Source organism: Equus przewalskii, chromosome 9 (assembly GCF_037783145.1).
Source record: "Equus przewalskii isolate Varuska chromosome 9, EquPr2, whole genome shotgun sequence".
Lineage (NCBI taxonomy): Eukaryota > Metazoa > Chordata > Mammalia > Perissodactyla > Equidae > Equus > Equus przewalskii.
The window spans coordinates 53849038-53921126 of NC_091839.1; positions in this window are offsets into that span (position 1 = coordinate 53849038).

A 72089-nucleotide genomic window follows, 5' to 3' on the forward strand; every position below is an offset into this window, starting at 1 on the left:
GTTCTCTGAAAAGCCCTGGAAATACATACAACCCAATGGCAATGAACACAGTTAATCCAAGATATTCTCCATTTAAAGGAACAAGAGATCCTTGGAAAATGGAAGATTCCAGGGTTGAGGCAAAGAAAATACAACATGACCCTAAAATATCTTGATCTGATACAGAAGAAAAAATTGCAGCAAGAATGAAAGGAACATAACTAAAGGACACAGGAACCAGCTTGAAGGGGCTCCCATTGGTCACATCTGGGAAAATTTGAGCATCAAAATAAATAAGAGAGTGATAGAATATTCATGGGATCAAACAAGAATCTTTCATTGCTTATTTAAATATAGTGTATGCTAGCTTTCTCTAATGCAAAATTACTATGCCCCTTTGAATTAATAAGTAATTTGAAGGGAAGATATTATTCATTTATTTTTGTCCCTAAAATTAATTTAATTGCTAGAGGGTTAAAAGTAAGTGTACAGTATTTTGTCCCATGAATATTCTTTTACTCTCTTAATTATTTTGTGCAAAATTTCTCGGCTTTGGCCAGTGGGAGCCCATTCAAGTTGGATTATTTTGACATAGAATTTATGCAGTGAATTGGCTTATGCAATGGCAGAGGCTGATGTAGTGGTCTCTTTGAGGCCATGTTTCTGTACTGAATGCTGGAACTCAAAATTGACAGGACGTAAGAGAGACAGTCAGGAAGAGAAGGTCATGAGCAGGATGAAACTCTAAGAATATAAGCTAGAACTCCATGAAGATGGACTAAACCCATGTCCATTCGAATTGTTTCTGTCCTTAGTGACAAGGGTGTTTTGCAGAATATGCCAACCTCTGATCGTGGAACTAAACACACTTACCTGTCCCTGAAGTTAGAAATGCTGAGAGAGGACCTTGGGAAAGGTAGAGCAATTGTAAGCCCAGATGTTGCTCCAAGCCAACAAGGTAAGTCAGTAGATCAACAACGACCTGTGTTAGCTACAAAAGGTCATCCTTCTTCCTATCACCATCCAAATCTCACAATAATTTCCCTTGTGGCCCACCTTAAACAGAAATGTACAAGGAAAGGGATTCTGGGAAATGTAGTTCAGCCTAGCATAGTAGACACATTACAAGCCACCCCTTGAAAACTTGACAGCCCCACACATCTCCTTAAACCATATGTAACCTCTAAATAAAGACAATAATAAAGTCATACTTCTACATAATCTGATAAAACTATCCTACATATAACCCAAAACATACTAACTCTCCCCAGAAGAGGCTACAAAGTCTCTTTTCGTCCTTAGATGATATTCATTCTTCTCTAGCTGATTTACACTGTCTTTGATATCCTACAAATTAAGTACTAAGAAATAAAGTTAACTATTCTTAATACATTTTAGGTTGGGTGATAAGGAGATGAGAGGGAAAAAATAAAGATATTTGGTTACTATACATGTAAATATATTTATGTGAGTATAAAAAATAAATATTCGCAACTATCACTGCTTTCTGTAACTGGTCATGTGCTCATAGCTGGTTCTTATAACCACCTTCTTTCACTATCCATTCCATATTACCTTTGCCCTCAGTTAGCCCCTCAGTTGCTCAGATGTCCATGGTTCTTTGCCTGGAGGTATGAATAATGTTATAATGGGTATGTGTGTAAATATAAATATAACCAGCAAAGAGAGATCATGATGTAGGAAAACATGAAAAAAATGTTCAGCAATACGGAGTATATAACAAAGCATTTCACATATATCTGATCAGAATACCAGAAGAAGAAAATGGAAAAAAAGCACAGGCAATATTTAATGAACTGAATTTCAAGAACTGTGGAAAAACATGAATCCACAGATCCAGGGATAAAGCATATATAATGTAGGAAAAATAAAAAAGAAATCAACACATAAACTCATTGTAGTGTTAACTACTAATGCCAGATACAAGGAAAATATCTTAAGAACAGTTTGATGGAAAGGACAGATCACATGCAAACAGCAGGTAAAATATAATGAATCTATATTAATATATATAAAATATAAATCTATATTAATATAAATAAAGGGCCACATGAATAAATAAATGGGGGAGAAGGGATAGAAAGATTTCATTAATAAATATAGAAAGAAAGAGAGAAATAGAAAATTTCCATTCGACAAGCCCTACAATAACAATTGTTGTAAGCTGCATCCAAGGATGGGTGCTGCTATAGTTTGAATGTTTGTGTCTCCCAAGAATTCGTAAGAGGGAATCCTAATGCCCAATGAGATGGCATTAGGAGGTGGAGTCTGTGGGAGGTGCTTAGGTCATGAGGGCAGAGCCCTCATCGATGAGATTAGTGATTTATAAAAGAGACCCCATGAAGCACCCTAGCCCCTTCCACCACATGAGGACATAGCCAGAGGAGAGGTAGGCAGTCGCCAGAACCCCACCATGCTTGCACCCACCCTGATCTTGGACTTCCAGCCTCCAGAACTCTGAGAAATAAATTTCTGTTGCTTATAAGCCACCTCCTCTGTGGTATTTTGTTGTGGCTGCCTGAACAGTTGAGACAGGTGCTAATATCAATGAGCAGGTGTTTGAGGAGAGTCAAGAGACCCGCATTGCTTCACAGTATCTCCCCCAAAGTATTCATTAATTTCAAAGGGAAAAACAGTAACTTCACTGTGGAGAAACCTGGCAGAGGCTGCCTTAATCAAGTGATCAAGGTTAGCATCATTGATAATAAAATTATCAATGTCATGTGCCTTCAGATAGAATACACAGAGAAGGGTACCTCATTTCAGTGGTATTCTCAGCAAAATTTACATCCTCAATGTAATCATAAGTAAGAGTATGTAAACAGACAATTCCTGAGAAAAGAAATGCACATGGAATGTTGACCTATGACAAAATGCTTAACTTCATTTGTAATATCGCAAATGCAGGTAAAACTACATTTAGAGCAGCAACGGTAAACTAGGAAATTAGGACTGACTGGCAAGTAGCAATTAAATAGAAATAATTACCAATGCAGTGCAGATCTATAGGGTGAATATTACGGAAAGGAAGAAAATCCAGGCAGTTAAGCCTGGCTTGTGTGGCCATATTTCTCTCAAAAGTCTTCTGCCAACTTCAAGAGTTGGCTGAGAGGCTGAGCAGTTGAATGCAACTTTCTACAAACACATGGGACCAGGGAGAAAAAAAATGTTGAGGATTTGACAAGGAGGGGGAGGCTCATAAATAAACATGCTTTGAGAAGGAACCGAAAAGGTTATATTCTCAGAAAAATGTGAATTGGAAATGGGCCTAAACTCACAGGGTGGGAAGCCTAGCTTTGCACGATCTAAATTCCCAGTAAGATTAAACTGTTCTGGATCTATGAATTCCTCTATCTCCTAGAGACCAAATTAATACACTTTCAATAAGAGATCATTACCCTTCTAAAGTTATAAATATACATTATTTGAAAACCATCAAAAAAGGATGAGTTGAGACAAGGAGACACGATAGAAAAATCAAGAGGAACAGACCCAAGAGTTATCACCCATGAATTTAACATTAAACTGTGCTAATGTGTTCAAGGAAATAGTTAAAAGATTGATAACTTTCTAGAGCACAAGAACAAATGGGAATTCTAGAGCTGATAATTATAATAAATTAATAACTCAAATTGTGCTAGCAATAGCTTATGTTTAGGTATGCCATAATTATTCTCAGTGTTAGCTGAGGGTCAGGGGGCAAGGCAGATGTGCATCTCCTGTGTCAATGGGTCCCAGGGCTGTGGTCTTCCTAAGTATTCCTCTCCCTCCTTGCCTGTAGTTTGGGGCCTGGCCTGTATTACTACCCCTTTCTCAGGGGTAGATTTTACTTTTAAATATCTCATTACCCCATCGGCAATGGGTTTTCATCAATCACAGTTGGAGACATTAACATCTCTCTCAATTGCTGATAGAATACCCAGGAAGAGGAAATTAGTAAAGATGAAGATCTGAACAACACAGTAAGGAAATGTAACCTATTTGAAATGGAACACTTCCAACAATGACATATACATTTTTTCCAGGTATGCATGGAACGCTTACCAATACAAAACCCTATGCTGGATCATAAGAAAGCCTCAACTAATTTCAACAGCTTGGAATCATGCAAAGAACTGATAATTGTAAATAAAAGTACTTAGAAAGTGTCTTCAGTTGAGTAAGACTCATGATCCAGAAGACATTACTTACAAGACTTTTATAGGAAGAAACTAAAATCTAACAATTCACTAATTTTTTTTCCACAGATGTCTTACACTATATGTGAAAGGTCATCCTCTACATATATGAAAACGGGGTTCACTTGCCACAGTGTAAAACATTTATTTTCGGTGTTTGCCCTTTAAAACATAGTCACACATTCTTCACTCTGAATCTATAAACACTTTAGTAGAACAAAAGGAATAACCATAGTGGGACATACTGTGGAACTGGCCAACCTTCTTTTCTATTTAGCAGTCTTGACTATCTCATTCTTGGTCCACTATCTCACACCATAATAGAATTATATTATAAAGTTAGTCAAAAGGATATAATTCATGGTCAAATGGGCATATTCATTCAAACATACTATGGAGAGTATCATTTCATAATGCAAGAGAAAAAAATATTCTGGATCAACCAAGGCGACAATTGATTTTACTCTAATTTGGAATTCCCTAATTTAAAGAAGGACAGATTATGAATTCTAGCCCTTTGTTAATGAAAAGTTTGGGTAGGCATGTAGATAATTTTTCAAATCCATATAAAAATTAGTTTTGAGTTTTCCATAAAGCTTGTAGGGAATTTCTATTACATTAGGATATCTTTAAGTAGCCAGAAAGAGCTCCCCCTCTGAGTGTCTGTCAAAAAAAAAAAAAATTTATTTCTTGTTCACATGAAGCAATACAAAGAATTTTTGATACTCATAATTGCATTTCCAAGATCATAATATTTGGCAAAGATTGCCAAAGATACATTTGTAAATAAAAGTCTCCATTCATTTGAAAATATAACATCTAAATTTAACTCCTTAGAACATTAGTTCTTTCTTATAAAGTCAGAAATCAGAAGAACCTATAAAAAACTCTGTGGTATACATTTCTAATGCTTTTTTGATTGAACTGGCTGTCACAACAAGGTTTTTTAATAGAAGTTTTAGAATACTTTTTCCTCTTTGGTGAAGAATATATTAGCAGTAATGTGACAGAAACAGTAGCAGTGGCTTTCCAAGGACCAGGCAAACAGATTAGGGAATCTAATCAATTTTAGATCCCACCCAGCCCCCACTCACCTCCCTTTCAAGTCAATATATGATAGTGATGGAAGTGCTGCTTTCTGATTTTCAGAGGATTTACACAACTTATTGACATTCGTTTTGGAAAATACACCAATTATTTAAAAAATTCATTAGGCTGGCTATGAAATGTAAATGAAAGAACAAGGGCTAAGACTTTTTAACACTTCCAAGGTGGGAGCATAAATTACATTAATTCTCTCATTCTCAGCTTCCTATTCAGTAAAATTGTTATTGTTATAGAGTTATTAGAGTCAAACGAAGTATAATGAGGTAAGTCCCTTCACACATTGCCTGCTAAACATTAGGTAATAAATAAATGTTTGTTTCCTCACCCTCATTTTCTTCTGGAACATAATGTGCAATATTAGAGTAGAAGGAGCATTAGCATATTCTATTTTTCAAATAATATGGGACTATATAGTTTAATTCAGAATGGCTAACATTTATCCAGTCATTAAAAACACATATCTGTATATTTTTTGAGCTCCTGTATGCCAGGAACTGTCCTAGGGTATTGGGATATTCGTGGACAATATTAAAAAAAAGAAAAATATCAGTGCCCTCATGAAACTTACTGTCTAGCAGGGCAGAGAGACAATCAACAACAGATATAATAAATAAGTTATTTGTATGGTATACTAGAACATCCCTGGCCTAGGAGAAACAGAAAATAGGAAAAGATATGGGTAATTCAGAATGATAGGTAACATATTTGAAAGTGTGATTAAGGTAGGCCCTTTGAGAAAATGACATTAGAGCTAGAAGGTGAAGGAGCTGAGGAATTAGCCATGTAGGTACCTGACGGAAGAGCTTTCCAGGCAGAAGCAAGCTGTAGCGCACAGGCCCTGAAGCAGAAACCTAACTGGAATATTCTAGAAGCCAGTGTGGCTGAAACAGCTTGAGCAAGTGTGTGTGCAATATGAAACAGGGATTCCAAAGGGAAAGAAAAGTGGGATTCTAGAACATAAAGGTCTTTGTAGGTTATTGTAAGAAAGTGAGCGCTTTCTCACAGTGAAATGTGGAGCCAACGGAGGGTTTTGTGAGGAGGAGGGTCATGATCCATTGCTCGACATTTTAAGAGTCACTTGGGCAGTTTGAGAAGAACAGACGGAAAGAGGGCAGATGTCAGGGAGACCATTAGGAGACTAGTTCAGTAACCCAGGTAGGAGAAGACGGGAACTCAGACTCAGCAGCTGTCATGTTGGTTGAAGGAGTCCTGATGTCAACCACCATGGGAAACTTAACAATTAAAGGAAGTATAGTCACTGCCTCAAGAAGCTTTGAATCTGGTTTCTTAACTTCACTTCCAAACTAAACTATATTCATTTGAAAAATACACAATTGTCAATTCTGTAGATAAAATAGTCCAATTTCTACAGTTTCTTATTGTTCAACCTCGTAAGTTCCGTTAGGGCAGGGCTTTTAGTCTACTTAGCCTATTTTTGTCTATTTTAGGTCCTATATCCCCAGGGCCTGAAAACAAGGCCTGCCTGTTGGTAGAAGCTTGATAAATATTTGTTTAATAAATGAACGTGTTTAATTTTTAAAATGGGCTTAATGTAGCACTAAATTTTGTTATGGCAATTAATTCATTTACTCATTCATTCTACATTTATTAAATATCTATGTGTTAGATATTGAACTGGGCATTGGACAAATGAGGAAATATAACATAGTCCCAACTTCCAAGGAGCTGACTTTCTGATGTGTGATAGACACCAATAAACAAAAGTTATTGCTACCAGGGTAGTTATCATATAGTGTTTTGGAAATACAGAAGGAATTGATTAACTGTGCCTAGGAAAGCAACATATATTTTGATAAAAAGAGACAATTGAGTTAGGTCTTGACATATAACAATCATTTCAATAGGCAAAGAATTAGAAAAATCAGTATATTTTAAAAGTAGCTGCTGCAGGAATTGCCAAGGTCTTACTCTGATTTCTGGAAACATTTTATGCTGTTCATTATTTGAAAAAAAAAAAAAGAAGAAAAAGTCACAGTATAAGCTTTGCCATAATCTAGATCTTCTAAATAAACACATAAATTCATTGTTTGGAGGACTATTCTGTACAGTGCAAAATTTATTGCTAACTGAAACATAATACAATTTTCTTCTTTAGGAATACGTTTATGCAAAAACAATGTCCAAAGGAAAAAAATGGTAGAAAGAGAGCTTTTGGAACTTGATACCAGAATTCCTGGAATTTATATTCAGGTAAATATTTGCAGTTTGAGCGCTTGAGTACAATTCTCGCAAAAGAATGCTGCAGGCTGATCCGTTTAGTGAACAATTTGAAATCAGAGAAAAATTGGCTAACCTTATTCTTTCCAGAAAGAATGCATAAGCTTCCAAAGTAGGAGGAGGACAGAAAGAACAGGAGAGGAAATGGAAAGGGAATAGTGGGAATGAAGGTTACTCAGAATGACTTTAGGCTTGTCCTCGTAAATCTAGAACATTTCAAGTTCAATCTTGTGTCTGTACTTCAGCTCCTTGTACTTTTGCTCTTTGTGTTAATTGAGTAGCCTTCTAGAAAGTCCTTGTGTTTGATTTTAAATCTATTGACCTGGCTGTCAAAGATTCCTGATAAAAAAGCTTTGAGTTGTAAGACAAGTGCAGCTGTGCAAACCATGTGCTTGCTTCCACTTTGTGCCATTCATCTAAAGAGTTGCTATAAAACCAAAAAAAGGTCCATGTGCAGGTGAGCAAAGGCTTTGGGCAGTGACAGAAGGAAAACTCCTCAAGGCAAGCAACGCAACCATTTCATGATCTTGACTCTGTACAGAACTACTCTTAGAAATATTTTATATTCAGAGATTTTGTATATGCTGACTAAAGAGGACAAAACACACATTATAGAGACATAACAATGCAATGAAATCGTCCATCAATCTAACTCATTCATGAGTGCAGGATGAAGGCCAAGGCAAGCAGGTGAGCAACAAGCAGTCCTGGAACAAAATGAAGAGGGGAAGAAAATAGTGTCAAGTAGATGATTACAAAGACAGGTTCCTTCTTCTGCTTGCTGTGATTTCTATTTCCGTGGGTTCGGATGAACTATACCTAGAGGAGCTTGTAGAGAAAAAGGTCAGATGTCCGATGGAAGCTGGCAAGGGTACTTCAGCATCTTTCCTAAGGTGATGGAAAGAGCAACAAGAGAAAACAGATTTAAGTTTTCTTTTCTCATTCCAACCCTAGACCTGAATCCTTGGAAACTTCATCCTCAGACTGTTTCTTCAGAGACGAGCACAAAAATGTTGATACTTTTGCTGTCTAGCTGGTAGTGAATTTCTGTTTTTAGGGATGATACTGATACAAGTTCTTTCACAAATTATAATCATTTTTAAAATGTTGATATTTATTTCTTGTCACTTAAGTAAATTTCTAGTCACACAGGGGGAATTTTACAAATAACTGTGACTCCTGGAGAGATGACCATAAGCAGAGAGGTCAAGATTTTATACCTTCTCAGTGATAAGAAATACCAAATATGTCCAAATTTGGTATTTCTTTTAAAGATCCAGACAGAAAATAATTCTTTTATTCTTTCAATAAATGCTTACATACGAAACACTTCTGTTGAAGTGGATATGCGTCATATTGTTTGTATTCAGATTAGTAGAAGATGGAGGTAATTAGACAGTGTTTATAACGCAGCATAATAAGTGCTTAGAGAGCGATGACAGAATACAGTGGGACATGCACAGAGCTCAACTGGTAAACAATGAGGAAGAAGGAAGTCATTTCTCTATGAAGCTAAAGGTTGAGCAAAACCTTTAAGAGTAAACAGCAGGTACTGAGGAAGAAAGGATCAGAATAGGGCATTCCAGGCAGAGGAAACAGCACAAATAGGGTCTTAGAGACATGAAAGCTTCATATTATTAAGAGCAATGAATATTTGAAAACTGTAAGATAAACCACAATTGGCATTGGCAAAGACCTCCATCCTAAGAAGTGGAAATTTTATGCTAACAGTGTTTGGAAAATATCACAAAAATTAATTATACAGATCGGTATTCTAAAAATTGTGTGTATGTGTGTGCGCTTACAAGTAAAAGCTCTCCTATGGCAACACAAGTGATGGGATAGGGAATGAATGTGTAGAGTAGGAAGGCCATGTAGGTGTCTGCTGCTTAGTGAAGATACAAATTAACAAGAGATAACTTCCAAAAACATGGCAACATGAGCATCTATGAAACCTTATTAAGAGAAAGCCATCGTAGATTACAGATCCCCCCTCCCCGGCCCCACTTCCAGTATAAGAGAGATGATGAGAGGGTGTGACTAGAGTATCACTGAGACAGGCTCAAGAACCACTGGGATAAGAATACTTCTTGCATTTGTTGATTAAAGGAGAAGATCCAGCAAATACAATGGTAAGTCCCTCATATATCCTACAGACAAATGGCCACCTCTGGAAAAGAGTAAGGGGCAAAATGAGGCTTTCCTTAGGGTTGCATCAATATCTACGGCACCAAGATCCTGCTTGTTTTTCTGGCCCATCTTAATCTTGCTTTTCATTTATCCTAGCCAGACATGAGGCCACCACCACTATTATTTACCTATTTTTGCCCCTGATCTGAACTTGGAGGACCATTCTTAAAAGCAGTAATTAAGTATCCAGAACAATCTTGGTCAGTGGGACTGACTTTAATTCCTATTTGACTGGATTTCCACTCACAATGGAGTTTACAAAGTAAAGACAAGAATTTATTAGAGAATCCAGGGGACCAGAAGGAGATGACAGATTTTCTGGAGACCCGAAGGAGCTTAATTTAGCATACACACACACCCTCCTATCATTAAAGAAAAATGAAACAACAAACAAACAAGCAAAAATGTGCTATCATCTATCCAGTGTCAACATTGCAATGAAGATAGAGCAATCAAAGATAAGGAAGAATCTTTGTGGGGAGTTGAAGAATGTGATTACTAAATTTTAAATGCAATAGAATTAACCGTTTGAAGATTGTGTCAAAGAACTCAAAGACAAACTCAGAAAATGCTCCTAAACTCAAAATAGTAACATCAGAAAAACAGATAATGGTGGACAGGAGATATTCAGATACCTGACTTACATATAATAGAAATCCGGGATGAAGGCAAGAGAGCAGATATTATAGAAATTACACACAAAGAAGGAATATCACTAACCAGACAGAGAGAGCACAATTTTGGATAGGTGGAATCTGCTAAATATAGTCATTGGTACATTGAATGCAGTACTGCTGTAATGTATGCTTATATGTAAATTTGTGTGTGAAACAGCAGTTTATTACCGAGAACTATTAAAATGCCAAAAAATAATTTCAATTTTTAAAAAAGTCATCTTAAAAGGTGATGAAATCCATGAACTCATACAACTCAATAGCAAAAAACCAAACAATCCAATTAAAAAATGGGCAGAGATGGGGCAGGCCCAGTGGCACAGCGGTTAAGTGCACATGTTCTGCTTCGGTGGCCTGGGGTTCACTGGTTCAGATCCTGGGTGCAGACATAGCACCGCTTGGCAAGCTATGCTGTGGTAGGTGTCCCACATATAAAGTAGAGGAAGATGGGCACGGATGTTAGCTCAGGGCCAGTCTTACTCAGCAAAAAAGAAAAAAAAAGTAAAAAGAAAAATGGGCAGACGATGCAAATAGACATTTTTCCAAACAAGACATCCAGATGCCCAACAGGTACATGAAAAGGTGCTCCACATCACTAATCATGAAGGAAATGCAAATCAAAACTACATGAGATATCATCTCACACCTGTAAAATTGCTATTAACAAAAAGACAAGAAATAAGTCTTGGTGAGGATGTAGAGAAAGAGAATGTTTGTGCACTGTTGGTGGGAATGTAAACTGGTACAGTCACTATGGAAAATAGCATGAAGGTTCCTCAAAAAGTTAAAAATAGAACTACCATATGATCCAACAACTCCACTTCTGGATATTTATCTGAAGAAAATAGATACTAACTCTTAAAAGATCTATGCCTTCTCATGTTCATTGCAGCATTGTTTACAACAGCCAAATATGGAGACAACCTAAGTGTCCGTGGATGGAAGGATGGATAAAGAAGGTATGGCATATACACAATGGAATGCTATTCAGCCACAAAAAAGAATGAAATCTTACCAGTTGTGACAACACGGATGAACGTTAAGGTACGATGCTGAGTAAAATAAGTCAGACAGAGAAAGACAAGTGGTGTATATCTCATTTATATGTGGAATCTAAAAAAACCAAAAAACTGAGCTCACAGATAACAGAGAACAGATTGATGACTGCAAGAGGCAGAGAGTTGGGGGTGGGCAAAATGGATGAAGGGGGTCAAAAGATACAAACTTCTAGTTAAAAAATAAATAAGTCATGAGGATGTAAGGTACAATATGATAACTATGGTTAGTAATACCGTATTGCATATCCAAAAGTTGCTAAGAGAGTAGATCTTAAAAGTTCTCATCACATGAAAAAAATATTTTGTAACTGTATGGTGACAGAGGTTTGGACTTGTGGTGATCATTTTACAATATATATAATATTGACTCATTGTGTTGTACACCTGAAATTAATATCATGTTACATGCCAAGTATACCTCAATAAAAATAAAAGATGATGAAATCTAATCTCTATTCCTGAAGGGGAAGAGGTCCTTTTTGGTAAATTATTAACTATTAGATACTAGCTTTATACGATGAGTAATATTTATGTGAAATCTCAATAAAAATTATCCTCAATGGTAAGATATTAAATATTGGAGGACTTTTATTTAAAGTCCCTCACTCAAATCATTATTATTCTCTCATTACTATGAGAATCTTCAAAAATAAAATTAGGAAGAATGACTAAGACTCAATAAATTAATTTAAATGCAAACAGAAAAAAGAGGGACAATTTACCTCTTTATGTTTTTACAGATACAAGCCTTTCCTAAAAAACTCAACTGATTCCAAAGATACGTAGGAAACTAATCAGTCGCAGCAATGCATTGGCTGACTACAAAATAAAGAAACAAAGAATCAATATATTTCATATACAAGAGCAGTAGATATTGAGAAAATATAATTTTTAAAGGATTTTATTCACCATTACACCAAAACATTTACAGACATAAAATTAACAAGCCTGAAAATAATTTTTCTAGACCCATCTGAAGAAATTTCATGATCTACACAAGCATATAATATAGCAACTCTTTAAATGAAGGAAAGTAACATCGTCATAGATAGAAAGTCTTAGTACTGAAAATGATCAATTTTATCTAAATTAAATTCTCTAATATGCAGATCTGGGAAAATTAAAACAAATTTTATTTAAGAATTTGAAAAAATATTAAATTTTATTTGGAATAATAAATCAATGAAGAGAGAAAAAACTGAAATAGTATAGAAATATGCCAAGAATTGCTCTCTAAGATATTTTTAAAGTCTTACCAAGTTACAGCAATTTAACAATGACCTATTACGGACTTGCATGGTATGCTTTCCACCACTCTCTTCAAACTTGTATCTAGCCCGTTACCCTCTTCCCCTGCCCACTAGCTTTCAGTTCCTCATATACCTCCAGCTTTTTTGAACATGCAAATATTCTGCCTTGGACAATATTAACTTCAAAAGTCTCATGGCTTGCTGCTGCTTCTCCACCAGGTTTTAACTTTAATGTACACTTCCAAGAGGCTCAGACATCTCTATCTTGTCTTCGCCTTCACGGTCCATGTTTATTCTCACCACGTTTTTTTTTCCCATCATGTTTTTATGTTGCTTCAACACAGCAAGACTCCCCTAGGCCACAGGAATAATATCATATTCACTGTACTTGAAATATCAAGGGAAAATATTTGGCTGCCTCGATAGTGTGCACAGAATCCAAGGGTTCAATAAGTCTTCCTCATGCCTCTCTACACTTCTATTTACTCTACTGCCCCGGACCATAGTGGTGTGGGAGAATGTCTATGGGGCTTGCTATCTCTTAGAAAAACCTGTTCAAAGGAAGGGCATAGGATGTTTCTATAGCTGACTCAGTGGTTTTACTTACTCCCCTTTGAAGTATGCAACTTGGGATATGATTTTAACAATTTAGGAAATAAGGCTGTTTGGAAAGCCCCAGCAGCTGAATTTATATTTCTTCCCATATATATGTTTTCTGCTTTTATTGGTAAGATCTAAATCTAGTTTGAGAAATCATTTGGATTCAGAAATTTTCCTCAAAGCTCCTGTCTTCAACTTGGAAAAAAAATTTTATCATGTCAAATACAAAAATTTGACACCTGCTTTATGGTCTCATCTTTACAACTTCTCTTAGGAAAGCCATAGTCTGGCCTAGTGGGAAGACAAGTACAACAAATTCAACAAGCAAGTACACAGGAGTTGGAGAAACACAACTGTTAATAGTTCACTGCATCTTCCTGACCACACCTCTTCCTGTGTTTGCCTGATGCACCACTTTATACCTTACGTTCCTTTAAGGCTGAGAATTTATCGATCCCTTCACCTTCATCTTTTTAGGGCCCAAGATAATTTGTAGCATACAGTAGGTGATGGTCTTGAAATAAATAACTCATCATCCGAAAAATAAATAAAAGTATACTTTGTATTATTTAAAAAGCAATCTTTCTCAATAGAAGATAGATAGGTAGATAGATAAATAGTTATATAGATAGTGTGTAGACACAATGAAACTTTTATCTACCTAAAAAACTCGGGGAAACTTTATGATATTTATGTAATACTAAGAAAAGGTCTACATAATATGAAAGCAAAAGTAGAATTAATAGGAATAATATATTTTGGTACAAACTATATTTTGGTACATCAAAAACACTCAAATTTAAAACAAGTATAATACATAAAATATAATAGATAAAGATCAGGGATAAAGGTTTAACACCCTTAATAAATTTTTAAAAACTCTTACAAATCAAGAGGAATTCATTTCCACTTTAAGCTTAAGCATTCAGCCTATGAATTCACTTATTCCCCTTCACAAAATTCCACTAAAAAGAAAGAAGGAAAAAATGAAAACAAATTCATGATCAAAGAGGAAATGATTCAATCAGCTGAATGTGCACATTGGTAATACTCTGGAAAATACAGTGAAAATGATATCTGGTTTTTTGTTTTTGTTTTTATCCAGTTTTATTGAGATATAATTTACAAATAAAAATTGTATGTACTTCAGGTGTACAACTTAACATTTTGATATATCTATACATTGTGAAATGACTATCACAATCAAGATAATTAACATATCCATCATCACACCTAGAGACCATTTTTTGTGTGTGCAGTAGATCTACGCTCTTAGCAACTTTCATGAATAAAACACAGTATTGTTAACTATGGTCACCACATCATACATTAGATCACCAGAACTTATTCATCCTGCATAACTGAAACTTCCTATCCTTTGACTAACATCTTTCCATTTATTCCCACACTTAGGCTCTGGCAACCACCCTTCTACTCTCCTTCTATGAGTTTGACTTTTTTTAGACACCACATGTAAGTGAGATTATGCAGTATTTGTCTTTCTATGTCTAGCTTATTTCACTCAGCATTATGTCCTCCGGGTTCATCCATGTTGTCAAAAATGACAGGATTGCCTTCTTCTTAGGCTAATTGATATTCCATTGTGTATATACACAGCACATTTTCTTTACCCATTCATCCTTTAAGAAACATTTACGTTGTTGCCACATCCTGTCTATTGTAAATAATGCTGCAATGAACGTGGGAGTGCAGATATTTCTTCCAGATACTGATTTCATTTCCTTTGGATATATACCCAGAAATGGGATTTCTGAATCATATGATAATTTTATTTTTAATTTTTTGAGGAACCTCCATACTGTTTTCCATATGGCTGTAACAATTTCAATAATTTCTGACTAAAGGAAAACTTAGGCAGAGCTCAGAAACCCTCATCTCTGTGGCAATGGAGCAGATTGCAAGATAACTGAATAGACAGTATTAACCAATAGAGGTGTGGAAGAAACTCCAAGCTCAGAGGAACCAATGTCCTAATAACAAATCCGCCATATGCATTGTTGAAAGTCTTCAGTTTTTCCAAAGCAAAAGGGCCCCCTAACTGTTAGACAGGGATATTGAAAGAAGAAACAAAATCCTATGCTTCCTGGTAAAACTTCTGAACTTGAAAGGATGAAGACTGCACAAGCATCCGGAGAGAAAAATCAAGTATCTTATAAAGCAAAGAGTCTAACCAGCAATAAAATTCTCAGGGCTGAATATTAGAGAATGATGATATAATTTCTAAGCATCCTGAAAGGAAGATAATTTTAAACACAGAAATTATACTCAAATTATCACTCAATTGACTATGCATGTATGCATTCAGGTATAGAGTTAATTAAAGCAATTTATCTTTCAGAACTATTACTTTGACTTTTTAAAAAGATTAATAAGACATATAAACTTCTAAAATCAAAAGAAAGAGCAGTAAAGTTACAGAAAAATATGGCGCAGATGAAGAGAATTTTTAAAAACATTATTATAGACAAATCATACCAATAAACTTTGAAAACTTTGACAAAATGTGTCAATATCTAAGAACATAAAAATGAGGAAATTAATCCAAGAAGAGAGGAAAAACTTTAATGGACTAACATCTATAAAAGAAATTGAAAATGTGATTAAAGATTTACCCAGACAAAAGCTAGATTTCATATCATGCTGTACCAAACCTCCAAAAAGTGATACCCTGTTTCCTTAATTCTAAGAAATGAGTGATTGTAGGAAGTAGTATTGGTTTGATTAAATTATTCTGAAAGACAGAAAAAATAAACCATGCATTAAATGAACATACATAAATGGCATATTGATTGAGGAAATATTAAAATGTGGGGAAAAAAATGGCAATTCCTCTTATTTTTTCACACTCACCCAAAGCCCAAAAGAAAGACGGAAATCTTCAATTTTTGTATGAGCTCTCATAAATTAGGTACTGAAGATAAACAAGAATAACAGATTAACATACACATACAAAAACTTACTAATTGTTTATGAATATAGTTGCCAAAAAGATAAATAAATCTTTACAGAATCAAAAGGCATATGTTAAAATAATGTTAGAGCTGTATTACTGACATAAACACATAACATATAATATGGTAAGGCCCTGCTATGATACAGTAAGAGGAGTCTATAAAATTTAATCATGCAAAACACTGAGTCACATTATTTCAAGTTAATGAAATGACCAGGAAGAGACTGTCTTAGCCCCAGCTCAAGAGTTCCAGCATCTTACTGCATGACCCAACTCCTTGGTGGTAGCAGCAACTTTTGGTAGTTGTCCTCTTCAGGCTAAAGACCAAACAGGGGTAATTCTAAGTTCTGTGGCTAACTGAGATCCTCTTAATGCTTTGGAACAAGTTTCAATGGCCCAATCCAGAGATATTAGACCGAAAGAATACTGGAAAGATTTCCAAGTCTGAGTTACTGCCTATCTTTCTGTTCAACTCATTCTTCCCTCCATATCTCTCTTGCCTATCCCTAAAAGATGAAAATATTAGCTTTTCCTCAGTTAGCTTTTTTGGTTCACTGTTGGTGTTGTACATTCTATGGTTTTGGACAAACGTGTAATGACATTTATCCATCAGTATTTCATACAGAGTATTTTCACTGCCCAAAAGTTCTCTGTTATCTGCTTATTCAGCCCTTCCCACTTCACCCCTGGCAACCACTGATCTTTTGATTCTTTCCATAGCTTTGCCTTTTCATTTCAAATATTTAAAAAGTTAAAAGGAAACAAATTTTTTAAATGCCCGGTGTATGTACGTAAGTGATGATTCGTAGAATAAGATGATGTTATAAAAGTGCTTACAACTCTAAGGAAAAATGAGCACATTTTGAGTGAACATAAATTTGAGTAAACAACAGATTGAGTTACTACCAATCTATGAAAGAGAAAAATATTCATACCTAAATGATATGTAATACTTATAAAATATAATTAATTATAGTTAAAATCATGATTTTCTACAAATAACAAAAATTGCATGTTCTACTAAGACCAAAGAAAGGTTTTAAGCAAAAGAACTAAAATAGAGGAACCAGATCTAACCCAGGAAAAAAATTACCCTGTGGAAGGTACATTTGAACTGTGTCTGAAGGAAGCCAAAGAGCTTTTACCAAAGGCACAGTCCCTACTTCACAGTGAATAATGAATATATGTTGTTACTTGGATAAATGAATTCATCAAAGAAACATATTACACACCTGCAACCTCATTCCTGTAATAGCACACAAAAGAATAATATTTGCATGGCATGTGGGTGAATGGACAAAGTTGGTTGCATGTGAAGCCACTAGCCAAATTTACTTATGAATCCAAATTTATTGTGTCTAATGAAGGTGAGATACAAAAGATGATACAGAAAAGTATGAAACATTGTTCTTGCTAGTTATCTGGTTGTGAAATAAGCCATAAATATACAAGTAACTTTCAAATGAAAATTAAATAACAATACTAGATAAAATATATTCAAATTAAGAATAAATGCTAAATAAATAGTTCATAAATAATAAATCTTCTGAGTTAAGAAGATGACAGATCTCCCTAAAGCCTAAAATGGTTTGAGAAAACTCACTACTTTATGACAGTGGAGGAAAGAGTGGATCTCAAAAGACTAAAAAAGAGCATGTTGCAAATAGAAAGGACAATAAAAAGGAAGGAAATTTTCTGGGTATCCGATTCTCCAAATGCATAATTTTAAAAATACGAATATTAGCACCATTCAAAACCAAGAAAATCAGAGAAGTAAACAAGCAAATCAATAGGGTCGCCTATTGGATATTCCATATAGCCATGAGTAATCCATTTCTGTACTAGAACAGAATCAACCGTGTGCCCTGAAAGCAACGAATCACATGACAAATTCTAGAACTTGAATTCAAGAGTTTTGAGACGCCTTATAAAACCACATAAACAAGAAGATCTTCTGTTTGGATTTTTGCCAAAGTACAAGCTACGTGTTTTAATTTACTTAAAACAATTTTTTTTTTTTTAAAGATGAAAGATAAAACAGGTATTATCCTACCCCCTCTTTCCACAGCCAATCAATTTTGGATGTTTTGCTGAGTATTCCCTTCATCGTTTATCTTAAAGCCACACACATTTCTCCCACGTCTGGTCTCCCCATGCCTACACAGACACAGCAAAGACTCTCATATAGAAATGTCTTTTTTAAGGATGATGATCTAGTATAAAACTTTGAACTTGAATTTGCTATGAAATGTTATTACACAGCTAATTCCATGGTCCATTATTTTCTTTCACATTTTCTTTACAGTCTCAGCAATATTTAAAACCAAGTGAATTTTCTAGATGTGAAATGAAAACTGTCCCAGGCACTGAGGTGTTCTCTGAGAGGAACACATAAAACAGTACATAGGCCTCTATCCCCTGTCCCCACTTTTTGCTAAATAAGAGTAAATGCTCAATCCTGCAAAATTTAATGTTAGTTCAATCATTGGAGGAAATACAGTATGCTGCTTGAATATTTTTTCTTAATTTGTTTGAATAAAACAAAAATATTTAAGACAAAATGTCTCACTTTTTTTTATGACATAACTTTTCAGAGCAAAATTTAATCTATTTAAATAATGTTTTAAAATAAATCTATTAAAATAATACTTGGTTCTAGTCATTCTAATTTCTTTCTGGCTTGTGTTTTACATGAAATTTCTTTGAATAACTATTATTATAGCAGGTATTCTAGCTAAAGTGAGATGTCTCTAACTCTCCATTGACCTAGGGAGAGTACAAGTATTCACAAGTTTTCAACACTATGCAGATTCCAAGACCAAACAGAATTTTTCACAATATCAAAAAAAACTTTTCTCTAGTGCCTGATAAACACTTCAAAGGAGTCTGCAGATGTTCCAATGGGATCTCATCTTCCTTGTTTGAATAATTTTAGAAATGAGAACCATGAAGACAGCCTGACATGATAGAGAGATAAATAATGCACATTTTTATTTCCAGAATTTTACTTCTAGTGTGTCTCCCTTACCTTATGTATTCTTTTCCAACTCAAAAATCAGCACAGGCTGTATCCAAAATATTGTATCAACACTCTTTCCTCAGAAGTCAAGAAAGCAGGAAGGCAATGAGGAGAGAAAGCATTGAGCCAGGAGTGGGAGACTCTGCTCCACTCTGACTGCCCCAGGTTAGGGAGATGTTTCTTCTTGGCTTTATCTTTAATTTCCTCATGTGGAAAATGAGAAATAAAGGCATGTGTCCTGTCTTTTGGGGGACTCTTGTGAGAGTCACATAAGAGAATATTTGGGGGAAAAATTTGTAAACTTCAAGGTGCTGAAGTAACAAAAAATCTAAAAATCATTAATAGAGTAGAAAAAAATAGTGAATTGCCACCTCTGGTAACGTGGTCGATAATAGCATGTCTCATCCTGCAGGCAAATCCTCAGTACTTCCTAATTGTATTCTACCCCCTCCCTTTTTAAAATAAATTCAGCAGCCTGTGCTATTATACAAACTAAATTCATGCCAGTGCGGAACTTTTAAAAAATTCCACACATAGAAAAACACAGGCCTTTCAAATCTCGCACAGAAATTAGGTTTGGACTGCAGGTCTGAGACCTATTGCTCAATATTTATTGAGATAGACATGTGATTTAAAACTAAGATGAGTATTGAAAATACAATCATTATCCATCTATTTGGCATGTCTGTGAAAAGCTACTATGACCTATTTCATTACATCTTTTCTTTATGCTATTTACTATGTTAATTGAAACTTTATAATGTTGGAGGTATAGAAAAGATTCTTTAAGCACATAGCATATACAAGAATAAATCCACTAAGACTGTGCATTTTAGAGCTCATATTTATGTTATAGTGCAGAATTACCTATGAGAACTCAGAGTAAAGACAAATGATTGCCATTTAAGGAGAATAGAGCTGATATCAGGTCTCCTTTATCGATTTGATTGTTCAGTTAACAAATTAGCAGTCAGGCCAGGACCACCCCTCAAAACAAAAGCCCTCACCTTTAGGAAAGATAACTAGTCCCCACTTGAGTCAGAGCCAACTACGGCAGTCCTTTGATCCCTTGGTACTGCCATACTCGCTCTCGATGTCAGAAAAAATTTCTTGAAGACAAAACCTTTTATGTTACAACTTAAATTGTGGCTCAAAATGCAAACAATTCTCTATCTTAAAAAATCATTTATTAATAAATTTGATTGAATTTATCAGAATAAATTCAAAACTTTAAAAATAAAACTAATAATATTCCTAATTTGTGCTGTTGGAACAAGATAACTTTTTTAGGAGAACATTTAGTGTGTACAAGTGATGCTGACAAAAGTATTTCTTCCTTAAAAGTTAGATTTCATGGTAATGGGTTTTTAAACAGGTGACTAATGTTTTTGACAAGCCTGAAATTTCTGGAAATGTTCTCTCATTCATTGGAACAAAACGATTTAGCGTGAATCTCTGGGTCATGATGTTCATAAGACTTTAGAAAAAGTTCTGGAGCAAGTTTTCCTACTGTTATTTTTAGATGAGGTAAGTATGCTTGGGATAAACTTAACTATGTTCTGTGTTCTACAGAATGAGTAAAATACCATTTGTGAATATAACGCTTGCCTTAAAGGATTTTAATGGTTTATATAATGTCATACTTGTTTCAAAAATCTATTTCAAAATACAGTCTGTGTATGTATCCTCATGCTTTTAGAAGAACAGCTATATAATAACCAAATATTAAAGAGCATAGATAGATATTTTGCCAGTTTTCAAACTGCCTAATCATTTCAGTCACCAGCAAGTGACTTGCCAATAGAATTTAATGAAGCTTTACATGTTAACTTCATAAGTCTTTAGTGGATAAGTAGCAGCTGTAACACTTTCTTTTAAAATATATAGTGGACTACAGATTTAAGATTTATTTCACATAAGAGGAAAATAATAAATTTATAATCTCTCAATTTTTAAGACATGATTTTGGATCTTTTTATCACATCAAATAAAACGGCTTCAGCTTTGCCTTCATACAGCCAAATATACAAAATTATATATACACACACAGAATGTTTCTGTTCAACAGCTGCCTCTAAGAACAAAAAACAAAGTTATGAATTTTGCTGCTAAGACAATACAAAAGCATTTCTATTTCTCCAAATTTTTCTTGAATAAATGTTAATCTTGTCAAATCTGATTTTCAAGCAAGTGAAAATTAGCATTGTCGACCTAACTCTAGGAGTAAATATTGAGATTTGTTAATTTTAGTGATTTATTTTCATTTAACCATGGATATTTCAGTGCTTTTCATGGGAATCACACCATATAGCCAACATAAAGGTAGTATTTTCTCCTAAGAAATCATTTGAAAGAACCCCATTGCATGGATTTTATTCCACATCATTAAATAAATGAGTAAATGGTGAGGCTCCTTTGATAGAAGGCAGGACACTGCTGGAGTGCCTGTGACATCACAGAGGCTGTTCGAGGTAAAGAAAAGGGCAGAGTATTGTTCCTCAAAAGATGAAACCCTATACTTTTTATTTGAAAACACTCAGAGTCATGTGTTTGACCATTGTGTGATCTGCTGCCATGACCAAATACGGCCATCATTACTGATGGTCACTCCAGGTCTCTCACCCATTACCACATAGAAGTTTTCTTATCTTTATCACTGCATATTTGCTTTAAATTAGCCAATATGACTGTTCCTTTCAATACCCGTGCTTCTTTTTCATGAGAATTACATTTTTCTACATCAAATACCATGCATTACTCCATTTCTCCACTTTTTGTTGTGGGCACATGAACAGCATCCTTTCTTAAATGTGCGAACTCTTAATGGACTACACAATCATCACAGCAACTCATCCCCTCTTCTTCCTCCTGTCCTTGCTAAGTGCGTTTTTTCTCCTTTTCCTCTACCTCAACTGTCCCCTCTCCGACTCCTCCCCACTTCTATTACCACTATGACATAACTGGGTACCTTTCAGTTGCTCTACACAGGGCTGCCTAAGCACCTTACAGATTTTCTTATCTTTTGGTAAATATTCTTCTTCTGTCCATCATAGAGATTAAGGAACTAAGATCTGGAAAGTTAATCAATTTGTTCTTAATTAATAAGCTCTTTGTTCTAAACAACATTTTCTTCTACAATTCATACTCAACTAGCTAACCCTACTTGACAGTGGCTGATTTTTAGGGTTCACCATCATTTTGTCACCAAGGCAAAATTAGTAGGAAACAAAAAGTACCCATCATTTTAATCAGGTTGCAATAACCAAAAACATAGAAAGTAGAATTCCATTTTTTTTTTTTTTGTATTACAATCTCATTTATGTGTCATGAGTTATGGAAACTCTCCTCTTAACCAACATAAACTTTTCTTTCTCAACTTTTTTCATTCCTGATTCCAAACTTTATGGCATCTTCTCAGTCTTCCATCCAAGGCATCCAGTCATTAAAAACATTTGAAAACCCTCACATCCAAAAAATACCGTACAAAGCTGAAAATATGCATGTAAATATCCATGATGGGATCTTTCATATTTGTTGCACACCTCTTTGGCATGGATGAGTAGGTCTGCAGGTTAGTACTCTATCTGCTTCGTTGTTCTATTTTGAAAAGCATAAACTTCTAGAGAGTTCTTGCTTACTTTGGTTGGAACACTATCTACTGAAAACTAGGATACTTAGGTGTGATTTAAAGTAAAGAGAAAGCAGAAATGAAAGGCTTAGTGAGTGCTTGCCTTTCCATCCTACAAGTAATAGCTTATTCCCTTATTGGAATATTGTAAGCAAAATTCAAATTTAAAATTTATGAAGTTCATTAAAATTCACTCACAAAGTATATTATGAATGTGACACTTAGCTGAAGTTAAAGATAAATGTAACAGTAGCAAAATTAATATAAAAATGCAAAGTTGAAGCCAATTTATCTAGTATTTCACTTTCAAAAGATTTTCATGTATTTGCATACTCTACAGATAAATATCAATAGTCTTTAAACCAAAATAGCACATTTTTCAAATACCTTAAGCTATTTTACAAAATATCACCTTTTCATCAAAGACCCCTGAGACACATTCTTATCATGTATATTTATATGCTTGAAGGTAAGTAGAGGCAGATGTAATCACCATCAAAATGTAATTTAAATTTAAAGAAATCATATCACTTTTCCAATGCCTCAAAGTGGTGGAGACTGCTACGCTACTTAATAAAAATTCACCCTAAACTGATAAATCAGTGATGGATAGTTTCACAAAATTATGGCAAAGTTTTGAGTGGCTCTCAATTTCCTTTACTATCCTCAAATGTGTCAATATAGTCTTTTCTTTATTTGGCTTGCCATTTAAATATGCAAATTTCCACAAGAAATCTTCCACAAATATAGTTCTATAAGCACAAAATTGAGATCAAGTGCTTATTCTGTATGTAAATGGCCATGACAGGCTTATGGATGTTCACCAAAAATCATAAAATACATCTGCTTGATATCTATATAAAATTGTTTTATCTAATTCATAAGTGTTTCTTCTCAGGGGCTAGATCAGTCATTTTGTCTTTATTTAAATAGGTCAAACTGGGACAAATATGAAAAACGAATAAAGAAAAATAACTTATTTTTCATGATTGAATGTAGCGTATTTTAATCGACAGATTTTACAATATTATTAGTTCAGATTTTTTCACTAAAATTAGCACCGTTATAAAAATGAGACACATCTTTGCACATAGGTAGTACATTTATTTTCTTAGAATAAATATTTACCGCGGGAATTGATATAGAAAATGTTGGAGGATATCCCAGATGTTCCTTTTCAAAACCTTAAGATGGTTACATAAATGTTTCAGGGATTCATTTTGTTGTCTTTTCACCAGGAATCTCAAGTTATATGACTACAGCAGCCAATCAGATCATGTAAATATGGAGAGTGGGCTAGTACGTAACAGGGATGTAGCAAAAATTAACAAAAGAGTGTATATACTATGCAGACCCATGAGGCGTATCTGAAGGCTGTGGGCCACCAGCTTATGCCTTCTACTGAGGACAATCTGAAAACCAAGATGTACACTCATTTATGTCTACTTAATTAGCTAAAAAGGCCCTTTAGTCAATCAGGGACATAACCTTACATTATTTTAGAAGACTCAAATTCTTTAATCAGATACACACACACACATATACACACTAAAAACATTTAGTCTTTCAAATTTCAGCTTTTTAAAATTAAGAATGGCTTGAACCGCACATGTTCATTCTCTCACATGACAAAATTCAGAAAGTGGTAAATCTGTGCTTAGGTAATTCAGATAATCCTGATGTCAGGGTTCTAGATCAGCTGCTCTGCCCTGCTTTTGGTTTCCCCATATGTGGGCAAGATAGATGTCACTACTCCGAGCATGACTCCAAGGGAAGAAAGAAAAGCAGGAGGGAGATTCCTTTAAATCTCTCATCAGTTCCCAGCAGAGTTCCTCGACTTTTCATTAAACTAAATTGTATCAGATGTCCAACTCTAAACTAGTGTCTAAAAAAAGAGGAGAAATCCAAAGATCTCCATGACTGAAATAAGGGCAAGAAATCCTAAAGTTTGTGGTGGGGCCCAGCTTTCCTTAGGACATCCATGTCAACTCCTTAACAAAACTGGGTTCTATTAACAAGAAAACAAAAAAAATTTCTGTTAGGGACACAACTAAGAGAGCTAATCAGTGCGTCCCCTCAAGCAGCTCATTTTATTGACAAGTTTTTTCCTCCAAATTTCTCCAGTATTGTCACCTATTTTTATATAGCCTTTGCGTATCCTGGTAAATAGTTCCTCTAAAAACTCAATTATCCTCATTTCTATTAACTGAGAATAGCTATATTCTTTATAAAGTAACCTAATTTGGACCACTCTCTGAACCCCAAATCACCAAGAAGTTCAGGAACAAATTTACTAATTATGTCAAACATAACATCCAGATAGATAGGTCAGAGCTAAACCAGAAGGCGGGATGAAAGGTCATACTCACAAATAGAAGGACTCTTCAAAGCTCACTATGGAACCTCATTGAAGTTACTAACCATGCCAGAACATCCAGAAATTTGAATCAAACAAACAAAAATCCTCCAAGATCATCTCCTACATGTCCAGAAGAAACTAACCTAAAATGCCAGTGGAATTCTAGGGTTGAGCAAATCCTTAAAGAAAAATGAAATCAACTTCAGACAGAAAGGTAACATACAGTTGCCATTTTTTTCCAAAATCACCAGAGCACTAGATATGCCAGTACTATATCTGTCCTTCTCAAATTAAGAGTCAGGCTGCACTTAGGGAACAATTTTATTTCTACATTAAAAATTTAAGGGCCAGCCTGGTGGGTAGGTGTTAAGTTCATGAGCTCCGCTTTGGCGGCCCAGGTTTGCCAGATCAGATCCCAGGTCTGGACCTGCGCGCTGCTTATCAAGCCATGGCGTGGCAGGTGTCCCACATATGAAATAGAGGAGGATGGGCATGGTTGTTATCTCAGGGCTAATCTTCCTCAAAAAAAAAAATTAAATATATCACCTAACTTGATATGATATCATTTTCTTAGTTTAGAAAAAGAGAAGGTGAAGCAAAAAGAAAGCCATAGAGTTGGCACAAAGTCACACAGCTCCCTCAAGACTGGGTTCAGATCCAAAACTCTTTTATATCAAGTATAGTAGAATACACAACATTTTATGTAACAGTGAGATAAATGATGTGGTGATAACTTCACATTTTTTCTCATTAGGATAGTTGGTGGTTTCACATGTAAACCTTATGAGTCACTTCAAAAAGAAAGCCAACTTTGCAATTTTTCTTCATTAAACTTTAGAAAGTATAACTATGTAAAAATCACATTGTCCTTGCATTGTCAGCACCTGGATGAAAGATTTAATAATAATGTAAGCGATAGTTTCTATAAGAAAAATCCACATTTTGAACTATCGATCATTGCCCAGGTCTATGGCATACTGTCTTCTTCACTTCAATGGAAAATATGTCAAGTTTCAAAATGCCAGCTTATAAGCATGCCAAGAATTTAACAAAAGCATAATTTGAATTAAAAAGAGACTCATGATGTGTTTCAAAGAGACCAATTTTTGGTAAAATATAATACTTTCCTACATGCTCTATTCTCAATTTTTTCCTTCAACCTGAAATCGTGATTAAGGAATTTGTAGACTGACCTGCATTATAGATCAAACGATGTGTACTGACAACATGGCAAGGAGGTACATGTATCAGAGCTCAGAATTATTGAGATTTATGGAAATAATATCCATAGTTAAGGTGAGGAAGAGCTAATTCATAGGGCTACATGTCACTAAGAATGTACTAACTGTTAAGATTGAGGGAAGACAGAAACGAGGAAGATCACCAATTAGGGAACATCAAAAGGGTGATTCTAATGAAAAGTGAACCGTTGGGTAGGAATTACTGCCACTTGTTTTATAAGGATGAGCCCATTAATGCAAAGAAATATCTAGTACTGGGTATCACTCTAACTCACGACATTTTTCAGGTGAGTTTAATGAAAGATTTTTTTTTCATTACAAAAATACTCCATTCTACAAGGAAATTTACAAATAAAAGAGAATTCAAATGAGGAAAATCTGGTTTGGGGGCAATGTTTTAATTAAGAAAGTAAGATACACATACATGTAGTTGATAGAAGTAGAGATAGACATACAGAATTTTTTGGAAAATTATCATTCTTCCTCCGTGAAAAAACTCTAAGTATCAGCTGCTACAATATTATATGACATTTTTACATTTCTGGCAAATTGACATAGGTGACATATATGCTTTAATAGAATAAGATATCTATGGTCCACTGGGAAAACAGACTCATAAAAAAATACAGGTGTTTGACAGTGTGGTGAACATGTGGACAAACTAGCAAGGAGACTTTCCGTATTCAAAACACACGGACTTTAATTTTTTTAAAAAAAGTATTCAGTGCTACTCAGTGTCATCTTAGGCACTAGGTAATTTAGAGAAGACAGTATTCATAAAGTTTTAGTTCATGTGCCTTAACCTCAATAAAAGATATACACATATGGAAAGTTGAAGGTAATATATAATTAAGTATAGAATAAATGTCTTAGATAAAAATTGTCTTAGGATAAGAGTGATTCTCAAGTGATCCACAGAATACTTACTAGCTCTGCATCATACCGAAAAAATTATTTTGAGATTAAACCTAACTGAAATTTGTCATCTTGTACTTCACTCTGAAAGCTCATAATTCACATTAATATGCTACATTTCTCAATCTCGAAATTCATATAATAACCAAGTCTGTTGAATTTAACAGAATATTTTCCAGATTGCTTTGATGATGAACACAACATCTGTAAACATTTTGTGTAAAAGCTTCTTCTTCCCTACACATTTTAGGAGGTGCCACTAAAAGAGTTGAGAAAAGGAAGAGGACTCTTTTAGATTGGTCTCAGACATACCGAAGAGATGGAGCTTCGGCTGAGTCTTAAGGAAGCAAGGATTTTTTTTGGTTTGTTTGCATAAAGTAGAAGCAAATGAGGAGAACAAATTAGGCAGATAGAAAAGAAATCTAACATTTCAATCCAGAGTTTCAAAGGAACCTCAGAACTCACCCCAATAATGAAATCACTCTTTAGAGTCCAGTTCCCTCCTTGGACACTTCTAGTAACTGGGAACCACTGCTTAGTTCTGGAGCAACTTTGAGCTCGTTAGCATAGTCTGCAATCAAGAACTAAAAGGAGCTAACTAATTATTTTCCCCTTTGACAGAACTTCCCTTGTGCTCCTTGGCTATAACACTCTCACAAGTCTTTGGTTTCATAAACTAAACCTGCTCAGATTTTTTAATAACTTTCCATATAGTATTTTTTTCTGCGCTTTCACCTGTCTTTGTTATCATGTCCTTCAGCAGTTTGACCACCTGGTAAGTACAATGGGGTGAACTTCTCTGAAGGAACCCAAAATCTAATCTTCAGAAATATATTACTCTACTGAGTAAGAGAATCCCATATAGGCCAGATCTTAACTCTCTCTGGCCTTTGTCCATTGGTTGTAGTACATGAAATATTGGGCTGTGTTTGTCAAGATGGAAAAAGTATATTATTATGTGCCCTAAAGTGGGATAGAAAGGAAGAAACAGGAACAGATATGAACCAGAGTTACCAACCTTAAAAAGAGAACCATAGAAGAGTCATCCAACATTTAAGATTGTCAGCCAGACCAAAGACAACTGATAGAAAGCCATACATACTTCTTTTCCATTTCTCAATGTAACTTGGAGATCACCTCACTAGGCAAGCACCGTAAGCATAGCAGTATAAGAGTTATGGATTGAGATAACACAATGGCTATGGTTATCGTGAAACGGCACATCCTAATTTAGTCATCAATCACCAGATCAATTCAGATATGATAAATTAACCTGAAATGCATGAAAGTAGTGTTTCCAAATCATCATATGAACCAGGGGCCTTGACACAAAGTGATCCAGTTAGTGTGACAAAAATACATTTTATGAATATTTTAAGAGACTTGGTCATGTTAGGATTATCTTGTTACTGATGAAGGGAGACTTTATTTTTCATATTGACTATGTCTAGGATATTACCTTCTTGTTCAGATGCTGACATAGATGATGACAATATCCAAAGCCACTGTGATCCATGACTGCTGAGGTGCCGTGACTGTGAAGAAAGGAGATAACTTTATAGGGCCCAAATCAAGTTTTTAATCCAAGATCATTCTTCAGATTTCTCTTTCTTTTCTTTTCCTTTTTTTTGGTGAGAAAGATTGGCCCTGAGCTAACACCTGCTGCCAATCTTCCTCTTTTTGCTTGAGGAAGATTGTCCCTGAGCTAACATTAGTGTCAATCTTCCTCTATTTTGTATGTGGGATGCTGCCACAGCATAGCTTGATGAAAGGTGTGTAGGTCCATGCCCGGGATCCAAACCTGTGAACCCTGGGCCACTGAAGTGGAGCATGAGAACTTCACCACTATGCCACTAGGCCAGCCCCTAAAATTTCTTTTTCATATTATGTGTCTTTACTGATTTGAAGTCACTCAAAGGGTCATGTCATAAATGGCTGTTTTTTAAACCTAGAACCAAATTCTCTAGAATGTAAGCTACTGTAGATGAATAAGAGAAATTGGGCATAGACATCCTTAATCAAGACATATGTGCTAGCTCTAAATTAAAATAAGAAGATAATTTAAGCTGAGTTAGGAAGTTTGCTTTATCTTCTCTCTGATTTGGGCTAGGGTCCCCAGCTGCCAGGGGCTGTGATTTGGAGATATATGGCTTGACCTTCCAGCTCAGCAGCCTGTCCTACCTACCAAAGTCGAAACTCCGGCAACTCTGTGTGCCCTGTGACACCAACTGACACCCCATTAACATGACAGACATTTTGAGGAGGGCTTTGTGGCCTCAGCAGATGTTTTGTGTTCCTGCCTCCCTGACACCTTGTCAGAGGCAGTGTCCATTCTCCCAGCCCTGCAGCCAAAATGCTTCCTTAGCCGGTGTCTCAACAGAACTCAAGCCTCCTCCCCAGGGATGGGGAAAGCTAACTGTCAGCAGTTCCAGTCCAACTCCTAGGTTTTTTGTCCTTTTGGGCTCATGCTCCCTTGCTTTTCTCCTGAAGCTATTCTCATCCTCTTTTCCTATATCATTTCAACTTTTTATATTTGACCGCTTCTACCAGCACATGACTGCGGGCATATGGTCGACTGAACAAATAGTTTTTTCAATGAGGTATACGTTTTATTACTAATGATGATATATAAATATTTGTTGATAATGAATCTGGGGCTTCTATCTGGAAGGTTCCATGGAATAATATACTTAAAGATGCAATATTGAAAGAGTCAGCTAAATATACCTCTTTTCCTTAAACATTCCTGATCGTCTTGATATCTTTTTTTCATAAATTGTGTCTTCAGAGAATAAAAGAGCAGGGGGAGTTTGGGGCAAGAGAAGCTAAGAACCTGAAGAAATTATTCATATAGATTGCCATTTCAAAATTAAAAACAAATATAAGACAAACCCCTTTCTACATCTTTTAAGTTCCCTGGAGGGTATTTGTGTACCCTTTAAGTTTCACCGAGGTTCCACTTCACTTGGTTTAAGGAATGACCTTCAGAGAAAGGAGACTGACAGAATGTTCTCTACACTGTTTCATATTCACCCCAGGAAATATGTAATCAACAGAATTGTCTAACATCAATCATAAGTAAATTGTTGATACACTTTTATTTTCTAAATAAAAAATTTGCATTGCAATTTGTGTTTATTCTAGTTCACATAAATTTATTGTCTCACCACAAAATTTATTGTGACACCAATTTCAGGAGTAAACATACAGCACATTAAACTGTTGATCCTGACCAAGTCTTCTTAGTATTTACTTTTCTATTTGGTTTGGAACATTCTAACAACTTAAGAAATGATATTACTTTGTAATAAATTCAGGCTATTTCCAAATAGCACACGCTATTCAGCTGCATTGTCCTCGTGATGGACAAAGATAATTAGAGGAACTGAGAAGGCTGACACAAATGTCATAGAGAAGATGCCCAATGTTGGCATCTTTAGACATAAATGTTTGTCAACTGACTTGCTTGTCAGATAGTAACTGTAGAACCTTAGGCAATTTATTTTTTTAACCCTCCATTTCCTTATCTGTAAACTGCATGCATTACTATTTATCTGGATATTTAATAAGCTTTTTAATATTTTCTATGCAGATACCCTGAATGGGGTCTGAAAATAGATGCTAGAAACCACTGGGCCCAAACCAATCCCGTTTCATCAGATTTTTATATAAACTGAGTCTGTTGATTATAAAATTAAATATTAAATAAGTCATTGAAAAAAGTTTCATGGAGAAAAACTGTAAATAAAAACAAACACTTAAGAAGAATAAACCATTTTAATCTTCTATTTGGGCATAGCTTAACGATAAAAATTAATCTCCTGGGTTTTCTATGTTTGTCTTCACATCTGTACTTTGCCTTCTTTATGATTGTTTTTTTGTAGCTTGAGGACAAACACTTAGTGCACAAAATAATATTTGTACAAAATTTCCTGTCATGCATCCTCATACACAATAACTTTAGAGGAATGCCTTGGATAGAGTTTTCATTCAGATTTGTCAACGTTATCAAAAAATGTCTTTCATAGTTTTTTTTTTTTTTTTTTAAGATTTTATTTTTCCTTTTTCTCCCCCAAGCCCCCCGGTACATAGTTGTGCATTTTTAGTTGTGGCATGTGGGATGCCGCCTCAGCATGACCTGATGAGTGGTGCCATGCCCGCGCCCAGGATCCGAACCGCTGAAACCTGGGGCTGCTGCAGCAGATCGCATGAATTTAACCACTCGGCCACGAGGCCAGCCCTGTCTTTCATAGTTTTGAAAAAGAATGTCTGATACTTCTGCTTTCTATAATATAGCAATATTTATGAACTAGATATCCTGAGAAACCAACGAATATAAACATCTAAACCAAGCTAGATAAAGTACACATTAAAATAAATTTGTCTTAAATTATTAGTGAAAATGGTAAGGAATTTAGAGAAATCCCTCAAGGAAGAGAAAGAGAGAGAGAAGAAGAATGAGGAGGAAGGGAGGAGGAGAGAGAAACTGACAATCCAGAAGTCTGTGTATGGAGTTTCAGTTTTAGAATCCACATGGTGGGGGACTGACTCGGGGATTCACACAGAAGGCTGTGACCTCTGAAAGATGACCCGGATTGAAAGAGAGAGCCAGGAGTACGTCCGCTTCCACAGTGGAAACAAGGTCACGTTTCTGTCTCTTCCTTGGTGGATAGGGGTAGAAGTGGCATTCCCCTCTGAGAGTTGTTATCACTAAGTAAGACTACAAATTACTGTGAGTCAAAAATACATGTGCAATTAAAAAAATAGTAAATTAAATTGCATATACTTTAAAAGTACTTAGAAGAAGGTGTCATAGGGAAATGTCAAAAGATGAAGGACAAAATAAGAAAAATATTTGAAACAAATATTAAAGATGGGGGGCAAATTTCCCTAATAAATGTTGAATCATTCAAAAAAAAGACTAAAATATCTGAAATAAAAATGGACAAAAATATGAATACATAATTCTCAAAATTATCAAGTAAAAATGATTCTTAAATATATGAAAATATATTCAAAAAAGTGCAAATTAAAATTACATTGAAATGTTATATATCACCTACCCGATTGGCAAGAATTTAAAAGTTGTCAACACTTCTGTTGACAAAGCTGTGGAGTAACAGGAACTCTTATATAACACTGGTAGAAATAAAAAATGGTGCAGACTTATGGAGAAGAAGTTGGCAATACATTACAAAACTGTATATTCATTTACCCTTTTACCCAGCAAATCCACTTTTATGAATTTATCCTTAAGTTATACCTCAATTAAAAATACATGTGCACAAGTTTATTGTGGCATTAGTGGTAATCACAAAATTTTAGAAACAATCTGAATACACATTCATAGGAGATTGATTGAATAAACTATGGTATTCAACATAAGGGAGTACTACAAAATTATTTTTAAAAAAAGAATGAGAAAGATGTTTTGAACAGATATGAAGTGATTTCCAGGATATACTGTCAGCTCAGTGAAAAAAGCAAAGCACAAAAAACCCACTTATGTGTAAGGAAAGTAAGGGAAATTACATATGTGTGTATGTATACCTCTCTACCTACACATATATTTATCATAAAAACATTAAAAATACAAAAATCAACAAAGATGGAAAAAATCTAAAATGTAATACAAATAGACACAAACCAATCTGACTTTATTTCAAATACGCTGCAAAACCACATAGAAAGTGAGGGTAAAATTCTTAAGTTCTACATCTTGACAGTTAAATATGCATTTTATTATTATTATTTCATATATCTATTATCAATGATATGTATATTAATTTGGATATGTGAAATGTTTCATAATATAAAAGAGAGAGTCTTTAAGTGACATTAAGACACTTGTAAATATTCAGGGAATATTTTAAGAAAGGCTCTGTAATCACATGGGATCCATTCGAATTCTGTTATCTTGTGCAAATTCCTTGTGCAAATACCTCAGTTTATAACAGTAGCTATCCAGTAACACTACTGGAGGATTAAATCGTTATTAGACATAAATTGCTTGGAATAGTATCAAGCACATGATAAGAGATCAATAAATGTTAGTCAGTAGTAATAACATAGAAGACATTTCTCTAGAACCCAGAGTCTAGGACCACCAATTTGTATCTACACATTAGTGACGGCTGACGGCAGTATTTCAGTAACTGTATTCTATAAAATGGCAAATAACAGTGATGCTCAACTGGGCATGCACATAAGCATCACTGTTGATCCCCTTAAAATTATTAATAAATAAGACACAGAGATTTGACGTCACCAAAAACCTACTGAAGTTTTAAACATGAAGCCCAGGTCTACGTAAGTTCAAAAATGTCTTAGGTGATATTGATAAGCACTCCTTGTTAAGAAACCCTGTGATAGGAATATTGAGGGAGTGTATAGCTGCAAGGAAATAATTTGAAGACTGTCACTTCAGACTGAGAAAAGAGCTTCAGTTTTTCTTCTATAAAATAAGATTAATAATTCCTTATAAGCGGAGTAGGTGTGATGATTAATGGAGATAATATACAAAGCATACCTAGTTCATTGTTAGTACTCAATGAATGAGGGCTACTATCATTTTCTGTTCTTCTGGAAGGTTGAAAAAATACACAAAAAGAGGAAATGGTGTATTTATAAGAGATCATAGATAATGTAATTTAGTATCATATTTTAATGAGATCTGTAATTTTGGTAGAATTTTTAACTCTACTTTTAAGACCATTAGACCAAATCTTACAAAATACAAAAATACCACCTATTCTCACAAAGGTAATTGAAGGTCTTAGTACAATTTCAAATAATGGATTTATGCTGCTGACTTGCACACATAAATGAGTGCCCTTGTGAATTGAAAGATATTCAAGCATGTTTATCATAGTCAGAGTCTGCAACTGCATACTGATCAACGCCCCTCACTCATTAACATACCGACTCCTTGCTTGAGCTTCCATTTGCATGTTCTTCTAAAAGCTCCTTTTCTCCTGACTGTTCAAACAGCCAATGACCTTTGTAATCAACAAGAAAATTAGAAGCAGGTGGGAGCTTATTTTTAATGATGTTGAGACCAAATTGTTTAACTTAACTCTGAACTTTTTTCTTCCAATCCTTTCTAATGCCTGACAAATATTAATCATATGAAGTTAGATAGAGACTCTTTCTGTCTCTGACCAAACTCTGTAACTAACCCTGTGCTTTTATATTTAACCAATGTGATGAAAACATCTCTCCTCTATCAGTCTTTAACTTTTTCCTGGAGCTTCCAGTATAAACATGATGACTTTGGGATTTAGCTAATGTTCTGGCAATCTTTAAAAATTTACCTAGATTATTATAAATGAAACTGATCAAGGACATTTCCTAGAGGATTGCAATTATTTATTTTAATGAGTTCATTTTAGTGGATCAGAAATAAAGTTCCTACATCATAAATGGCAAGTACTGACCTTGTTTTCTGTCTCTTTTGCTTTAGAATATTCTTAATCATATTTACTTGAAATAACCTCCTTTCCCTAAGGTTTCTCAGAAGCGCCAAGCAATTTTTTTCAGCTTTATATTTCAAGTGTATAATGAATTAAATAATAAAGACTGCCAAGTGCAGTCATATTTAGATTATCTGCAAACAAATTACATGCCTTGTGAACCTACAATAAATTTAATCTCAGGCCAATTTCTCTGCACTGTTTAAGGTAGGTCTGCTCAGCAATCTCCTACTACTCAAGAAAAATATGCTCAAAGAAACCAAAATCATCTCAAAATGTATCATCCAAATCTTTTGAAATAAGTAGAAACTGACTTTATAGTAGTCCAGAGTTTTGGATTTGCCACAACTCCTTCTTGTTACTTTTAAGCAATTTAGTTTTCACTAGATTTGGTATCTCAACCTATCTAGCTCCGTGTCCATTACAATTATCATTTGAGCAAAAAAATAGATTATTATTATCACTGTTATTATTCTATATAGCAAATAAAATAGTCATTTTACCTAAACTGTAAACTAGAATATTGTTTTTAAAAAAAAGCCCGGTCAAATATTTCACCTCTCATTTAAAATAATCTAGAATGACCTTCCCTTAATGGCTTGCCCTTATTTTCTAAGACCATCTAAACTATTAATATTTTGTCAAAAACGCTGATTCTTTTCAGTTGTTCCCACATTGGTAAGTATTGTTTTAAACATTTATAACTACATATATTTAAAATACATACAGAAACCCAGAAGCCTTTATTGGTGGTGTCTAGAAAACTTCTAATCAAGGAGAAGCCTGTTTAACAACAAATTCGCTTTTAAAAACAAAAATCAAACCCACAAATGTTGTTTATTTTTATTTCTTCTGTCATTTACATATTTGGATAATTACCAAATAATCTGAGGCAGCTTAAAGTAAAAGACATTAAACAATGTTTTTTAATTGCAATAGAAAATCAAGATCATAGGAAAAAGTTAAGAAAATCTGATTACCAAAAGGGCTTGTGTTTTTCAGAGTTCTAAATAGAACTATGAGCCTTATGACAACCAGACAAAAATGAAAGGAATAGAATAAATGACATAGCTCTCATACTGGAAAAACTAAACAAACAAGAAAACAGAAATTAGAATCTGTATTTGAGATAATGAACATCTAATCACTATCACATTAAACTCAAGATTCAGCTTAAGGTTTAATTACATTTTAAGGTCAAAGCTCTCTATGTCAGTAAAGCTTGTATGAATGCTGTACACTGCTAAGGCCATATAATATCATATACTCCTACTTTAGAAATGTCAGGGGCGACAGAATATAAACAAATAACAATAAACCTATAAAAAGTAGAAGGAAAGATTTAACTACTTTCTCTATGGCTTTTCTATGTATTTATGGCCTCAGGAAATCTTATTTGACATTTAATCAATTTCTTTGCACTATTAACTCAAATAGTGCATGGGTAGACATGATAGCAGATCCAAGATAACTGGGACTTCAACCAAAGACTGTATATAAGAACAAGCACCTGTCCTTTATTTATTTTCTTTTGGTGAGGAAGATCGGCCCTGAACTACCATCTGAACCCAATCTTTCCGCTTTTTTTGCTTGAGGAAGATTGTCCCTAAGCTAACACGCGTGCCAATCTCTCCCTATTTTCTGTAAGTGGGTGCTGCCACAGCGTGGCTTGACAAACAGTCTGTCGGTCCGTGCTTAGGATCCGAACCCACAAACCCCCAGGCAGTGGAGCAGAGCATGCGAACTTAACCACCACACCACTGGGCCGGCCCCCACCTGTGCCTTATTGATGAGAATGTTTATTGAGAAATGAGTTGCCGGTACTACTGAGATACAGCATCAGTGGAGAATGGGAACTAGTCTCCCACCCCTGAGGGCACATGCCACTAGCTACATATAAAAGGCTTTGCTGACCCGTGCCCACTCAGCCTCTTCTCCTGTGACTAAACGTGTTCTGAATGTAGATATAGGAAGCCATGCTTGAGAATCATGAGATATTTGCTAGGCTATTTTTGTGTGTGTTATATTGTTCTCTACCCTGATCCTTTCTTAAAGCTAAATAATCTTGATGCTGGTGAAGCCTGTTGTGTTATGAGTTTGATTATCAAGCCAAAGCCAAAGACCACTGACCCTATTCACGTCAAACGAGTACTAGAGTAACTAAAAAGTAGGTTAGGTGGCACATGGGATCTGGAGAAAAATAAAGCAAAAAAGGATTCTTGCTTTAAATTGGCAGTGTAGTGAGAGAAAATTGGTTTGAAATAAGGGTGATCAAGCGAGATTTCACCTAGGATATATTTCCACAAAGCTCTGAAGCATAAGGTGTAGCGAGTCATTTAAATTTTTGAAGGAAGCACATCCAGAAAGAGGAAGAGGAAGCGAAAAAGACATGAGGCAGGCATATGATTGGTGTGCTTCATGTTTACACAGCAAGGCAACTTCCAGTTTCCAGTTCTGCATGTAAGGAGCTTGAAAGTAGACACTCCAACCTAACAGCAAGTAAAAAAGCTGAAAAGACTGAAAACTCAACAACTCTTATTGGATCCAAAAGAGAGGGGAGGAGACAGAGCAAACCACTACCCCCAAGATTGGAGAGACAGACAGGCAAACACAGGGAGTCACAGCTTACTGGAACAGAGGCTCACCAGAGAGCAGAAACAACCTTGGGAATCAGTGCCAGGGGAAGAAAACCTGAACTGTAACTGAGGAATTGCTGGTGGCTTAGTGTGGACAAGTCAGAGAGTTAAAAAATCCAAAGTGACCCAGTCATAGGGAGACCCCACAATATTATGAGATTTGCTTTCTGGAACAAGACCAGGTTCCCATTGGAAACATCAGAGAAAAGTTCCTTTGTGCTTCTGGCAAAGGGAGAGGAAAAAACCATTTTGTAATATGCCAGATCACTCCGTTCTTAATAAGCCCTGCAATCAGGGGAAATTAGTTAATCAGAGCCTAGACTTCTGGGATATATGAGATTCCAACTGATCTGTGAGAAGGGAAGTATCCATATCCAGCCCACTCTAGCCATCCTGTCCCACCAAAGGGGGAAGAAGACAACAGAAATACTTGTGAAGGTCACAGTCCAGAGGCATAGGATCACGAAAAGACCGACACCTAGTCACAGGGCTACAGAACACTTCAGCTTTCCCCATATCTCATCATCATTATCAAAGGCCCATTTACAGCAGTTCCTTTTACCTGGTATATCATGACCAGCTATGAAGAAAAAGTTACAAGGCATACCAAAAGGGAAAAAACACAATGTGATGAGACAGAGTAGCATCAAAAGCAGACAGAGCAGGGACATTGGAATTAGCAGAAAGGGAAATTAAAACAACTGTGATTAATATAATGGATAAAGGAGACAGTATGCAAGAACAGATGGGCAATGCAAGCAGAGAGATGGAAATTCTAAGAAAGAATCAAAAAGAAATGCTAGAGATGAAAAACAACGTAACAGAATGCTTTTGACAGGCTTATTAGTAGAATGGACATGGTTGAGGAAAGACTCTCTGAGCTCAAAGATATATTAAAAGAATCCTGGAAAACTGAAAAGCAAAGAGAACAAAGACTGATAAAAACAGAACAGAATATCCAAGGACTGTGGGACAACTACAAAAGGTATAACGTAGACATAACGGAAATACCTGAAGGAGAAGAAAGAGAGAAACGAACGGAAGAAATATTTGAAACAAGAATTACTGAGAAGTTTTTCAAATTAATGTCAAACATCACATCACAGATCCTAGAAGCTCAGAGAACACCAGGAAGGATAAATGCCCCTCCAAATGATACGTGGGCACGCCGTTTCAAACTACAGAAATCTAAGATAAAGAAAATTTTCTGAAAGAAGCCAGAGGGAAAAAAACACCTTAAAATTAGTAAGCCTCTAGCCAGCTTAACTAAGAAAAAAGAGACATGACACAAATTACTACATCAAAAATGAAAAAGGGGATATCATTCCAGATCTTATTGACACTAAAATGATAATAAAGGTAAATATAATAATAAATAAAGACAATAAATGATAATAAATAATACCATGAACAACTCTATGCCCACAAATTTCATAACCTACATAAAATGGGCCAGTTCCTTGAAGGACACAATCTACCAAAACACACAGGAAGAATTAGAAAATCTAAATATGCCTACATCTATTAAAGAAATTGACTCACTAATTAATAACCTTCCAAAGTAGAAGGCAGCAGACCTGAACAGATCCACTGGTTAATTCTATCAAACATTTAAGGAGGAAATTATACAAATTCTCATAACCTCTTTCAGAGGATAGAAGCAGAGGGAATGCTTCCTAACACATTCAACGAGACCGGCATTCCCCTAATACCCAAATCAGATAAATGCGTTACAAAAAAGAAAACTACAGATCAATATGTCTTATGAACATAGATCCAAAAATTCACAATAAAATATTAGCAAATCAAATTCAACAATGTACAAAAAAAGTATACACCATGACCAAGCATGATTTATCCCGGATATGCAAGACTGCTTCAACATTTGAAAATGAAATAAAGTAATCCATCACACCAACAGGCTAAAAAAGAAAAATTATGTGATCGTATCAATAGATGTAGAAAAAGCATTTGAAAGAATCCAATGTCTATGGTAAAAAACCCCAGTAAACTAGGAATAGAGGCAAATTTTTGTAACTTGATAAAGAATATATACAAAAAACTTACAGCTAACATCATACATAATAGCGATAAACTCCAAGTTTCCCACTAAAATCAGGTACAAGGCAAGGATATCCTCTCTCATCACACCTTTTCAACACCACAGTGCAGGTTCTAGCCAATACAGTAAGATAAGAAAAGGAAATAAACAGTATATGGATTGGGAATGAAGAAACAAAACTGTCTTTTTTCACGGCTGACATGATCATTTATGTAGAAAATCTGAAGAATCAACAAAAACACTCCAGATCTAATAAGTTATTATAGTAAGTTTGCAGGATACAAGTTAATATGCAAAATTCAATCACTTTCCAATGTACTAGCAATGAAAAAGTGGGATCTGAAATTATAAATGAAATTATTGGGTATAAATCTAACAAGATATGTATAAGATCCACAAGAAGAAAACTACAAAGCTCTAATAAAAGAAATCAAATAATAACTAAATAAATGAAGAGATATTCTATGTTAAAGGATAGGAAGACTCAATATTGTCAAGATATAAGTTCTTCCCAATGTAATCTAAAGATTCAGTGCAATCCCAATAAAAATCCCAGCAAGTTACTTTGTGGACATCAACAAACTGATTTGAAAGGTTATATGTAGAGGCAAAAGGCCCAGAAGAGCCAACACAATATTGAAAGAGGACAGAGTTGGAGCCTAATATTCTCTGACTCCAAGATATACTGTGAGGCTACAGTAATCAAAGCAGTGTGGTATTGGTGAAAGAATACACACATAGATCAATGAACAGAATAGAGACCTCAGATAGATCAATGAACAGAATAGAGACCTCAGAAATAAACCCAAACAAATATAGTCAACTGATCTTTTTTGACAAAGGAACAAAAGCAATACTCTGGAAAAAAATTGTCTTTTCAACAAGTAGTACAGACTCTTGTTCTGGGAATCATAGTTGCAACACATTGTTTATAGCTTACTAGCTTCTACTTTGCTAGGAAAATATTTTTCTTGGTATTCTGAAAGGCTATAATACTACTGTATTTCACTTTAATAGTATGCATATGCTTTTCGTAATAGAAAAAAAAAAGTTAAATTAAAGGTAACATTGTACCAGCCTAAGTTTATCTTTTGGCACCTTATTCAATACCAAATTTTCTGTATTTGATATTCAATGATAAGGACAATTTTAACTAGGTTGTATTTAACACATTAAAGTTAATTTTAAAATAAGTTACCTTTGGTACTGTATTTTTTTCTTTCCTTAACCAAAAAAAGACAATAAAAATGCATGCATATTGAACACTATAAAAATTCCAAATAGAGTGCACACACAAAAAAGCTGCTGTAGTTTGTATTAGGAGGAAAATTAGCATACTGTAAGCATATACTTTTAGAAGAAATTAGGTAAGCAGTTACAGTCCCAGGAAATGCTTAATGGAAGTCTGAACCATTTTCTAACTTCTCCCTACCGCTTGTTTGGGGCTACTCTTACAAAGAGAACAATGTGGCAAACAGCTGGAACATTCAACCATATTCCTGTTAAACAACATGAAAAAAGAAAGGAGCTTTTCAAACTTTGTTTTCTAAGCCATAATTGCACACCTCATGCTGACAAATTAAGAAGCAAATAAGTCTATTCACATTCAAATAATAAGTGTTGAGCCTCTAAGGGTCAAGAAGCACTTCCCTATTGAAGCATGCCTCAGTTGACAATTGCCTATGTCAACTACATATGTGTAGGGTAAAATATAATAGGGAGGCATGACAGGAGACCAATGCACAAATGTTTATATTTGCATTGTAGGACCCTTCCACAGCTACGATAATTGTTCCAGATATACGGATAGAAGGTTTATTTTTTAAAAAGGTCTTTAATTATACAATTTGTATTATAGTAGGCCCCACAACTTACAATGAAACAAATAAATATGACAGGGCCTAATATGATTACAAGGAGAAAATATTTGCAAAGTACATATCTTATCAAAGACTTATATCTAGACTTTACAAAGAAATATTACAACTTAATAAGAAAAAGATAACCCAATAAAAATGGGCAAAAGATATGAACATTTACAAAAGAAGATGAACAAATGGCTGACAAGCACATGAAAGATGCTCAAAATTATTAGTCATCAGAGAAATGCAAATTAAAACCAAATGGGATAGCGTTTCATATCTTCTAGAATGGCTGCAATAAACAAGATAGACAATAGCAAATGATGGCAAGCACACAGTCTAATGGAACTACTCACAAGTTGTTGGTTGGAATGTAAAATGGTGCAGTCACATTGGAAAACAGTTTGGCACTTCCCAAAAAGTAAAACAAAACTACCATACAACCTTAGCAACTCCACTCCTAGGTATGTATCCAAGACAAATGAAAACATATGCCCATACAAAGATCTGCACACAAATCAGGTTACACGCAAGGTTCATAAGAGCACTATCCATAATAGCCTGAATCTGGAAACCACCTAAATGTCCATGAACTGGTTAGTGGATAGGCAAAACACAGTCTATCCGTACAATGGAATACCATTTAGCAATAATAAAACAACAGACTACTGACACTACATCCTGGATGAATCTCAAAAACATTATGCTAAGGAAAAGAAGCCAGTCAGAAGTCATATATTATATGATTCCATGTATGTGAAATTTCCAGAAAAGGTAAACTTAAAGAAACAGATAGTAGATTAGTGTCTCCCTGGGCCTGGGGCTTGGGTAGGAACTGTAAAGTTTGCATGAGGCAACTTATAGGGGAGGAATGAGAAAATGTTCTAAAACTGATTTATGGTGATGGTTGCACAACTTGGTAAAGTTACCAAGTCATTAAATTGTACACTTGAAATGGGTGAATCTTCTTATGTATATAAAATATACCTCAATAAAGTTGTTGACAATATCAATCTTTTTCCCATCTATTTAAGATTTTAAATTCAGATGTGAGATGAATATCATGGGGATACGCATGAAAAAGTTTTTTTGAATAAAAAGGTACGCAGAGATGTTTGTCCTAACAATGCAATAAATAAGTCTGATTTTGTTGACTGGTTTCACAATAGGGACTGGCATTTTAAATTAGATTACATGGAAGGTATTGTTGTAAACCAGATGGGAAAATTTTCAGTTTTCATGAAAACATAAGATGTGAATGCAAAATACAAACGTTTCCCAAACTCTTCCATGTAAAATAAGGTGCCAACAAATGAAAGAATAACAGGTAAAATTAATAATTTTTGTTAAGCCCTGATAAAGATTCTTGGATGTACATTTTAGAAATGAAGAAAGTGATAAAATCTAATGCATTTGTAACAAAACTCTTTTAGTATTTAAGTGTTTCTAAATCTATGACTTCACCAAAATAAATGGGAAACTATTCAAATTATCAGATAGAAATTTTTTTTAAATAAAAATATATAGTTTGGGGGTTATAACTGAGAAAGTGTCAAAGAATTGAGTGACATTAATATATCTAAATTATTCTATTTTCAGCCACTTATTTTACGTGAACATGGTCATTCTGTCCCTATAATTATCAATATATAAAACAGGTATATGAGAGATGTTAAAACCCATCTTATGGATACACGAACCCATGGATATATAAACTAGTTGGAAAAAGCTCTCATTCCTGGTAGGAAGAACATCAAGGGAAACAATACAGAGAGAGGCCTATTGCAGAGAACTCAGCATTCAGAGAATGCATTGACTAGACAAGGTTAATGACTAGATTTTAAATGAAAAAGAGCTAGAGAAGGAGAGAGAGAGAGAGAGAGAGAGAGAAATAATTTTGAGCATGAAAGCCTAAAAGACGAGGCAGAAGAGGGTAGTATAAATAGTAGGAATGGAGAGTTGATCAGAAGAGCTCCTTAGGGGGAAGTTATTATTTCAGAGTAGGTCAGTTTAACTGTCAGACCTGGGTGGCAAGATGCTGTAAAAAAAAGTCAAAGAAGGTCCAAAACAAGATGGAAAATCAGGGATTGAAATGGAAGCCATCTAGATGTGACTCTCTAAAATATAATCACAGATAAGCTTTCCAAGCCTGTGATACTGAGATAAACAGATGATAATAATTGAATCCAGGTGAATACATCCATAAAGGAGTAGCCATAGAAGAGAAGTCAGAGAATAAAATAACAGATTGTTACTTGAACAATAGCCAGCCCTAGTGGATTGGTGGTTAATATTTGATGTTCTCACTGCTGGTGGCCAGGGTTCGTTTCCCAGTCAGGGAACCACGCCACCCCTCTTTCAGTTGTCATATTGTCACCAACTGAACTCTCTCCCCAACTGGGGAGAGACCCAAGGAAGAGTCTCCTGCCCTTCCTGTTGAGGTTCTTCCTCTATCAGCATTACAATTTTGAAACAAGACGGAAGCCAAGCGTTTAATAGCACAAGCTTTAGTCAATGGCCAAAGAATGGAGAAGTGTGAACTAAGTTCACAAATCAACTTCTCAGCTCCTGGGGCGATTAAGCAGCTATTGTAAGGGGTCTAGGTAATGAAGGGGAGAAATATTCACAGGTATTTAGGGAACTGGGCAGGCTTCTACGAGGAACAAGGGGGCCACCTCTTTTCTTTCCTTATGTGGTTGTATCCTGCTGTTGCCACAGCAGTTGTAAACTGTCATGGCACCAGTGGGTGTGTTCCATAATATGGTTATGTATTACAGTGAGGATATAATGAGTTGTGGGGGTCTACATCAGGTCAAGTCAGACTGCCATGTTGCCTTCAACCAGTTTTAACTGGTTTCAACTATATGTCTCAGCCATCTCCTCCTTCCTCTCTTTGTGGTTTCTTGTAGGCTAAAGACACCACATTAGGCTTGTTCTGAACAGGGTTGTGGTTAATGTCTTATGAGGCCACAGGCCAGGGTAACGATACTGTGGCAGCTGTGTGTTGCCGTGATGCTGAAAGCTATGCCACCAGTATTTCAAGTCCCAGCAAGGTCACCCATGGTGGACAGGTTTCAGTGGAGCTTATAGTTGAGGAAGAAGGACCTGGCCACCCACTTTGGCAAAAATTGGCCATGAAAACCCTATGAATAGCAGTGGAGCCAGAAGGTGAGAATATGGCACAAAAAGATCATGCAGACTATGCACAGGGTCACCAACAGTTGGAATTGACTCGATAGCACTAACAACAATAAACTTGAACAATGAGAAATATAAATACGGATATACATTAAAATAGATAAAACTAAATAAGGCCTTATATTCAAAGCAAATGGTACCTTAATTTCCAATAGATCAGAATCCATATTTTTTGTTTATTGGAAATATCATAATTATTTTGGCATACATAAATCCAGTAGTGCTAAATAATCATATAAAAAGTTAAAGACAGACAGAAACACCTCTTAGATCTATGACATTAGGCAAGTTTCTTAATTTCTATAACCTCAATTTCATGGTATCATTATGAGCATTAAACAAGATAAAGAATGTGAAGCATTTACTACTATATCTGGCATATAACCTGCTCTCCATAAATCCTAGCTGTTTGGTAGTAGTTAGTATTAGTACTATTCAATTATTTTGGGTGTAGAGGCAAATAACACTGATCTCGCATGAATCTGAAAATTGTATGTATACATTTGCACTGGTATTTTAAAATTTAAACTTGATTTAAAAAGAACCAAATTCACGGGGTGGGTGAGGGGTGTTCTGAAGTTTGAGTCAAACATTTACACTTGTTCTGTAAGAGCATCACAAAGCTAATGTCGTAAGTACCTGTAACATGGTGGGCCTGATTTTCATTTTAGTTAAATCAAGCTTCACCTGCCTGGTTAGCCTATCAGAAAGAAAGAAAAAAGAGAATGGAAATAATATCTACTTATGAGACTGTTTTTGAGGATAAAATATTAAAGATAATGTACAGGCAGCATCTGGAACACTGAAAGCAACTTAACACAAGTTAACACAATAAATGGTTGCTCTTCTTCCAGTTCTGGAATAGATGCTATCATGAGACATACTGCCCTCTCTCCACTGTTTGACCTCCAATCTGCCCTCTTTCATAACTCGCCGTCTCCACATGTTCCAGAGACCTTCAATTCTCCCTTTCTAACACACGAGTACTATAAAAAAGGCATCTTAAAGCTCCTTGCTTATCTTTCAAATGCTTTTTCAGAATCTTGTGCCACTGATGTTATCAAAACACCAAACTGGAGAACTTCTTTTAAAAAGACTGACCCATAGGTGACCACTTAAACACTGCTGTAAGAAAAGATACAAGCAAGTTCAAAACACAAAAGGCTTTATTATTCACTTAAAAAAATGAAAGATGTTTCCTAGACAATTGATAGAGGTTTCACCTCTGTATTTTATCCTATGCTGAGACGTTGAACAGGGAGTAACTGTTGTCAATCCGTTATTCAATTAGAGTTCCCTGTGTATTTCCTATGCCTCCTGATCCTCCCACCGCTCGGGCAGGACAGTGATGTGTCTTCTGCCAAAAAACAACACATCTTTTCCTGGGTGCCCACACCAGTGAAAGTGATCCTCAGCCAATTTTCATGAGTTGCATTATGTAAATTGATCATTTATGTCTGCGTATGTGCCTCTTCTCTACCCACGCACACACGCATGGTAACCACCATGAGTTAAAGAGGAATGTGACATGCTTCAAAGTAGCCTGGTATAGTGTATATTTCATAACTCACCTCTAAATTAACAACCCAGAAGTATATTTATCATTCTATGTCATTCCGAAGTAGGCAACAACCAGGAGAGAACTGTGACATTTATTCACTGTCAATATTTTCAAGTACTATCTAGCATCAAGGGGCAATCTGTGTTTTTAAATCAAAAGGAAGACCTCATGGCATGATAGAAATGGTATCAGCTTTAGAGAAAACACGTGCATTTAAATCCTGGCTTAATCTTTTATTATTTTTGTGAACCTGAATAAAGTAAATTTCTTTATTCATGGAATTTTTGTGACACTCAAGGACAATAGTTCATAAGGGTTGTTGGCTTGGATGGGTAATATGATAGGTAAACTTCTTGTACCCATTTTTGTGTGCATATATATTTAACATAGTTTCTGTAATGCAAGTGTACTAACTCTTAAGAGAGTTTATGAGTAAAATAAAGAAGCATTTCACTATTAAAATGTATGCAAAATACACAATGATTGAAAGAGAACAGTCATAAAGAAATTAATTAGCCCCACCACAATAATAATTTTTCAAATAGATCCACATGATTAACTCTCATCTAATGTCATAAACACTTACAGTTGTGTATACATGATCAAATCATCTAACAAATATGTTTACCCAGTAAAACGTGTAGTTAAATATGTGCTTAGTATATTTTTATGGAAAACAATCTGATATATAACAAAACAGACTATAGATCTAGGCAGCATAAAAACTAATATAAACTGACATTTGTCAAAAGCTTACTCTATATGACACATGTCCCAAAAGTTAATGCATTTAATCCTTGAAGCAAGCTTATCAGGAGGTATTCTCATCATTCCCATAGTACAGATCGGATAAAAACAAGTAAACAAACAAACAAACAAACAACCTTGAAGCATATAAAGCTTAAGTAGTCGCTTAAGGTAACTGGGCCAACAGAGAGAGAAAATCACTCAGTCAACAGTGGTAGTGGGACAATTTATACAGGGGACAAGTAGACTTAGAGTCATTCTCAACCATTGCATGAGCACTACAGAGATAGCCTCCAACTATGAAACCTCCAATAAAAACTCTTGAATATATATTTTTAGTAGTTATTTCCAAATAAATACTATAATCATAAGGATGGCTGAGATTACCACTAACTGAATCTGCAAGAGTCAACTTAATTTTTTTACAGTGACTTAACAACATGAAAATCCATTGAAAGTGGATTCAGACTATTTTCAAGTAGAGATGGTGATACCTAATCTGTGTGACTTGTCCCTCACTTCATCTCTATTTTCTGATTGGAAATCTAATGAAAATACAGAAACAAATGTATGAGTTCAAAATTCCATGAACTAGCCACGTTCTTCTGTGGATGCCAGTGTATGTGAATGAGTAATGAGGCACAATCAAGGGCCTGAGATATAATGAAAGCTGTCAATGATTTCTACTCTTCCTGGCTATACACCTTCACCCGGGTTCATGTTAGATTTACTGCACAGAGGAGCTGCTTTGTGGGGTTATCCAGCTGTTTGAAGATCCTCTCTCTAATTAGTTATCTTTTCATCAACAACGCCAGGATTCTATTTCTCAGTCATGCCACAGACTAGGAAGGTGCATCAGACAGAAAAATGCACTTTGGTTATGGAAAGGTGAGCTATATCATTAGGAAGGGCTAGAGAATGGAAGGGCATTAGGTGCTGTGTACTTCTGCGTTTTTTGCATACCTTCTGTCAACAGAACCAGCACGGCTTGCATCAAATTTTCCAGAGATACATTCAACTCTGCATAATCAGAGGACTAGGCAGAGAGAACAGAAACGCTGTCCTCGGCCTTATAGATTCACTCTGTGTACATCAGTAGAAGTCAGCATAAGATCTGAGAAAAGGACTCAAAAGGATGCAGGTGAAGAGTGGGGGCAGGAGGAGAACACGGTGGCACTGCTCCTGGGGAAGCACGAGGCCTGGACTGACCTCCTCTCATTAAAAGATGAGGAAAGAGAGAAAAGTAGCATGAGGCCTGTGAAAAAATTGTGAGAAGCAATATAGGGAGATAACGTGTTGAGAATACAGAAGAACATATTTTGGTTAAAGATTTAGCAATGAAAACATAATACTTTAGAAAGCATATATTTTTTCAATAAACATAAAAACAGGACATGAAATCAATTATGGCTAGCAGCCTATAACCTCTCTTGAAAATGCCCAGAAAACACAATAAGTAACAAAATACAACATAAAAAATATAACTGGCAAGTTATAGTTGGGCTTACCAAGATGAAATCTGTAAGGCATTAACAATAATTATAAGGGAGGTGGGGCTAAATGGACAAGAAAAAGAAAAGAACTTACTCAAGTCTCAGTATAGGGTTATTCCAGTTTTGCCTCATGATATGGAGACAGCCAAAGAACCCCCTTGCAGAAGACACAAAGGTGGTGGTTGTTTAGAAGATAAAACGAGAATATAGAGGAAACAAAATAATTAGGAAAATAAAAGTTATGGAAAAGAGCCCTGTAAGATCATTGTGTGAAATGGTATCATTTCCATTATTTGAATTTTTAATCAACCCCATTCTCTAATTGTACTTTCCAAGACATAATGGTCCCTGAATGCCTGAGGAACTGGGCTTTTTTGTGGTAATTAAAAAGCAGCTTAGCAGATAGGAAACTAGTAATTATAAAAATAAAAACGTACTAATTTTCAGAGAAGAAAAAGTTTTAAAGTATGCTTTTTAAGAGCTTTTTATCATGCTAAGATATTAATAAAATTTCCATTTTCTTAATTCTGAGAGGATTTTTAATCAATATGAAATGGAGGGCATAAAGTATAGTGATTTTTCCATATTTACTTTTTTTTAATCAGGCAATTCATTAGACAGAAAACTCATTTGTGAAATACACAGGTAATTGACAGTTCATCTTCAATTTGATTTGTTGAAGTATTTCACTCAACTCTGAAAGAGATGAATGAACTTTGCCAGAGATGTCTAATGAATAAAGGCAGGAAGAGTCCAATGCTTAAATAAAGAACAATAAAAAGAATTGTTCCAATTGGTGCTTTATAACTTTCATCTCTTTGTGCTACAGATTAGCAGATTTTCCTTCATTATCCACAAGTAAATGGCTGTTTCGAAATCCCTTAAAAATTTGTTCGTCTAAATCACTCTATACCAAATAACTCTTTTGCCAAACTGTCTGGACAGGTCACTCCTCCAGGACCAGGGAATTGCTGCGAATCAGCTTTTGAAACCCCAATGGTCCTCTAAACCCACTTAGTCCCTATTCTTGTTACCTTTGCTGTGGATATCCCTCATATGCTTGCTCTCCTGAATGTGTGAGCCCAGCAGGATCTGCCAGGATGAGGAATGTCCATGTTTGCCTCTTTCATTATGGAGGTGAACAGGGGCATGGGGGGAGGGGAGGGTTTTTTAAAATTACCGTCCTTTCTAACAGAATGTTGCCACCACCACCCCACACCTCCCAATTCAATGGGCTGTGTTTGTATCTTTGTCCTAGCTTCTGTTATAGAAAATAACACTGTAAGGGGAATCAGACTAGTGTCAGTGTCTTGATTTGGGGAAAAAACTAAATGCTGCTGTTTTTGTTTAATATGAAAAAAAAAATCTAGCCTTTCCTTTGGATAAAGTCTAAACCTTTCAATAGTGTTGACTGGCTCACATGAGGTTTTTTCCAGATGGCTCTTGTATATCGTTCTCTAGGTACCAGGGACTCCAGCCTGTTCTTACTTCTTTGATATGTTCAGCTCTCTCTTATCTCCCAGGCTTCATATGTGTTTTCATAGCAGAACAATCTTAACTAAAAACCTCTCTGTTCCTGGCTAATCCCTATTTATTCCGTAAGTCTCACCTTAAATGTTACTTCTTCTAGGAAATCTCTCATAAACGCCAAAGTCTGAGTCGGGTACCTCTCCTGTGAGTTTCTGTATCCTTCTCTCATAACATCTCTTATCAAACACACTGTATGGTATAGCACATTTCTGTCTCCCTACTAGATTTTAAATGTACCTCATGCATCATTGTGTGGCCATTAACTATCAGTGGAAGGGAAGGCAAGAGAAAATTGTAATTTAAAAACTTAGGTGTTTTCTGTTTCAAATACTGTGTATTGTATTAAGAGCTAAAAAACAAAACAAAAAACTGGGGTTTTTTTTTAAGTATCAAAACCAATTGAACTGTATTTCATCTCTTGCATGAGGTTGTTCCAAAACAGAGAGGCAATAAAAATTTGTTCACAAATTTTTTCAGGCGCCAAAACTGAACAGAACTATAATAAAAGGCAGGAAGATATAGGAAAAAAATATGAAATGGGAGCAGACTGAAGTAACTCCCGGGGTTTGCTGAAACAAACCTAATGAAGGCTGTCACATTTGAGAAGGTCTCTGGCTATGCCTACCCACCTATGGCCTGCTTTCTCAGTTAACCTACATGCCATGCTCGTGGACCCATAGAAAATTCTGAATGGCCTCCCATTTCATTTTGAAGCTATGGTGGTTGCACAGGCAGCCTCTGGCCTTCTCACATTTAAACAGCCACTCTGGAAATGCTAGCACTTCACACATTCATGTCTCAGGGATCTTAGAGGTCAATGAGTTTCCTCAAGAGAGAGAAACAAGGCCTCTCTTCCCTCAGATCCCAAATTTAGAGTGGATTATCTACTCTGAGTCATGTGGTTGCTTTGTGAGGAGAAGGGCTGCAAATTGATCACATCTCATTCACTGTATTTACTGTCTGAATAACACCGGATAACATAGCTCTTGTGTGTGTTGGGGGAGGGGGGTTAGAAAGTAGGAAATCAAAAATAACTGTTTCTCTGACGATGCAATAAAAGTTTTGGGCTTTGTACCTAAAGCTTAGGTTCTTCATTTTAAAAGTAAAGGATTTTGTGCTGTTATTCTCCAACACTGCCTGATAGGTTTGATGCGGGTTTGGCGAGCTGAAAGAGTCAAAAGAAAGATTTCATGGACTCTCAAAGTCTGGCAGTAGTGCTCTTTTATTTAGAGAATAGTGTGGAATAGCATGAGGACAGGACCCATGGGCAGTAAAGAGCTGCTGCTGCATGGGGACAGGACCCATGGGCAGACAGAGCTGCTGCTGCCAACATGGGTTGAGAGTAGGGCTAAATTTAAGGCATAGGTATGTGAGTTATCTCTTTACGAGACAAAGGAAAGAATATCTAAAAAAGTTGTTAAAGTGGTTTCAGTGCAGGTGGGGTCTGGTTATTGGGTGGTCCTATAACTTTTAGATAAGAATCAAACCGGATTAAGTAAATGGCAGATGCCACCACTTAAATATTATCTTCAGGCAAAGACAAAGGAGGATGTTGGTGCAGGTTGGGGGGGGTGGGTCAGTTACATGAGGTCACCAGACAGTAAACATCTTAAGTCCTTGCCTTCCCCATTAAGAGTTTCTAGAGATAAGGTCATGCCCGCTTCCTCCTGGTGCAGAGAGGGAGACATCCCCACAGATGGAGACTTCCTTCACAAATGCAAATATCTCTCTCTCATCAAAGGGCAAGCAAATTCCACTCCTCGGAGCCTCCTTCCCTGTCTGCAGTTTTCAAAAGTAACCAGTCCAAAAGAGTCCTCATCAGCTTCACCCTAAAATTAATGATGGCCCGTGTATGGATGATTGACAGGGTGAGGGAAGAGGCAGAAAATTCTGGTTACTGTCTCAAATTATCACTCTATGTGTTCAATAGGACTATAAAACATAAAAGAAAATCAAAAGAATAAAACTTCACCTGCAGCCCCATTACTAATTAATATTTGCTCTCCATTCATTTAGAATATATTGTTCAAATAAGTACTCTGAACTGATCATAAAGACCTGGCTATCAGATTATTTTGCACTTTGGTGTTGAAACCTATCTATCTTCCTAAGCAAAATGCCACAGGTAACCCCAACTCTTCTAAAAGTTTCTTGAGGAAATTCCTCCCATGAGAAATAAGCTTCTCGTTCTGATTCATCAGCCTTGGGGGAACTGGAACATTGGGAATCACCCATTGTAACATGAACAGGAAGTCAGGAAGAAGGAGCACCATGTGAGTGGCTTGGCTGCTGCAGAGAACACTTATCTGGTTAAATGCTGCCCAGAGACCAGTCAGTCTATGCAGGGTTCCCCAACCTAAACTCAATCTCAGTGCCTATAGTTAAGAGACCAGTAAATGGACTTTTAAAATCCCTAAGCACATTTTCATTTTAAAAGAAATATGTAGTCCTCAAATCATCCTGCCTTGAAGCCAAGGATAAAATATAAGGAAATGAGGACAGAGAGTTTTGCCACTTTTAAAAAAATTTCTTCTCTTTATCTACTTTTCCTTATTTAAAACCCTGACGTTAAGTTTCCATCTCGATTTGCCCTAGCAATAAGTGAGGGAGTGTGGGTGCTCACCCAGAGACATAACCATCAGTACACAAGTCAAAGTGGTTGGAAAATATGTGCTAAAATAAAAACACCAGTAACAGTTGTATTACCTCAGAGAAAAATCACCTACTCACACCATTTATGTAGTAGATCGGCATTTGAGAGGCTATGTACTTATTTTGCCATATAAACAAATAAAAGCAAAATGAAAACAAAGCACAGTACAGAGTAATATACACTAAATTTCTAATTGCTTTCCTGTCACCCGTTGGTTTATAATGTGCTGAGTACATTGACAGGATAATAACTGAAGAGCATGACAAATGTTGGAAATTCCATACGCCGACTTCAGATCCACAGCCAGCATAAAATAATCACTTCATGAGTCAGCCAGTGCTTCCAGTTGTAATTGACACAACAGATTTGCAATTATGGTCTTCTCTTCTGCGTTTGCCTTTTATTTTTATTAAAGAAGAACTATCCACAACATTTTTTGCATGAGGTAGCTGCCATTTTCTAAACCAGTTCTTCAATGCCAGTGCTCGTTCTGATAAACCTAAACCTCTCTGACATGTTTTCTGTCTCAGAGAACATCTTTTGCCTGTAGCGTGAGGCAGTTGCCCCTTGCCATGCATCTTGGAAATGTAGCTCAGCCAGGAAGAGTCAATGAGAGACAGAGCTGGGTAGACGGTGCTCTGCCTGATGTGCCCTCACACCACTCAATCCTGGAACTGATTTTTGTATGCGGTATCTTAGAGTCATAGATGTTCAGACTGGCCATTCTTTCCCAACTGCCATTCAGACTGGAGAACAGCTGAGGCACAGCCTCGCGAGTCTCTGAGGATGTGTGCAATCTCAGAGGCAGTTGGTAGGGAGCGCTTCTCCCCTCCAAAACGCCACAGAAACTGTTGGTGTACACTATCAACAAGGCAGATTGTTTTGCTTTCTCAGGATATAGGAGGATGCTAAAGTCTACTTTTTTTCTCTCATTATGATAAAAAAGAAGAGCTGTTACAGAAACATTAAAAATACACTAAACAGGCTTTCTAGCAGATCAGACACATATTTTTAACAAGTAACTCCAATGCACTGAAATGAAATCCAAAATTTTAATATGCAATAGAGTTAAGTTGAATGGAAAATAAGTATAAATTTAAGAAAAAATGGATAAAACAAAGAAAATCAATAACTGCAGGTAGAAAAATAACTAAAGAAGAATACAAAAAGAGTCATGGTCCAGTTTTGAAGTAAAATTTTATGTGGCATGAAACCCGGGAATAGAGAAGAGAGAAATGATTAAAGATAGCATCTCTTAATTGTAAGCTAATCAAAAAGGATTTACAAGAGAACTCAAAATCAGGAATGAGAGAGGCACTTTTTAAAAATTGGAAGCACTGTCTCTTATACATGCAGAGGGAATACTAATCTCATATCTGATTCTGAGAAGAACTGTTGGAGATTAACTCTTTCAAAGTTAGATGTATCATTTTTTAAGACCCTGGGGAATAAATAGAAACTGAAACTTGAAAAGAAGAGAATGGCCATACTCTCAACCCATACTTGAGTCCACAAACGTTCTCGAGTCCCAAGGGTAGACTAGGCAACTATCAGTTTCTGGGGGAAAGTCCTTCACTCGGAATAGAGAAGTAAAGACTGAGCAGGTAAGAAAAGAGAAAGAGCTAAAGGACTAAGACACAATGATAAAGGGGAAAAGAGAATAACATTGAATGACAAATAGTGTTTTGGTGTCTGTCCAGTCTCTAAGGGACCATCTCTATGCAGGACATGCCCAGATCTGGTTAGTGAAGTCTGAATTCATACACAGTGCATGGAACAATTTAATTAATTTGAGGGGGTACACAATGCCCAATTTATAAATCTTGATCCCCTCACTCCCCCCACCACCAAAGGCCATATACTTATTTCCAATTCCTGATGGCAGGGAATCTAGTAAACTTTCTTAGAGAAGATGGCAGTGAGCTCCTTCATTCATGCAAGTTTAACTTTCTATAACTGCCTGTATATATATATACATACAGAAATACATATGTATACACATACATATATGCACATTTTTTATTTATATTTGAAAGGGAGTGGGCTTTTTAGGCAGAATGAGTGTCTTGAGCAAAAGCACAAAAGCAAGATGACAGGGCAGGTTAATATAATTTCCTACTGAAGTTTACAAGAGAGTGACAGTAGAGGATGCTAGGAAATTAGCTAATGATTAATTGAAGAATTTTATGTGCTATGCTAAGTATTTTGCATTTTAGCTTACAGGAAAATAAATTTTTAAAGATCTATAAAGTAAAAATCTAGTACTCTCAGTCTTTTAAAATCAAGTTTTCTTATGAAAAAATAAATATATCACATGTCCCTTAATATCATTTTATTTTAATAAATTGAATATTGTGACTCAGAAAAGGAATCAATACTAAATTAACTTTCCCAAAAGAGTACAATTTTTTCCCACATAAACACACACACAAAGAGAAGCTTTCCAGGATGTCACTTATTTTCCCCAAGTAAGTTTTAGAGACAATTGACTGAGGAATGGGCAATAAAGGGAAGAATAATTGTAGAGAGAGACAGGGAGAAAATTGCACCAGGTTCTTCAGTTGCAGAAAACAGAAACTAACTCTGATTTTAACACACATTCCTAAATGGATATATTTCTAGCAATGAGAAAAGTCAAGAGGCATTCATGTCATCTATTATATCAATACAAAACATTAGAAAAATTTACTTAAACTTATTCTGTGTCCTAAATAAACCCTATTTTGGAATATCTGCAATTTTAGTTCAAATTTATTGCTAATTTTTACATTAAAAATAACCATAGTTGGGACTGGCCTGGTGGTGCAGTGGTTAAGTTCATATGTTCCACTTCAGCAGCCTGGGGTTCTCAGATTCGGATCCCGGATGCAGACCTACAAACAGCTTGGCACGCCAGGCTGTGGCAGGCATCCCACATATCAAGTAGAGGAAGATGGGCACAGATGTTAACTCAGGGCCAGTCTTCCTCAGCAAAAAGAGGAGGATTGGAGGCAGAAGTTAGCTCAGGGCTAATCTTCCTCAAAAAAATAAAAATAACCATAATTGACATTTATTGAATGTTTATCATTTGCCAGGCATTGTTCTCAGCACTTTATAAATACTTTTATTTAATACACACAATACTCTCATGAGGTGAACAGAATTATTTTTTCCATTTTACAGATAAAGACATTGAGCCAGAAAGAAGTTAAGAAATGGGCCCAAAGTCATGCAGATAATTAGTTGTAAAGTTAGTATTCCAACAAGCAGTTTGGCTCAGTGCCCATGCTCTTTACCACTATAATGTAATACTTCTAAATATTCTATACTTGTGATAAGTTTATTAATATTTTGTAAATAATTATTGATTCCCAATTATTCCTGTTAGATAACGTACTGTCTTCCCCTCTACTGTACATATCCTCTAGGAATTATTTCAGAGGTTCTACGCATAATAAATTTCCAGAGTCCATCTATATATAAACTTTCATATGTGAAAATATGTCTATTTTTCCTACACAGTGGATGTGATTTGGTTAAGTATAGACTCTTAGGTTCCAAATAGAAATTTCATATAATTTTCTATTAAGAGGCAGCAACAGCGCTATGCCACATTCTGGGCTGTGGCTTCCTTGTTTTATCTTATTTCTACTTGCTTTCCATTTTTCAGGAATGTCCTAGATCTTAGATATTATAACATATTCTAATATTGAACCTAAGATATCCTAATTCTCTATTCTCTTAGAAATACATAAAAAATGTGAATACTACATTGTAAATTAGTGTTATCCCAAAAATATCTGTGTAACAGTTTGCTGCTTGGCATCATTTTGTGCAAAAGAAATGAAGCAGAAAACATGTTTTGATAGTTTCCATAGATTCAGCTCTGTACTTGGAGAATGTAAACCTATAATTATACATGATTTTTTTTCCTACTTCTCGTCATAAAATGCAGCCAAGCTTGAGAGAATGCTAGGACCTGTAGCTGTTCTGTGCTCAGTAGTGACAATGTTGCTGAAAGATGAATAATGTCTTAAGGATTGATAACTCTTCAAAAGCCATGTGTCATGTTTCTAGCTTCTTCTTCACCTAGTGGAGGAAAGCATAAGGAGCATGGTAGTAGCAATATTTCCTAGACAAGAATAAAGTTAATTATTCATCAGATTCACGTGGAAAGTCTACTGGAAAAGTTATTCAATCTCACTGGCAAAAGTGTTGCAAGAAATACCCTGAGCACTTATTTTGGACCTTTGGACTCTGGTTGAGAATAGTCCTGATAGACTAATTCATTATGAAAGAAAATCCATATAAGACAAATTATCAAAGTTGAAAATGTAATTTTCATGGGAATGAATATTACACATTTATTGAAATACAAAATAATAAATCATATATAAATATATACATTTGAACTTATAATGCAAAAGAAAATAAATCGATGAAAATATTTTACATAAAAAGAAGACTGGCACCACAGTGTTAAGCAAGAAGAACTCTTGAGAAGAATAAAATAGGCCCCAACTTCACAAACACAAAGGTGCCTGAGATCTGCTGGCGGGGTTCTCAAAGTGCAAAATGATCTTCACAAATATGAAGAAATACTCCAATTATCACAATTATCAAACAGAGTATTTGGGTCTATCTACACTGGGGCTGTGACTGATGTCCAGCGGATGGGTATGTGAATTATCATCTCTGTCAAATATCCCTTTCTCTGTTTCTTGAACACTGCACTGTGTATGTTGCATGCCATCTTGAGCATGAATGACATGCCCTGTTGTCACCCTCCACTCAGGTTGTTCAATTATCAAGTGGCATTAGAAACTATATGTGTATATAGATATATACACACACACATCATTATATGAATATGTGTATATACATATATATATGAATGAAAGAGAAAAATATTTTTGCTTTTTGTGGTTGGTATGTAGTGGCAATATAAGTACTATTATTTAAATGAATAAAATGATTACAAGTTATCAATTATATTGATTTTTATAAACACTGTTTACATTCAGTTATAGTATTGGTCCCACAGCAGGAAAATATATGAAAGAGAAAATAAATTGCCAAATAAAATAATTACATTCCAGACTTTTATAAAAATTCAGGGATCTGGACATGTGTCAATATTCTCAATATTCTGGTTGTGACGTTGTACTATAGTTTTGCAAAATGTTACCACTGGGGGAAAATGGGCAAAGTGTACAATGGAACTCTCTCTGGATTATTTCTTACAGCTACATGTGAATTTACTGTAATACCAGTTAAACAATTGAAATTTGTATAATTGAAAAAATACTAACTCAAGGGCTTTGGCATGAAACGGACCCTCTGGTGTTCAAGGAGCTGGCTCACTCCTCGTTTTGGGCCCCGCATCTTCTTCATATTCCAAGCCTTTCTACTCCCTCTTCTTCCTACTCACCTACCCAAAATAAATGAAACGCATTAAAAACAATTTCTGACAGAAATTACTCACGAAAAACCATTAATCAAGCCCCTTACCCCCATAGATATTTAGAAAATATTAGCTACCTAAGGACAGAATTTTCTCAGAAATTCCACTCTCTATATTTCACATTGCATATCTGATTATAGTAATAAAACATTTTTTATTGATGAAACCATCAATTTTCAATTCTCAAAAATGACTAAATAAATAAGTTATAAATGTAGCATTTGGTGCATCATATCAAATTGGAGAATAATATTAAAAACTGTATTATTCTTAATTTGATTCAAATTTAACAATTAAAGAAAAAGAAAAGTTCTAATCTTATTTGACTCGGGTTCTATATTTTAGTTTTTAAAAATTCTGTTACTGGCAGATCCTCATCATTTGACTTGATATATTAATGTCATGAATAGATAGCAATTTCCCGAACTGAGTGCAAGCAGCTGAATGATCCTGTTACTCACATTTGTTTTCATTTATTATTTCAGGTGCAACATCATAGCAGAAAATCAGGTTATTTCACACATCATTTCAAATCACCAAAAATAATCATGCATATTTTTGAGAGTTTTATTATTCCATTTCATAGTAAAATATGAAGAATATATATTTTCTCTTAGGTTTAAACTCTTTTCACCCGTTTGATTAACAAAATTAACTGGATATAGCCCATTCAATGCCCCATTTCCTTTTGTAAAAGTTCAAACACAAAATCACAAGATATGTCATTACAAAGACTACTAGCAGAATTAAATGTGACATACAAAACATTACATCATTTTCCTTTTACCCTTTTAAAGAGAACATGTTGGATTGAGCTAATTTTAGATTTCGAATGAAATGTAATCACATCATTTCACCCTCACCTAGGGAAGTACAAAATTAAACTTTATGCATTAAGCTGCAACCTTAAAATTACAGAATGATCTCTCTTCTTTAATTCACTGGCAATATAATAGTTACATCACTTCAGAAGAGATTAGAATTTCAAGACAAGATCTACAGAGAATTTTAATTACCCTTACTGGTTTTCTGATAGTTTTATCAGATGACTATCAATTCCTTAAACAATGTAGGAGAGTTATATTACCTAACATCTTCTAGCTTGAAAAGCAAAGGAAAACTTGAACATACCCTTTGGTAGCCTAACCAAGCTTTTCATATTTGTTAAAAATGTGATTTTTTTAAACTTTCACTTATTAAAGATATTTTCTATGTGTGTCCAATATGTTTCAGGCACTGTGTATGACAAATGGACAAATGGTGAATACAGTAATGAAAACAACGCAAATCTCCAGTTTCAAAGATTTCCATATTACTAGGGTTCCAGGGACTATTAGGCAATTATAATTGCTTATAGGAAGTGTGACAAACAGAGTATTTATTTGGAGACATAGGCTTACAATGAAAGGAGACAATATCCAGTCTAGTATCGGGAGCTAAGGAAAGTCCCCTAAAGAAAGTCACATTTGGGGCCGGCCCTGTGGCCAAGTGGTTACGTTTGCATGCTCCGCTTTGGTGGCCCAGAGTTTCGCTGGTTCACATCCCAGGCTCAGACATGGCACCGTTCATCAGGCCACGCTGATGTGGCATCCCACATGCCACAACTAGAGTGACCCACAACTAAAATACACAATGATGTACTTGGGGGATTTGGGGAAGAAAAAGCAGAAAAAATAATGTCACATCCAAGTGGAAACCAGAAATGCTATGATTTTTGCTAATGGTTTGTACATTATCTTGAGGACAAATGATATCCTTGACCACATTTAAGCAAGGCAGTATGAAAAATAAGATTTATATAATTTTTTAAAATCCCTCAAGCTCAAATATAGACAATGGACCAGAGGTAGGGCAGTTTACAAGATATACAAGGAATTTGTATAGTGTTTATAAAGCCACAACCCAGTGACTTACTCGTGTAGCAGTGCCACAAAGAGTCAAACACCACAGTTTGGATTTGGATCAAGGGAATGGTACCAGATAGACTTATAATAGCTAAGAACCAACCTATTTTAATAACTGAGTGGCATATTTCTTTTTTTTTTTTTTAAGGAAGATCAGCCCTGAGCTGACATCTGCCACCAGTCCTCCTCCTGTTTTTGCTGAGGAACATTGGCCCTGAGCTAACATTTGTGACCATCTTCCTATACTTTCTATGTGGGATGCCAGCCACAGCGTGTTTTGATAAGCAGTGCTAGGTCCACACCCAGAACCTAAACCAGCGAACCTGGGACCCCACAGCTGAGCATGTGAACTTAACCACTATGCCACTGGGCCGGCCCCCATTTTGACATACAATTTGTCTTAACTCTTTGTGATAGAACATCCTCAGTAACCACACAGAATTCTGAGAGATGAAAGGCCAAGCAGGTTTGTATCCTCTTGGTTTAGTACCATATGAATGCAATCAAACTCGCCATGATTCTGAAATTTTAACTAGATTCATTTGCTGTGGTTCAGGCTTCGGAGGGTCCCTGTGATGTTCTCATACTTTGAAATCACTCTCCTGGCTCCCTTTGTAGAGGATCATTTCTTTCTTGTCCTGTTTATTTTAATTACCCTTAAAATAGAAGTCTCAACAAAATTTCATTGGGCTTTCTTTTTAACATCTTTATCTAACTTGTTTCCTCCTATTTAGGGAAGTACTAAATCTCTGTGGGTGGGCCATAGATTTATTTCAAATCTTCTCTTATAATTTTAATGTATGAACCCTAGTTTACATTAATCGCCTCTTTAATTTTGGCATCTATATTAATCAGATCTGTTAGGGGTAACAAAACTCCAAGCTGAATTACCTTAAGGAAAGAAGAACGTGTCAACTCAGGAAACCAAATCATAGGAAGATGTTACTGAGTCACAGGAACAAGAGGGAATTCAAATGCCTCTCGAACTCAGTCTCTACATATTTCACCAACTTCCTCTGAAAGCCTGCTTGAATCTTTCAGACTAGCTTCTTCTGTAGGACTGGAAACATGGTTGCTCTAATCCTGTATCTCATGTCCCATAGCTTTGCCCACTAAGCTAGGCCAATCTCTTCCCCAGACTCCTAAAGAAGTGCTGAGATTGCTCCAGCTTCAGTTGGTGGCTCACTCTAGACCAGACAGACACAGCTAGAGCTGTTGGGTCATATGATGGCAAGATGTCATAGAATCATAGAGTTGGAAGAGGAGAAGGAAGAGAAGTTCTTTGAAGAGAGATTTCAAGAAATAATGTTGGTTACATTGGCTGGCCCAAGATTATGCTAAGAAAAATAATTTAAAAGTTCAAAATTTTAATTGAAAATCAGTGGAGAACCATTAAAATATTTTAGTCAAGAAGATGAAAATCAAGTATTTGTTTTGAAAAAACACTCTGTCTGCAGTGGAGAGTGAATTGGAAGGGTTGGGACAGCACGAAAAATAGGAAGCCAATGGAGAAATCCAGGCAGGAGATGGTTTGTAGTTTTATAGTAATAACTGAGCTGGAGAGAACAGAAGGAATTTCAGGAACAGTTAGAAAGTAGAATCCATAGGATTCGGTGACTGAGATTTGGGAGTAAGACAGCACCTAGAGGAGTAGAAACAAGTTTCAGGTAGCTTATCTGAAACTTTTAGTTTTGGAGTTGAGTTTACGGTGCCTATGGAATATACAAATAGAAATATCCACTACAGGACATCAGCAAGATGGCAGAATAGGAAGCCTCAGTCCCTTATTCCTCTTATAGTAACACTGATTTAACAATAATACATGGACCACTTCCCTTTGTGAGAAATCCAGGAAACAATTAAGAGGCTCCTACACTTCAAGAGAGAGTGAAACCTGCTACATCAAAGCCAGCAGGAAAAGCTGTGGTGCTAACTCTCCATAGTCCCTCCCACTAGCTCAGTGCGGCATGATCGGGAGAAAATGTCCAGCTTCCAGCTTCTCCCTGGGGAAAGAAAGAGAAGAAGGAAGGATCTATCCAATGTGAAGACTTTCTGGGAGGCTGCCTGAGGGACTGGTATCTGTCTTGCCTGAATCTAAGTACTGACAGGAAATGACATCAGGTTGGGCACTAATGAGAACAAGGGGAAAAGTTTGGACTAGTCCACACTCACTCACCATAGTCCCTTGCCCTGGCTCAGTGTGGGACAAAGAGGAGAAAAACCTCAACTCCCTGCTTCTCCCTAAAGAGAGAAAGAGAACAGAGTGTGCATCGAATGTTCTGGATCTGGGGTGGGGTAGGGGGTCGGATACATATATGGATGTGAAAGCAGGACCCTTGGTCGAGTATTTTACTTGAAATGGTGCATCTGAATACATAATATTCATTTTTAGTTATCAGATTCCAAACTTAACACTAGAAAAGTAACATTCACTTTCTATAATTACCCTTGTCTAGACAGATTACTCAGAATCTGAAATCTCTCTGTAGCTAGAGATTTTAGGTTACTCATCTGACAGCCAAAATTTACTTCACATTTTCTATTAAGCCAAGATTTTTATAACACATCATTAAGCTCTTTATCCCCAAGCTTAACTTTTAAGATAAAACTAAAATTCAGAAGTAGCAATACTGAAGCACAAATCTGAATGCTATCCACGAGGGCAATTGTCAGCCTCTCTCTTGCACACTTCGGGAAAGTTCACTGTAACAAAAAATTTTAGAATACAGACTATATTTTTAAATCACATGGCAGGTATCTGTTGATAAAATCCAATAGATTCTAACTTTATACATAATATAATCTATTAATGTCCTGGAGCCCTTTCTTGTTGATTAGGTCCTAAAGTAGACACAAGTAGGAGGGGTATAGATTACAGAGTATTGAATGGCAGGGTTCATTTACACACTTTTTCTAAGCCATGTACATCCCCCAGGGAGCAAGTTGAAAGGCCCAGCTGCTGGTGAGTTAGGAGTACTATATCCTTCTTTTGGTTTCAGTGGAGAGACTCACCTAGGTTACATCAAGTAATGGGTAAGGCTACAGTCAGGCATGTCTCAGCCACTTCTCACAAAAACCCTGGAGAAGTGGAACAATCAAGTAGAAAGTGAAGGACAGAAAACCACATATAGTTAGGATGGTTCAACCACACCTGGAACTGCGAAGTCTGACAACTAGGTTACGTTGTAATCCTTCAGCAACAACAGTCTGATGAACTACAGTCTAGAAGTGTCTTTATACTTCTCAGCTCTTTTGAATGTACGTTTTTCTCTTTTTTTTACTTTCTCATCTATAATACTATTATCTTGTTTCTCCAGTCCAGCTTTATGGAAGAGCGGGCCTGAAGGTCCAATGATTCCCCATCATTCCACTATAGGGAGTGCCTTGAGAGACCAGCTTACAAGATACTGTGCAATAGATAGTTAGATGGGGACAAGTGCCAACTCCAGAATTGAAAATTAGGACTGAGAAGTACGTTGTTAGTTATGTGGAAGAGATCCCTGAAAGAGGACTCAGGGTGGAAACTGCTAGAAAAAGAGCAAGGCCTGAGACAGTGGCAGGCATTCTGTCCAGTAAACACTGGGGAGACATCCATTTAGGAAAAATAATATGGTGAAAAGAGAAAGGAGTTGATAACCACAGCAGCCAATAAATGAGCATGCCCCACTGAAGAAGCTGTGCTAGGGTAGAATGGAGGGGAGTTTAGAGGTGAAAAATCATGGGTCAACTAAAAACAGGAAAGATGGAAATAAGCACCACAGGTGAGAGGGCAAGTTGGTATGACTTTCCTAGGCCTGGGCTCCATCTGCTTATTTCTCTTATCTATATATTATGGGCTTTTAAATGCGTTCAGTGCAGAAAGTTCCAAAATACCTGATTCTCCGTTTGTTTAGCCATCTATGGACTATAAACCTGATGGTGTGATTCCAGCAACTGCTACTTCCAAGGTTCTTTGGAGCTCAGTGATTACTTCCAGGCACAGAAAGTCATTGGTTCCAACGAAAGTTTTAATGTATGATGTACCCCCAACTTCAGCTGTGTTTCTTCTGATAGTATGGGTGGTTGTCAGGGGGATTGTCTGGGTGGGGACTGAGATGATCTCTTTTTACTATATATATATTCATTAAATAGTGGGACTATATGTGATTTTTGAGTGTTTTTAAAATGTTTTTCAAGTAAATGTTACAAAAAAACAATTTAACTAATAACCATTCTGGACATGGTTATAATTTCTGAGTGTCTATCTGTATACAAGACATTTTATATGTAGGAATTACATCACTTTGAATATAAATATTATAGCTGAGTACAGAAGTTTTCACCATTACCATGTTGTAATCCTAGCCTTGCTATGAATAAAAAGATCAGACAGAGGCACCAGAAGTATATTAACAATGAAAGATGGAAATGGAGGAAAGAAAGATGAAGCTCATTTGAACACAAATATGCTTTACAAAACTCTGTAATGAATTCTAAAGAAATAATATTAGTAAAATGATGTACTTATATTTTTATACTTTAAATGTTTTAGTCATCTTATAATCAAGAAAAGATATGGCTTCAATTTATAGTTCTTATTGGAGTTTGAGGAAATACATATTTGGTTAATTTCATGCTGTTTTGGTGATCTAATTACAAATCTGGCAAGAACAAATATGCATACTGTAAACTGACTTTGAACAGGGGTTCTGCAGATGGCAACCTACAACCACAGTGAAACAAGACATTATTTTACTTGAATAATTGTTTTGGATAAGATCTGTCTTCTCTTCTATTTTCATTTAGTCACAATGTACTGTTTAATGTTAGATCACACCAAAACTTAACACTGAGGAGGCAATTACATTCTACTAAAATCAGAGAAAGGTTATAACCAAAAATATTTTTCATTGTAGCTGAAACAAAATTTTAAAAATTCAAAGATAATTGCTGTATTAAGAAAAATTCATTGTTCTTTCCAAATAGCAAGTTATTTATGGAATAGGTTCTTGTTATTAACATTTATAATAATTGATAAAAGACTCTTTAGTTTATAAATACCATATAAAGAGTTTGGGAGGCTTAAACGCCTAATTTAATTGAATAAATTTTCATGAAGTGCTGTTCTTAAAGATTATCTAGATCTTATATATATAATCTTATATATATATATATATATATATATAATATACATGTTTTGTGTGTGTGTGTTTGAGGAAAATTGACCCTGAGCTAACATCTGTTGCCAATCTCCCTCTTTTTGCTTGAGGAAGATTTTCCCTGAGCTAATGCCTATGCCAGTCTTCTTCTATTTTATACGTGGGATGCGACCACAGTGTGGTTTGACGAGCGATGTGTAGGTCCACACCTGGCATCCAAACCTGCCAACCACAGGCCACCAAAGCAGAGCACACAAACTTAACCACTAAGCCACTAGGCCAGCCCCTATATGTGATTTTTGAAGGCTAGATGTTTACCAAACCACTCAAGAAAGCATAGCAAAGTCAAGAGACGAAAGGTTGAATCACCACTTAAGTCCAGTGTTTCCAGGACTTAAAAGAATGATAATAAGCTTTCTTCTTCTGAACACTAAAGATGAGAGTGAGAGTGAGAGAGAGAGAGAGAAAGGTGAACTCCGCTTGGGCTATGATGTGAATTCTTGGCTAAAGACAACCCAGACTAAAGAATAGCAAACCTTTCCATCTGCCTCCTAAAATAATTAACTCAAACACAATTCAGATCACTTAGCAGGTATAACCTATTTCTAGGTAGTAGAAAATTGTGAGAAATATGAGCAAAAGTGTCAAAATTTGAACTTGATAAACACATGGAAGGAATAAAAATTCATAATTAACTAGAGGCAGTTCCAGATTGATTTCTTAAAGTAAAAAACATTGAGAAAGTATGAGAAGCAAGGCCTGAAAGAATGCATAGTAGACACCGTAGCAGAAGAGTTAGTATTTTGGAGACGTTTTGCTTGGTTAAGCCATCACTTTGTAAAAGTAGTCTTGAGCTATCATGGTGGCTTTGGCTATGGCATGGTGCAGAGGAAGCCTTGGAATCCCACTGAGGCTAGAAACGTGAGAATAGAAAACTCTAAATAATATCCAGTACCTGGAGTGAGAATAGACAAGATAAAGAGCTTTCTAAGGAACCCACAGAAAGTTTAGAGACATTTTTCCTCCAACTCCCACTGTTCACATATTCTAGTTCCCTTGCATGTCACTAAATAGGCTTAGTTAGAATATTTATCATCCAAATTTTATCCAGTGGCTCCAATACCTGGCTAAGCATCACATGGGGATTGAATAAACTGACTCACTCTTTATGGCTCGAATCCCTATGAAAGCATCATAAGGAAAGTTAGGTGCATGCTCAGAAGGAAAAAATCTGTTTTTACCCAGATTCTATATTTTGTGGGCATCAGAAGAGATATGACTGAGATCACCAAAAACAATTAAGCAGCTCACAGCCTCAGAGTTCATCAAAAGTAACACCTGTGAGGACTCTCCATCTGTCCCAGGGAGGCATGCTATCATCATGCTCAGAGACAGCGTGTTCAACCAAAGCCACAGGCAACTCCTAAGAAGACCGAGTGTCTGCTTAATCCTCCTTGGCAACACCGATTCTCTTGGCCAACTTCTGAGCAGCACAACACATCATGCCACCCACCTAGACTGTCATTATTGGTCAGCACCAAGAGCCACACAATTCTGATACTCTCCTATCTCCATCATTATTACACATATACCCCTCGCTTCTTCCCTTCTCTGAACAAACTATTTCCTTTATTCTCCAAAAGTTCTAAGTCCTCTTCAAGTTTTATGTTATGATATAAAAACTCCCTTGTTCCTACAATCTTCACCAAATATTTGTTTCACTACCATGCATGAACTGAACTGATCCCAGCTCCCACAGAAAGTCCTGCAGCTCATTAATTTCATAACTTCGAGGAGAGATCAGCATGACTTTTCTTTTCCAGTACTACCTCTAACCATTATTCCTCCAGCTTCTTATAAAAACAACAGATCCCTGGAAGCTCTTGCCTTTCAGCTGTACCCCACTGCCTTGGCTCTCCCTTAACGAAAATTTACAGGCCACACAGCCTTTCTTTTTACACTAGTCCCTGAATGACTCCCATGCCCATAGGAATCACCAGTCTCAGCGTGTTCCGTCTTGCATCTTTGATCCCCTTACTTTTAATAAACTGAATCTCTAGTTCCCTTCAATTACCCACTCATATTGCTACAAGAAAACCTGATTAAAATCCAGGACTCCTTCATCTCTGAAATAATAAATCCAAATATGCTATTCCCTTGCCATCATGTGCCTCTCACACAGTTTTACCACTATATCTGTTCTTCAGACACCTAAGACTCAACACATTATTCCTTTTACTTCTTTCTAATCTACCAGTAACTTGACTGCTTCCCGTCCTTACCCACCCAGTTTCAGTTTTATGACCCATCCCTTCAGAATGCTCCTTCCAAAAATCCAACTTTCCCATGTTGTTCTAGGCCAGAAACATTGAAAACTGGAATCGATCCATACTCTTGCTAGAAAATCACACAACCATGCAAATTAATGCCACTAATTCATTGTTTCTAGCCTCAACAGCAGTCTGTGTTTCCCTAATCAGCACCCCCTCCTATTTACTGTTAAGACTTTTCCCTGTCCTGAAAAATGTGACTCTGACCATTTTCCTTAATAATTTCAGCATTTTGCCTTGCTTTCCTCTCCACAGAGTAATGGAAGTCCACACATTCTTGTCTCCTTTCCTACGTTTATATTTAAGAACTGCCCCTTCTCTTACCTAAAATTAGTCCTTCTTCCTGTGTATCTTCAGTTTTCTCTCTATCTACTGTCCTCTGCCCTTAAGTATTAAAATCTGTCAAGCCTACTCCATGGGGAGGGGGCTTCCTATACCTTAATATACCTCCTATTCATGACCCTGTTTTTATCTTTCAAAATCAAAGCAAAACATCAAAACACCTTGGAAAATAGACCTATACTTGCAGTCTTCACTTCCTTCCCTCCCTTGTGTTCCTCATCTAGCTTCTAAACACCAACTTATTCACTACTCAGCTGGATGTGAAGTGGCTCCTCAGGAAGGTTCCTCGAGACCAAATCCATTAGAATCCTCCATTTCTTACTTGGCACTTTTGGCTACTCATTTCTTCTTCAGACAGTCTATGCTTTTTATTTCTGAGACAACATACTCCTCCATTTTATCGTCCTCTTGTTTTTTGCTGCTCCTTAGTATTAGGCTTTTCTTACTTTGTTCATGTTTTGGGGCCCTTCAGGTTTTTGTTCTATGCATGCTTCTCACAGTACTATCTATCTTTTTATCTTGAGTGATCTTATCCAGAACCATAGCTTCAGTTAATTATAAAGTGATGACTCCCAAAGAGAAATTCTGAGACCTGATCTTACAGAGTTCCCTGGCTTTACATCCAACTTCTTCCAGATAGCCCAACTTGGCAATCCTCAAACGCACCAAATACAGTAAGTCCAAAACCAAACTTCTTCTTTCCCTTGTATTCCATTTTCTGTAATTCTTACTATCTACCAAATTTCTCAATCTTGAAACTTAGTCAAAATCTTTGGCTTTTCTTTCTCATCCTTAACCCACATCTAATCAATCACCATTGGTTCTATCTCTTGAATATCATTGTACCAATTTTTTTATGTGCTAACATCCTAGTTCAGGACACTATTACTTCTTCCCCAAATTACTGGGAGACTACTACACTCTTATTTGATGCTCTCTTCAATCCATATCCTGAGCCGCAACTCAAATACCATTTTAAAAATGAAAATCTTATTCCTTTATTCTTGCTCTTAAAAAGCTTAACTGCTCCCCACTATCCTCTGAATAATCCCCAAATTCCATACTATGACTCATGGCCCTTCTTTAAATGGCACTCTTTACCATTTCAGAAGTATTTCTTAACTCTCCCTCCACCACCCTATTGCTATGCTGTGCCTTAGCAAGGACAAACTACTCTCTTTCTCAGATTATGGCAGTTTCTCTGCTCCACCTTAATCCCAAGAAAGCTTCCTGAAATAGAATGTCTGATTAATCATCTGATTACCTCCTTCTTAACCTTGGATTTGATACTATTTTCACTGTAATGCATCCTCGAGCATCCCCATGGACACCTAAATCCAGAGCAGTGCATTAAATCACTAGTCCCATGTACTCAAGGGAGCCACTCTATAATTGATTCACCAAAATTTGAATTCCCATATCGTCATCTGCTTGTATGTTTGCCTAAGTCATCTGATATGACTGCAAATTCCTAAAAGGCAGAGACCATATCTGTCATATTCATCTCCATATGCCAGTAATTAGCACATATGATAACTTGTTTGTTGAAAGTATAAATGAATCAGTGAGTGAATTAATTAAATATCTCAAGAGACATATTCTAATTGTTTGGCAAGGCATAATCCAGCAGACTGTCTCTTTGGACAGAGTGCTCTGGTGAGGCCACTCAAGGGACTGCTGTCCAGTTGATAGATCATTGATTTTGGTTCATCCATTTCTAATCTAACCATCTATGTTCAACATAATGGGATCATGTGGTATAAGCAGGCCAATTATGCACAGAGTCACTAGAAGGAAGTGACAGGTCTAGACATTGCTCATATTCAAGCTTCTTAAAAGATGGCAATGCAAATGACAGCTAACTCACTTAGTCTGTCAAATGCATTATTATTCAGGCCATATTCCATTTAGATGTCCATTCTTCTAAGACACTCTTCTTGAGCTCCACTCTCAAAACTGTAAAAGGATAATTCTCATAGACATTTTCTGTGTTTTTGTCTCTTTCTAGGTCATGAGCAGTTTAAGAGAATAGACTAACTTGGATGTTCATGCCTGGTATGGTTTCTGGATAATAGTAGATGCTGAATGAATCCCTGCTGAATGTTGAATGAAGAAGTAAATGATGATATGCATGAAGAAACAAATTCCTAAGTCAAATCGTATGAAAATTGTAATAGGTCCCAACAAATTTTTGTTGTTGTTTTAAATACATATCTACCTAGAGGGTAGGTAGGTGACCATTTTACTGGTTCATTAACAAACTTAGGTTTCCCAAAAGTAGATGAGTCTCCTGGTTATTTATATCATTCTAATTTATTGCTTAAATGCAATCAGATATTTGACCTTCAGCATAGTGCTCTACACAGAATACGTGTACAACATGCTTCTTGAATGAAATTAATTGAATAGTGAACTACATTGCACTTGATTTAGATAGATTGTTTCCACATAAGATTACCGAAGAAAAAGACTAAATCATAAAATGCTGGGTGTTTTCCTATCCCATGAATTGAGTCAGTCCATAATTAACAAAAATTAATAACATCAGTTGTGCTAGAATCCCAACTATAAAGGCCTTTTATTTTTAACATATCTAAAAACTAAAGGAATTTCCCTCCCCTGTAAAACTTGTTCTTAATGAATTGGTTCAATATAGATCCAGACTCTGTTATTTCTTAGAATTGTAAACTAAAATGAGAAAGAAAAATACTTCTTTGAAATCAACTTGAAGTAATAATTGTCTTTCAGAATATCTGATTATTCCTTAGCAAACTGGTAAGAGCTGTCATCTGTAACCGTAACACTAATGTACTAAAAGTGAATATGGCTCCCAATTAAAATATATCTAGTGACAGATGGTCAGATCTTTTTATAGATGTAGGGGACCCATAATGTATAATACCTGAACTTTATGTAAAATTTTTTTTCTTTTTCATCCAGTGGCAGAGAGGTCCATGAGCAGCAGATGTCTGTTTCTCCTGATTAAAGTGAAAGACATTTCTGAACACTTTTTGAAATGCATTTTTTATGCAAAAACATTCTAAGAATATAATATTTGATATGCTTAATGTATTCTTCAAAATCACTACTTGTATAGAACTAGACCTAGCTTCTAAATATCCTTAAATCTGACCCATTTTCTATAATATAAATACTATGAAATAAAGATGCCAAATGGTATGAAGTTCACTTTTTTCCACTTTCTTCTTATAATTATTACCCAGTGTTTACAAGCTGAAGAGCTCTTAAAAATGCTAATGAAGGGGGCCTGCCCACTGGCATAGTGGTTAAGTTTGTGTGCTCTGCTTTGGAGGCTGGGGGTTCATGGGTTCAGATCTCAGGCACAGACCTATACATCGCTCTTCAAGCCATGCTGTGGCAGCAACTCACATACAAAATAAAGGAAGATTGGCACAGATGTTAGCTCAGGGACAATCTTCCTCAAGCCAAAAGAGGAAGATTGGCAGCAGATGTCAACTCAGGGCCAGTCTTCCTCACCAAAAAAAGAAAAGAAAAATAAAAAGCTAATGAGGGGCAGCCCATGGGCACAGTGGTTAAGTGCACACATTCTGCTTTAGCGGCCTGGAGTTTGCTGGTTCGGATCCCATGTGTGGACACAGCACCGCTTGGCAAGCCATGCTGTGGTAGGCATCCCACATATAAAGTAGAGGAAGATGGGCATGGCTGTTAGCTCAGGGCCAGTGTTCCTCAGCAAAAAGAGGAGGATTGGCAGCATATGTTAGCTCAGGGCTGATCTTCCTCAAAAAAGAAAAAGAAGAAGAAGAAAAGGTAATGAAAATCTTACTAAAAAGGCTAGTTCTGCTATTCAAAATATTACTACCTCTAGATAAATAGTATGTTAGTTTATTAGTTCATCCTAATGTATATTTGCTCAAATGCTACCCCATTCATCATAATTATCCATTTTTCTCTCATGGGATCCCTCCTTTATCCATTTCACTGAGAGACAGTTCAGGAATTATATTTACCAAGAGGGATTTAAAATGGTATTTACTGCTCTAAGGCTAAGTCTGGTAGTACCTGGCCCTTCTGACACATGGCCCATAGAGAAGTCCCCAAAGGAGTCTCGCTCCTGTGAGAAAGCATATCTGCTTCCCTGGTCCATTTCTGCTCAGACTTTTTGTGCTATGTGATTCTCCACACTCCCCAGGGCAATGACACTTGCCGTGTATCTCAGAGGAGGACTCAATATTCCTTTCAGCTTTATTTCTTGGTGGCTGAAGCCTGTTCTTCTTATCATTTTTCAGATGGAATTTTGGAAATAGC